Here is a 72,089-nt window from a genome sequence, read left to right on the forward strand (position 1 = left end):
AAAAACTCATCCATCACAATCAAGTCAGCTTCATCCTTGGGATGCAAGGCTGGTTCAACATGTGCAAATCAATAAACATAATCCATCACATAAACAGAACCAAAGACAAAAACCATATGATTATGTCAATAGATGCAGAAAAGGCCTTTGATAAAATTCAACATCATTTCGTGTTAAAAACTCTCAATAAACTAGTTATTGATGGAACATATCTCAAAATAATAAGAACTACTTATGACAAACCCACAGCCAATATCATATTGAATGAGCAAAAGCTGGAAGCATTCTCATTGAAAACCAGTACAAGACCAGGATGCCCTCTCTCACCACTCCTATTTAATGTAGTATGGGAAGTTCTGGTGAGGGCACTCAGGCAAGAGAAAGACACAAAGTGTATTCAAATGGGAAGAGAGGAAGTCAAATTGTCTCTGTTAGCAGATGACATGATTTTACATTTAGAAAACCCCATCATCTCAGCCCCAAAACTCCTTAAACTAATAAGCAACTTCAGCAAAGTCTCAGAATACAAAATCAATGTGCAAAAATGACAAGCATTCCTTTACATCAACAATAGACAAGCAGAGAATCAAATCATGAATAAAACCACATTCACAATTTCCACAAATAGAATAAATACCTAGGAATACAGCTAACAAGGGATGTAAAGGACTTCTTCAACAACTACATACCACTGTTCAAGGAAATAAGAGAGTACACAAGCAAATGGCAAAACATGCCATCCTCATGGCTAGGAAAAATCAATATCCTGAAAATGGCCATATGTCCCAAAGTAATTTATAGATGCAATGCTATTCCCATTAAACTACCACTGACATTCTTCACAGAATTAGAACAAACCACATTAAATTTTATATGGAATCAAAGAAGACCCCATACAGCTAAGATAATTCTAAGCAAAAAGAAAAAAGCTGGAAGCATCGTGCCACCTGACTTCAAACTATACTTCAAGGCTGCAGTAACCTAAACATCAAGGTACTGGTACAAAAACAGGCATAGAGAGCAATGGAACAGAACAGAGACCTCGGAAATAACACTGCACTTCTACAACCATCTGATCTTAGACAAACCTGACAAAAGCAAGCAATGGGGAAAGGATTCCCTACTCAATAAATGGTGCTGGGAAAACTGGCCAGCCATATGCAGAAAACTGAAACTGGACCCCTTCCTTATACCTTGTACAAAAATTAACTCAAGATGGATTAAAGACTTAAATGTAAAACCCCAAACCCTAAAAATCCTAGAAGAAAACCTAGGCAATACCATTTAGGACACAGGCATGGGCAAAGACTTCATGATGAAAATGCCAAAAGCAAATGCAACAAAAGTCAAAATTGACAAATGAGATCTAATTAAACTAAAGAGCTTCTGCTCAGCAAAATAAACTATCATGTGAATGAACAGGCAACATAAAAATGGGAGAAAATTTTTACAATCTACCCATCTGACAAAGGTCTACTATCCAGAATTTACAAGGAACTTAAATTTACAAGAAAAAAATAAAAAACCTTGTGAAAAAGTGGGCAAAAGATATGAACAGACACTTCTCAAAAGAAGACATTTATGTGGCCAAAAAAATATGAAAAAAGCTCAACATCACTGATCATTAGAGAAATGCAAATCAAAACCGCAATGAAATACCATCCCATGCCAATCAGAACGTCAATTATTAAAAAGCCAAGGAACAATATATGATGGTGAGGCTGTGGAGAAATAAGAACACTTTTACACTGCTGGCGGGAACGTAAATTAGTTCAACCATTATGGAAGACAGTATGTCTACTCCTCAAGGATCTAGAACCAGAAATACCACTTGACCCAGCAATCCTATTACTGGGTATATAACCAAAGGAATATAAATCATTCTACTATAAAGATACATGAACACGTATGTTTACTGCAGCACTGTTTACAATAACAAAGTCATGAAACCAACCCAAATGCCCATCAATGATAGACTGGATAAAGAAAATGTGGTACATATACACCATGGAATAATATGCAGCCATAAAAAGGAATGAGATTTTGTCCTTTACAGGGACATGAATGAAGCTGGAACCCATCATCCTCAGCAAACTAACACAGGAACAGAAAATCAAACACCACATGTTCTGACTCATAAGTGGGAGTTGAACAACGAGAACACATGGACACAGGGAGGGGAACAACAAACACCAGGGCCTGTTGGGGGGTGGTGGTAGAGGGGAGGGAACTTAGGATGGGTCAATAGGTGCAACAAACCACCATGGCACATGTATCCCTATGTAACAAACTTGCACCTTCTGCACATGTATCTTGGAACTTAAAAAAAAAAAAAACTTCTTGAAAAAACTTTGGTATGAATCTTCAGAAGCCTTTTTTAAAATGGCATTTTAAGAGCCTGTGAACATTCCATTCTATTAAAACATAACAGAGTATGTAACGAATATTTAATGGCATACAGAATATAGAATTAAAACAAAAAATTTATTATCTATTCTTAGAAAACCAACATTACCAGAGTAAGCAAAAACCAACTATTTAAAAGTAAAGCTAATTTTTAAAAGCAGTTATTTTTGACTACTTATCAAGTTAGTAAACTTGATAGTGGTAGACTACTTATCAAGGTATTATACAATCAAGTATACTTATCGAGGTAGCATTGAGTATTGCCTGAGTACTGCCTGGAGGCAGGTTGGTAGGTAGTCAAAGAAAACTGTTTAAAAATGTTACAAAATCACCATACTTCATTCATGTACCTTAGATGCCTTTTAGAACAAGACCTCAAAAATAATTAACCCAGTCTTGAAAATTTCTCAAGTCCAACAAACAAACTTTTAAAACCCCATTTTAAAGACTTGACAATAGAACAAGTATACATAATGGAAACACATAATTTATATGTTTACTAATTTAATGGGTTTTCATTTACATTTGTAATTTAGAAATTGTTGGCAGAAATAAAATACACACACACGTAACTGAAAACGGTAAATTTCAGGAACTAGAAATGCAATCCTATGGGATAAATTAATTTGTTTTAAAAAATATAACTTACCAAACTTTATCTTCTCTGCCACTTTGGATTGACAGCTATTGTTATTTAGAAAATTCAGATTGCTGAGAACTTATTTCTTGCTTCTTGAGTATGTTTAATTTTTACAAAGCTTTCATTCATGCCAGTAGCTGCCTTGGGGTCATTTTCTACTTAATCTTCTGTCACCAGATATATTGTATAAGATGCTTATCCTTGAGTTGCAAAAGCTTAAATAAAAAGTTTCACTTTTAAAGTTTTAATTTATAAAATTCCACTAAAAGTTTTATTTAATTTTTATGAAGGTCCGCAAAAATATCTTCTTTCTTAAGAATCAAGCACTTTTATTCAAATAAATGTTCTTCAGAGTTTTTAACTCTTCTATTAGAGTTTTATTTTTATTTTTCATAACTACAACTCAATTTTCTAGGCTTTTCACATATTCTTTCTTTCTTCTGTGATATTCTCAAGTGGCTTTTCTAATCTTGTCTGAAATATTTTAGCTGTTCTTTGTTGTTTACTCTTCCATAGATTTTAGAATCAACTTGTCAAGTTCATCAAGCAACCTGTTTTTCATTAACCTTATTTCTCCTTTCAACTGGGGGTCTTCTGTCTTATTTGTTTGATATGTAAGAGTCACAGGAGATGTCATCATCATAGTTTGTGGCAGAGAAGTGGTTGAAGGCAGTTTGGATCTGATATATCTGCATATCACCTGATGCAGTCTGTACAACCAACTGATTGCTAGACACAAGTATTTGCTGTCCATCAGGGACCTGCATATGCTGGAGAATAGTTGTACCTTGCTGAGTATTGCCTGAATTTGTCATGGTTAATTGTGTCTGAAGTCTCTGTACTCCAGCTGTGCCTGAACTGGCCAATGGTGTCTCCACTTGGGACAATGGCAATGTACTATTTGCTGCCCTTCTGATAGATAGGAGTGGGAACAGACAGAAGTGACAGCAAAAACTCCAGGGTTTTCTCCATCTCATTTTCTGCCCCATATACCTTCAGAAGATAGGTCTTTTAAAATTTTTCTGTAAGATGAATGCCGTGCTAGGATCCTGTAGGCTTTCTGTAAAGAGCCTAAGCTGTCAGATGGCTCCAGAGACTCCTCACCTTCTGATAAAGATCATACTATTGGCACATGTGGTGGGTGAATTACAGAAGACTGAGCTGTCTGGATGACACCCTGAACCTGTACTTGCTCTACAGGAAGAGGTACCATTGTCATTAGTACAGATCATCTTAGTGCCATCTGTTTAGTAATATGAGAAATATGAGCTCTCTGAACTGCTGAACCAGATTGAGATGCTGTCTCTGATGTGTTGCACTTGTGAGAATCTTCCACAATAAACTCTTGGGGGTCAAGTGGGGTGAAGAGAATTGGTATCACTTACGAGCCAGCTGTCCTAGACTCCCTTTTCCTTACCAGTTAGGACCACCACTGGCCTCCCTCAACCACATTTTATATTTTTGATGTCACAATGTACATTTTTTGCATTGTGTATTTTTTAAAACTTATTACAACTATTATTGTTTTTAATTGTTTTGTATTTTAACCGTCACACTAAATATATGAATGATTTATATACCACCATTAGAGTATTAGAGTATGTGGTATTTGACTGCATATTTACTTTTACCAGTGAGATTTATATGTTCGTATTTTCCTGCTACTAGTTAGCATCGTTTACTTTCAGCTTGAAGTGCTTCCTGTAGCATTTTTTTGTGAGACAGGTCTGGTGGTAATAAACTCCCTTAGCTTTTATTTATCTGAAAAAGTCTTTATCTCTCCTCTGTTTCTAAAGGACAGCTTTTCCATTTAAAGTATTCTTGAATGACAGTTTTGTTTTTTTTATTCAGCACTTTGAATATTTAATCTCAGTCTCTCCTGGCTTATAAGGTTTATATTGATAAGTGTGCTCCTCGCATTGTTGGGACTCCTTTATCTGTAATATTATTTTCTCTTGATGCTTTAAGGAGTGTCTCTTTGTTCTTTATTTTATTTTATTTATTTTTTAGAGATGGGGTCTTGCTCTGTTCCCCAGGCTGGAGAACAGTAATGTGTTCATGGCTCATTGCAGCCTAAAACTCCTGGTCTCAAGTGATCCTTCCATCTTAGCCTCCCATTAGTTGGGACTACAGGTATGTACCACCATGCTCAGCTAATTATTTTTGGTAGATACAGGGGTCTCGGTTTGTTGCCCAGATTGGTTGTGGATTCAAACAATCCTCCCACCTTGGCCTCCCAAAGTTCTGGGATTACATGTGTGAGCCACTGTGCCTGGACTGTTCTTGTATTTTATAGTTTAATCATAACATGTCTTGATGTAGTCTTGTTTTTATTGAACTTTACTGGTGACTTTTGACCTGTACCTGGATATTTATATCTTTATCCAAATTTGGAAAATTTTCTATGATTTCTTTTAATACGTTTTCTGGTCCTTTGTTATTTTCTTTATGGAAACTTTCTGTTTTTGAGTATTTGCTCTTGTGATGCTGTCTCACAAGTTGCACAAGCTTTATACAAGTTTTTATTTATTTATTTTTTTCTTTTTTCTCCTCTGACAGTATATTTTGAAATAACCTGTCTTCCAGTTCACAGATTCTTTCTTCTGCTGGATCAATTCTGCTATTTAATACTTTCTATTGCATTTTGTTATTTTGTTTATTGTATTTTTTAGCTTCAAATTTAAGTTTCAATTTTTAAAATAATTTTATCCTCTCTGTTCAATTTCTCATTTTGTTTGCTTATTGTATTCCTGATTTTGTTGAATTGATTTTATATATTTTCTTTAAGTTCACTTATATATTTTCTTTAAGTTCATTGAGATTCCCTCAAAGAATTGTTTTGAATTCTTTTTCAGGCAGTTTATATGTCTCTGTTTCTTTAGAGTTGTTTATGGGTACTTTATTTCGTTCCTTTGATGATGTTCCCCTAATTGTTCTTAATCCTTATGGCTGTACATTGGTGTCAGTACATTTGAAGAAGTAAGGACTTATTCTAGTCTTTGCATATTGGCTTTATCTGGAAAAATTCATCACTACTCAGCCTGTTCAGAGATTTTGGACCAGACTTCTAGTATTCTTCATGGGCAGGCTTTCTGCTAGAGTCCTTGGGCAGGCTGGCTGGTGCCTGGGTGAGCAGATGCATGAGCCTGGCATCTGGGTCCATGGGATTGAGCCTGCAGCCTGGATCTACTGGGGTGGACTTGTTGATTGGGTCTATAAGGGCAGGCCTGGAGCCTGTATCCATAGGATGTAGTCTAAAATTTGTCTCTACAGGGGTTAACTTGGTGCTGGTGTGGGCTTTGAGGCTGGTTCTGCAGGGGTAGCCCCAAAAGTTTGGCCTATTGGGGTTGTTCTGGAACTGGAATCTACTGGGGTAGTCCCAGACCCTAGGCGCACTGGACCCTGGAACCACTGTGACTGGCCTGGATCCTGGAGCTATCCTGCTGCTAAGGCAGGTTGGCTCTACACTGGCCTGGGCCTTGATTGGGCCTGGAGCTTGGGGCCACAGAGACTAGCCTAGAGGATGGGTCCATGGATTGTTGACTTGATGTCTAAGGCTACAGGAGCTGGCCTGACACAGGTGAACCTAAAGCCTGGGGCTGCTGGGGTAGGCCTGGACCTGTTGTGGGCTTAGAGACTGAATCTGTGGGGTCAGCCTAAAGCCTGGGGTCAGAAAGGTCAGCCTGGACTGAGAGTATATAGGAGCTGGGCTGGTGCTGGAGTCAGCCTGTAGCCCAAGGCCACTGGTGCCAGCCCAGTGCTGGGGCCTGTTCAGAGGCGAGAGCCTGCCCAGGGGCTAGAGTAATGCAGACTGTCGGTGGGGTGGGCTCATATAATGAGTCTTCTGGGTAGGCCTGGAGACTAGGGCTGTGTGATCCAACCTTATGCTGGAGTGGGCCTAGAAGTTTGCTCTATGGGTGCAAGACTACAGTCTAGGGCCATGGGGACCTACATGCTGCTGGATTTTACTGGGAGAGTCCCACTGTTGATCAGAGGTAAAGTCCTGTGCTTGCTTCCCTCTCCTTCGCCCGAGCAGAGTTATCTCTCTCCATGTTATACTGCCTGGGGTTGGGAGGGAGAAGGGTGATGCAGGTAATGTAAAACTCTCCTTCCTACTCTCTTCAGTGTGTCTTTTCTTATTTCTGTGCTACATTCCTGGGTTGTAATCTCTCACCTGGATTCCTTAGTTTTTTGTGAAGGTGTTTTCAAGCACGTATACTTATTCAAATTGATGTTTTTGCAGGGGACGAGCACTGCAAAGTCCTATTCCACCATCTTGCTGACATCTGACTTGTAACTTATTTACCTACTTCCGTGTTAAAACTACATTGATTATAAAATCTATACAAAAAGTGAAATGGAAAATAATGAAATAAAGATTGAGCAGATAACATTTGATTTATGAACATACAAAGTTACTCTAAAAATATATTATTAATAACATTCTAACTGCTTGCTTTTTAAATGTCTTCCTATTTGTGATGCTTTCATTTAATTATTTAGTAATATCCCAAGGCACATCATAAATTTATTGCTGTATTTATTCTCAACAATTGAAGGTATAAAACTGTGTTTGGAATAATCTTCTCAATAATTAAAAAATTGGGGGCTGACTTTTTGCCAATTCTGCTTAGATTCTCATGTGTACGTAATGTGTCTGATTATTGGGCTATACTGGAAGTGTATCAGTTATGCCATTTCTTTCTTTTGCTTACATTTGCAAAACAATATTATTTTCAGTTGTATTTTCTTAGCAGAAAACTTTTAAACTACTTGTTCATGTAAATAGCCAGGGAATATGCTTAGAATATGAAAACTTCAGTATGTAGCAATATGTTAAATATGACAGATCCTTTGGTTATCATCATCCAGCCTTCTGTGATAAAGAACTCACATTCACTCTGACTTTAAAACCTGGTTGGGTTATAAGTCAATCAATATTATAAATATTAATGAGAGTTAATATAGCCTAATTGTATAGATAAAAATGTAAGTCCTCTAATATTTTCTTTTCCATTTCAATGGCTCTAATCATCTTGTGCAATCCCAGATGAAAACACCTCATTTTATAGACTACCATTTTTTATGTGAATGGCTTAGCTGAAGACATACGAAGCGTGATTATTAAATTTTCAGATGACATGAAGTAGGATGGACAATTAGTATGCTAGATGAAGTTTTAATCCAGTCCAAATTCAAGCACAAAATTTCTCAAGATGGTTGGGAATGAGAGGGTACGGGTAGAATCTGCCACTTACCAGTGGTTCAGTTATTAATGATGTTGAATATGGACATGGGGGAAGATAAACCTCAGAAAGGAATTTTTTGGGAATGTTGGGTGACAGGTTAAATTAGTAAATACCTGGAATGATACACATTCCTACTGATATTGAGATACTAAGTATTTAAGAGGTAGATACCACTCTATTGCGTATTTAAAGAAGTCTAGTTTGTTTTGCTGTGTGAGTAGGAGCCATTCACAATGCTTTTGTACATCTAAGCATATTTATTCAATGATGCTGTAAGCCTTATGATGTAATCAAATTGCCTTGAGCTATATTAGGTCTTACCCATGTAAATGAGCCTCCTCTCTTTAGGTACAACTTTTCTTTCTTCCTAAAGACATGAACAGTAATTTTAAAAAGCTGAAGTTGTTTATGCTGGGAAAGAAATGTGAGAAAACACCATATGGTCTTAAAATATGTGAAGACTGTAGAGCAGAAAAGGGATTATGCATAACATGAAAATTTCCAGAGGATAGAACTAAAATCAATGAGAGGAAATTATTCTTTAAGCAAACATAAGGGAAAAAATATTTTTGTAACACTGATGGAACTACCTAAAAAAAAATTGTGCTCTGTCCTGTCTTGTAAGGTAGAGTGTTGAAGCAGAGATAATGGTCACTTGATCACAGACTTTGTGTAATGATTCATGCCATAGTGTGTGGAATAAATTTACTCATCATTACGAGATTTTCCTGCTATAAAATTCTGTGATTCTACAAATCAATTTATACTTGAGAAAAACTTTATTTTTATATTTGCCTTCTGGAAGTCCTCATTAACTTGTTATATGTTTAAAAGAGAAACAAAAAAGAATTTAAGCTATATTACCATATGCATTAAGTAAATCTTTTCTTTAATAGCATGTAAATAATTTAAACAAAAATGTTTTATTTTACTGCGTTGAATTCTACATTCTCCCTACCACCTAAAGAAACCCACATGAATCTCTCTTGGAACACTGAAAAAAACCTACATTACTAAGTACAAAGTTTCTGTTTCAGTGAAAATTTACGAAGTGCACTTTAAATTTATAATTGTTTAAGAAGAGGCTTAACATTTGGTTGTTTTCAGACTTTTTTCTTTCCTGGAGTTAAATCTTGGGTAATCTGAAGATTTTACTACAGCCAAATTCATCAGAATCTGCTTTCCTTAACTCATTAAATGACTTTTAGAAAATAACTTATCAACTTTCTAAACAGTGTCTCTCTCCACGTAAGTTCTATTTTCTGCCAAATATAGGAATGTAGCCTAACTCCTGAAGATATCATTAGAATCAACTGTTAATGACATCACTGAAAAATTACAGCTTCCAGTACATTCACTTCTATTCATTCTGTAAGCAAGCAGCAAGTTTTTCAGTAGCAGAGCTTTGTTCTTGTTCTATGGGAATGTTTATATTCTAGGAACATTTATGTTCTATTTTAGGTACTGTTTGTTTGGGTACTATCAGGTTTTCTTTCTCAATAACTCTATTGCATATTTGGCCTCAAAGCCTACTTGTTTTGTCCATTTTTTTTTCAAATTAGAAAATTTCAAACTCAATAATTAAATTTGACGGGTTCATTTTACTGGCAATTTTCTATTTAATCAACTTAACATTTCTGTGTTTATTTTTGTTTTTCATGTCATTAATATCAAATCTATTAAAATACCATGACGGTCATAAATTTGCTAGTCTGTAGTACTTTGGTAAATAACCTGCTGTTATTAGTAAGTTTTATCTGACATAAGAAAAGTCTATTTGGATTTTAATAATATTTTTTGACATTTATCTTCAAGAAGACAAACTAAAGCTTAAAAATCTAGAAAGGTGGACTAAAAAGAAACACCACTTCACTTTCAGATTTAAATAAAAAACAATTGAACCTAGTTTCATAGTGTACCTTTAGCTCTTACTAATTACTTACAAACTTTTTTCAAAAATAGAAGAGATAAAATTATGTTTCTATGGGAAAAAATGAATAAATCTAGGCTTAAAAATTAAAGTCAGTTTCTGCAACACTTTTGCTAGGGACAGTATTACCTCTTTCCTCAGAATGAGAAAAAAGGATGCCAAGGTCTGAAGAGTTAGACTGTTTTTATTCAAATACAGGAGAATTGTTGCCTTTTAGGCTGCAACTGACACTGGAATTTTTAGTAAGCCCTAATCAATCATAACTCTTGAAAGCAGCTATTACAATATGATATGAAAGTCAGACTGTGTGACATGAACTTTCCAAAAACCAGTGCTGACAGCTGCTCTCTCTAAGGGCACTCATTTTCTTCCCCTTTGCTTGAAAAAAAAAAAAAAAGAAATAGAGGGAGAATGTGAATCTTCCAAGTTACAAAATGTTATTTTACCTATAAATTCTTTGGATATATAGAATCAGTGTTTTATAAATAATATTTGCAAACTGACTTAATGTGCTCAAAACTGACACAATGTGAAGGCTGGCAAACATTGACAAATCAAAAATAATTAATGACTTTCTTTTAAAGAAATCCACCTAGACTAATATTAGTTTTAAATATATGTCAATAAATAAAGTTTTATGGAATCATTTATCATGAGGCTTACAGATATATGACCAATATAAAGTTTATTTTGATTAGGATAGGTACAATGCATGCTTCTTATCCATTTTCTATTCCTATTTATTAATCAAGGAAAGTAATCATACTTCTACATAAAAATTGAAGAATGTAGATGGTGTTTAAATGTGACAATAAATAAACAGCTGGAAATAAAAGAAAACAGACTTCTAGCAGGCCATCCTAAATAAACAAATGGCTCAGTAAAATTGTCCGTAAATAGTAAATCTCAAAAACAAGAAATGTTTTATTTTGGCGATTACATTAAGGAAACAAATAGTTTGTTTTTTGAATTCCTTTATTTTTTCCTCTCTCTTTCTTTATTCTACCGGATCACATACACAACTAGGGTAGGAGGCAGATGAGATAGATTACTATTAAAGGGATTTAGAATATGGCATGGCAAAATATGCTATTTTAGCACGAGGATTACTTTGAACTGAAGGTAGTTGAGGAACAGCAGATACATGAGGAGCTCTCTGCCCTCCCCCATCTGCCTAAAAGCAGAGCATAAAATTTCCCTTTGTAATGGTGACATAAATTTTCATTTGTAGAGATGTACCCTTGCCTGTACCAGGAAGATGAGGACAACTTCAAAGACTACTCTTCTCACTGGAGATTTGTGTCTGCAAAACAAACCTTACTAAACAACATTTATTTATCATAAGTTTGCTAGTCACCTTCCCACAATTTACCTCACCTAGTAGCCCAACCACCCCTTTCCTTTGTCATCACTTTTCTCTGATGTATTACACTTTTTAAAAATGACATAGAAGCCCCCAAGTCCAACCACTTCTTTGGGTTTTCATTTTTATGTGAAGCCCCTGTGTACATCAAAATGTTAATAAATTTGTGTGTGTGCCTTTTCACCTGTTAATCTGTCTTTTGTCAGTTTAATTTACAGGCTTCAGGAATAAACCTAAAAAGGTAGAGAAAACATTTATCTTTTCCTCCCCTATAGCATTATTATTTAACCAAGGTTTTACATGATATTAATGTCATAAGATGATGAGAACATGTTCAGATTTCTATAATTTTGAAACATATACCCAGCATACTTCATGTTAAGTATGACGCTTTCAAAAATCAGATGTGGAAATGTAAAGGATTATTTTATAAATGTTTAACATTTTTTCCCTGTAGAGAACATGATTTAGTAAGTCTGATATTTTGACTCATAGAATCATTAAATATTTTCCTTTGTTGTTTATTAACAAAAAATTTCTAATTAGCATTGAAGATATAATATCCATAAACATCACAGATTAAATTTGGTTGACATATTTTCAAATGATTTTATCTTCCTGTTGATTCTGTGTTATATTCACCTTTTAATGAAATAAATGCTGACAAAAAGGCGACTGCATTATAGAAAGTCAAAGGTTAGTTTTCACATATATAACTGGTTATTTGAAAGAAAATTAAAGTCTTTATAGTAATTTATGTACATAATGTATATGATATATTTCATTTGTGTGTATGTAACATGAAATTATATTTACATAAATGTATGCAACACATATAGAGATTTATATTTGACTAATGAGTAATTAAACACAGATACAATCATGTGTCTCATAATCATGTTTTGGTCAATGACAGATTCATATAGGATAATAGTCTCATAAGATTATAATTGAGTGGAAAAATTCCTACCACCTAGCGATGCCCTAGCCTTCTTAATGTGGTAGTACAATGCACTACCTTTTCTATGTTTAGATATGTTTATATAAATACTTACCTTTGTGATACAATTGCCTACAGTATTCAGTACATTAACATGTTGCACATATTTGTAGCCTAGGAACAATATGCCATACCATTTAGACTTGGTGTGTGGTAAGTTATACCATCTAAGTACACTCTATGATGTTTGCACAACAATGAACCTGCCTAACAATGCATTTCTCAGAATGTATCCCATGTACATATATATGACTGTGTGTGTACTAGAGATAATATATATTATATGGCTTGATACATATTACACTGAAACATTGAAATATAATTATTTTTGATTTATTGTTATTTATGTTATATATTACATATAGATATGTAATATACACATGTATGTACTTATGTATATATGTACATATGTGTAATTTGTAGTAACTATAACATGTTTTATCACTAGTTACAGCTTTTATTTCTTTTATTACTAGTTATAGATTTTTTTGGTGACATATATTTCTCTGAGCATAAACATCAATGACTAAGGAGTAAAAATGTTTTTTGTCTTCATAGTGTTTCCAGAGATTACAAGAAAAATAATCTGTAAATTTTTTTTTTAGTTCTACCTCTTCCTTTCTGTCAACATTTTATTCATTGTACAAAATAAGCAAAAGCAACTCTATGGATGCCAAATAAATGGTCTGAAATTGAGAAAAACTGATTAAAGCAAATTTTTAATCCGAACAATTTAAAATGCAACCATTTTTATCTGTGAAAGTCTAAAGAAAAAAGATAATATGAGTTAAATGTGGGGTGGGGGTAGGTGAGGGAGTTTAAATCCCTGAAAACTCACATTAATAAAACAATAAATTCCCAATTCTGTAGAAAATTTCTTCCTCAGGAATAACTAATAGCATTTTAGCAATTGTGTTTAAACAATGATAATGTAATACTATTGTTTAACTTGGATAATTTATCATTATCCAGTGATAATGGTTTGTCCTCAAGAATGCTTTTTAACACCATTTCTACATTTCTAAAATTTTAGGAGAGCAACTTTGATATATGGCTAGAGTTAACAACAAAGTGTTCACATCTGAGTTGGGGAATTATTAGGATCTTAAAGATGTACAGGGAGGGTGCACAGAGTTGTCCTGATTTCACTGGACTTGGATTTCTCCTCATGCATGATACAACCTATTCGCTAAGAAATGGTACACTGGTTATAATACATTCCTAGGTCTGAAAAAAAAAAGGCAGAAAATTTCCTCAGTGTTTACATATTTGAATTTTTGGCCAATCTTTGCCCCTCTTTCACAAACTTTTTTTTGCCATCCCAGAATATCTCTTCTTATGGAGGTTGATATTCTTTATAAGACAATTTTATACGGTCAAAATACTATCTCTTTCATTTTTGATAAATGAATATAATTCTAGTGGCATAATTATAGCTCACAGCAGCCTCAAACTCCTGGGCTCAAGGCAATCCTCCCACTTCAGCCTCCTGAGTAGGACTACAGATGCATGCCACCCATCCAGCTATTTTTTCTTTCTTTCTTTTTTTGTACAGATGGGTGTCTCACTATATTTCCCAGGCTGGTCCTGAACTCCTGGGCTCAGGAATCCTCTTGCCTCAGCCCCACCAAGGTGCTGGGATTACAGGTATGGACCACTGTATCTGGCTGGAAATATTATTATTTTATAGCTGAATATTAGTTTATGAGACTATCAAAACAAATATCACAGCAAACTCTTTTATACCATTACAGTTTGGATTATAGTAGCATTGAAGCCTCAAAATTCTTGTGTGTATGCAAAATCAAAATCTCATCTTGATTCTTCATATCAATACAAGGAGGCACAACGTAGATATCCCAAAAAAGCAATTTTTTCATGATTATCTTTCAAATAAATCTTTGTAAATATCTACAGTTAATGAATCCAAGCCTGTTTAGAGGGGTTTTTCCCCTCCCATTTTTTACTCTAGTCCATCCTCCTCTTGAAATTCAGCCTTCTTAGGAAAGTCAAGTCACCTCACCACAAAACAGGGTTCCAATCCAAATTTTTTTCTTCGGAGGATAGTTAAGCTTATGGCTTTTTAAATGCTGTGCCTGCTGTCAAGCAGTTGTAGGTACACAGAGAACATACCAACATGCCAACAAAAGAGGCCAATCAGTAGAAAATTTGTTTATTTGGAAATAATGTTTGCTTGGTTTGAAGTAGAAAGCCTATATGAGAGCTAGGGCTTGTTTTTGGTTTTTCCTTATTATATTTTGAACATGCTAAGAAAAAGGAAAATAATATTTTAAAGTCTTAAAATGCAGTTGTACATATTGATAGTTAGGAAGGCAATATATTGTCATAGATGATTCAACAGGGTTCTGAAGACTGGAGACCAATTATTAACTCTCGTTCACTTGCTCTATGCTTTGTTCTGGTCCCAACTGCCTCAAGTCTGAGTTTAGTTATGAAATAAACAGCATCATCTTTACAATCTCTAAGAGTCTCCGTAACTCTAAAATGTCCTTGATTAATTTACTAAAAGGATCTTCATTAAAAACAATTAGCATTACTGGGATCTGGGTAGAAGGTTGGTAACTGAAATTCTAGTTTTTATACTGAGGGACAACCAAATGATTTGAGGCATCTTTCTGATTTTTTTCTTTTTTTTCTTTTTGAAACATAATTGTAGTCTCTCATTTACTACATAACAGTTTTCATTACACTTACCAAAATTGATTGTTAATGAGAGAAATTCTTCACATTACACAAAGTGTAAAAGTTGACTATTTTAAGTGAGACTCACAAATGGCTGATGTGATTGTAAGAACATCTTATGTGGTAAAAATAAATTATTTTCTCCAAATGCTCATGTGATTAAACTAAATGTTGTAGTAAATGAGCATTATAGAAACAAGACATTCTATTTCTAGAAATAGATTTTTTAAAAAATCTGCAAGAGTCAAACGGCTGTTGCTTATCTGAAGTAATTAATTATAAAGATTTAAGGTAGACTTTCTTTTTTAATAAATAACATACAAAGACTATAAGAGTTTCCCTATTATGTAGCTATATTTTTGTCCAACAATGTAATATTTTTATACAAAATCTCCCTTGACTGTTCTTTTTGTAATCATAATACTAAAACCTAGTTCCTTTTTCTTTTACTAGCAAATCTTACATATTTACATAGGGATGGTTTGTCCTGGATATACTAAAATTTGACAAATAGGATTCAAATGGATTTTTCTGAACAGAGAAATCCTCACAATCAAAGAAAGAGCAACATAATACGGTTTCTTCAGTAAGGCTCAACTCAGTTCAAGATAATGATATCAATGTGTTACAAATTGAATACTCTTCCTGCTTCAGTGAGAAAAACCACAAAATATATAAAGGCCTCAGTGCTGATGACATTTTGGTTTAAATTATTTTCTTTTGTAGACCATGTGTGTTCCTTCTCCTGACACACTACAGATCCCATGAAGGCTATTATGTCTTTAGATTTGCTTTGTTAAGGGTCAGTGGTATAATTATAAGAGTTTGCACAGCTAAGTTGGTAGGTGGTATATTTACTTAATTGTTTACCACTTGACTGTGAGCCACCTTTAGCAGAACAAAAGCCTGGTATTAGTGTATATTCAAGTCTATCATAATTTATGGGTGTCTCGATTTGCTGCAGCCATATCAGCTGGCCGAATCATGCCACAGTGACTCAGGAATGCCTAGGTCTTGGCATGTGGCTTATTCATGTCCAGTAATAACCAACAAACCTTACTACTGCACGGGCCTCTCAGTATTTGTTTGTTATATGCATAATTGAGTTCCTCTAGTTACCATATGCATGTATAAATCACAGGAATATTATTTAATTATGTAAAATTAAATATCAAGTATATGTGATGTTGCTTCTGAATTAACTGAAATAAATGTATATGTAAATAGGGCTTCCTTTTAAAAAATATTTGAGAGTACAGCAGGCATCACAGACATTGATTTCTTTGTCTTTTTTTCCCTCTTTCTTTGACAGACTTATTCATAAAATCCGTTTGATTTTTTTATCTATTCCACAGACTCTTAAAATATATAAACAATTTTTGAGCTCATAGTTTGGGCCCAGATTCATAGGAGATGTTTGGGGTGCTATACTAGTGAATTGGTGATAAATAAATAAACCAACAAATATTAGTAATACATTAACAGATAATTATGCTGTCGGTACTCCCAGGACAGAGGATGTGTCATGGCCTCAGTACCTAGCACAGAGTAGGAACAATAAATATTTGCGATTTATTTATTGTAAATCAATAAGTATTTGTTGAATAAATGATTTCCCTCAATGCAGATGGCTAGTTTTAAATGATCATAAAATGAATGATTAAAGTAAAACTTTAAGGGTGAATTAAGCACCATAAGCTGCTTAAATGGCAGTTAAAGGAGTACTTATATTAGGTTATTTTGATGCTTAACAAAGCCAGTACTTGAAAATGAGTAAAAGGGATTTACTAGTAAAGAAGAAGGTAGAATCCTGACATTCATGTTAAATATCTTTGAACTTGGAAAATTCTTTTTTTTTTTTTCTAAGTCCAGTTGGAATTTGAAAAGGAGGAAGTTTTGGGGGATGATGTTATGGACACATGAACATTTCAGGCCCGTAAATAATTGTTCATAATGGAGGATTGAAATTATTGCCTTTGTGGTTTTTAGAAATTGTCTTATTAATGAAGGAGAGTAATGACTGGTTTCCATTAAGAATGTCTTTAACAAAACTGTCAACACTTTTAAATAATAGCTACCCAGCCATTTACTTAGCTGTTTTTGTGTATTTGGTTCATATAGAATCATGTAAGCATATTTCCGCAGCTAATGAGGGGAAGAATGTACTATAGAAAACTAGATTAGTTAGAGGCCTACATCATTCTAGAAGAAGAAAACTGAAAAAACAGTCAAATATAACTTCTTTCCTGACACTGCCTGATTACGTTGCAGCCCTCATTCACACAGCATATGAAAAATGTTAGCCCCTGGTACTAACATTTAGAAATGACAATCCAGTGGAAATTACAACTTACACAGGAAGAAGATGAAATGCTCATCATTCCTCTACTACATTGTTTTTTCCTATAGAAACTTTTCCTTCTCGGAATGTGTTATGCCACAAAGCATCCACCTCCACAGCAAGCAGTCTTGAGTTGATGGATTCCTTATAGGTAATCATGTAGTCTGTGGATACTTCTGGTTGTAATTTCTTACAGAGCTCTCCCACTTCTATTATTTTCTCATAACTGTAATCTAGACCTGGAACCTCTTTCAGCAGAATGACTGAAAGTTCATGAGCCTACCTTCCTATCCAAATGGATTTCCTATAACCAATTTCCAATTTCAGCTAGAGCCATGCTCTCTGCTTAATTTCTCAATTGTAATTTTTTCCCTAAAATTTGTATTGAGGTATAACATATGCATCAAAGTGCACAACTCATAACTCTATGTGTTTTTTAAACCAAGTGAACACCTTAGTGAACATGCCCTATATGGAAATAGAACATTAGTAGCTAAGCAAAGTTTTATTTATTTATTTTTAAATTAACACTCCCTGAGAGCTTGAGAGTTCTAGCTGCTCCATGTCTTTCCTAACACTTCATGTTGTCAGCATCTCCACCTCCAGTTTAGCCATTCAGGTGTGTGTATTGGTACCTAATTGGAGTTTTAATTTACATGCTTCTGGTGACTAATGAGATTATGGGCCCTTTCCTATGTGTATTGCCCTCTTCTCATAAGGGTCTCTCCAACTCTTTTGCCTATTTCTTAATGGAAGGCGTGACTTTGAATAACTAAATTTTTAGAATTCTTTTATATATTCTGGATAATTGAGCTTTATCATTTATGTGTTGCAAACATCTCCTCCGACTGTGTTGCTTGCTTTTTTCTTCATTTAATGATGTCCTTTGATAAACAAAAGTTCTTTATCATTTTTTTTGTCGTTTCTGGTTCATCCTTATTGTGCTCTTAACATAAAATTTAGGAAGTTTTGGCCTACTCAAAAATCTAAACAGTATATATATATTTTGTTTTCTATATTCTACATTACCAATAATGTCATCGGAACATAATGACTGTTTTATTTTTTGTTTCAAATTCTTATGACTTCTTTTTTACTTTTTTTCACTGTCCTCCAATATGCTAAATGGAAGTACAGTGGATATGCTTGTCTCATTGTATATCTCAGAGTAAAATTTTCAGTATCTGATCCGTAAGTGTGAAATTCACTAGCAATTCCTTTTAAAAACTCTGTATGACATAAATGTTTCCCTTTGATGACTTATTTACATTAGTTATTAAATTTTATCAAAAATATTTATGCATATATTAAAATAAACATGATTTTTCTCCTTTGTGTAGTAAATTACATTGATTTGTAAATCTTAATCCAATCTTGCATTCTTGGATGAAAGCCCACTGATTTTTTTTTTTTAATTTCTTCATGAGAAAGATTGACATGAGAATTGTGGAGCTTCTAGATGGTATTTTCTTCAAGGGTTTCCTTTCATTCACTAGCAGACAACTAGAGTAAGAACAGATCACTTTACTCCAATTAATGACAGATAGGATCCATGTATGGGTTTGAGTTTTTGTGATATTTGACTTATTTTGGCTTGTTTTCCTTCCTGAAATGCAGCTTAGGAGTGCCTCAGAACAGAGCAAACCTTCCCCACAGCATCTCCAGGGAAGTGATAAAATTCCAAAGAAAAAATTAGGTATGTTCAGACAGGTCCACCAAAGATTTTATGAATAAAATATAGCATAAAATAGCAGAGAATTACAGGCCCTAAGAGTATTCTTTTTCTTTATAAATAATCATTTTAAAGAATATGTGTGTTATTGGAACCTTTGTAATTTGTAAATTGCAAGAGGTTTGCAATTATTACTGTAACCTATATGTTTCTCTGTAGTAAACAGTATCCTAAAGAAAACCTTTAAAAATGAGGTGAAGAATATGTGTATTATTGGAACCTTTGTAATTTGTAAATTGCAAGAGGTTTGCAATTATTACTGTAACCTATATGTTTCTCTGTAGTAAAGAGTATCCTAAAGAAAACCTTTAAAAATGAGGTGAAGGGAAAGCTTCATCTGCTGATGGTTTGGGAAGACAAAGAGTGGGAAGGTGGGAAGGAAGGATACCCTCACTACAGCCAGTCAGTATCCATGGGACATGGTAGGGGGATTGAATTTATCAGGGGCTTAGAGTTTGCTTGTAGAAATGAGAAGAGTCTTCCCAGGGCTCAGAAGAGTCTTGGGGCTCAGCAGGTCTCTAGACTTGGGACTTGTTCACATAACACAATCCTCAGCAGAGAAGCCACACATTTAAAATTGAGAGTGATATTTCCTCTTGAGAGATTTGTAATAACAACTTTCTTACATGGAACTACACATAATCCAGAAAATTCTGAATGCAATAGATTTTGTTAATTCAAATTGTATAGGAAAGCAATTCTACCTGGGTATCATATTATATATAATATAAATTATTTCTATTTGTATGAATTAGTCTAGCATAATGTATAAGGAAGGTGTTTGATAAACTATTGACATATTTTAGTGAAATTTTTCTTCCTATAATATCTTCAGGGAGAGCATCAGGAAAAATAGCTAGTGAATGCTGGGCTAAACACTTAGGTGATGGGTTGATCTGTGCAGAAAACCATCATAGCACATGTTTACCTATGTAACAAACCCAAACCTGTACATATACCTTGGACCTTAAAATAAAAGTTGAAGAAAAAAAATCTTCTAATTTTACAGTCAGGCTGTATTTTTATGGTCTAATTTATCAGGTGTTCTGGTCCTTTTTGTGCTGCTATAACACAATAATGAGACTGGTTTATTTATAATGAGCAGATATTTATTAGCTCACAGTTCTGGAGGCTAGGAACTCAAATATGAAGACACTGGAAGGTTTGGTGTCTAGTAAGGACCTGGTCTTGGCTCTTAAGATGGCACTTGAATATTTGATTCTCCAGAGGAGAGAAACTCTGTTCCTCATATAGCAGAAAAGTAGGGGAGGTAAGAGAGAAAGCCCAATCCCTAAAGCCCTTATATTAAAGCAATAAACCTACCCATGAGAGTAGAGTCTTTATGGCCTAAATTGCCTCTCAACAGATCCATCTCCCAATACTCAAAATACGCATTGAAATAAATTTCATGTGTGTTTTGGAAGGGACAATCATTCAAACCACAGGATCAGGTTATGAAATTTTCAATGCCATTTGTGTTTCCTTCTTTTTAACACCTACTACTTTAGAATTCTTGCTAGTGAGATTGTCACAGAAAATAGAAAAAGTAAAACTTTTGACTCAGTATCTTGGAAGAAAATATGAAATTGCTTCTTTGGGTTTTATTTGTTACTATGTGAAATCCCATTAGATGGAAATGCCTCTTCTGTTGGCATCTGCAACTTAACTTTCTACCTGTCTGACTACTTCTCAGGGGTCTCCTTCAAGAAGATATCAGTCACTTACTAAAGGCATCTGCTCCCTTGAGAATCTATCATCTTCCTGGGTTGATGCTTTTACTATCTGTACATTTTTGCTCTTGGGGCAGCCTCAAATAGCTAAATGACAACCAGATGCCTTTTTTTCAGAAGTTTTGCAAACATCTCAAAGTTCATATTTCTGAATCAATACTTATGTTGCCTTGAACCTGTCTGTCTACCTATCTCTCTATCTATCTATCTATCTATCTATCTATCTACCTAGCTTCCTACCACCTATCTATCTCCATATCTACCTATGATCTGTCATATCTCTTTCCTCTTCTTCCCCATTGTGAATATCTAAGTTTATGTCATTGACTGTCAAGTGGTTATTCTTATAGTTTTCCCAACTGCTTTTCTCGCTGCTTTCATTCTGGACTTCCCTATAACTCATCCTCCAAGCTGCTCCTAGAGTGACCTTTTTAAACATTCAAATCTGACCATATTATCAGATACTTTAAAATCCTTCAGTGATTCCCTGTAGCTTTCAGGACAATATTGAAATGCCATTGCTTAACATATTATGTCATTTGTTATTTCGGCAATTGCTTGCTTACATACCACTTCTTTGTTTGGGTGTTCAAAAAAGCCCACTCTCCCCAGCCCTTATGTCATTAAATAATACCTACTAATTTCCCCAAATTGAGCATTAGTTTTCCATGGTCACCTATTTAGATTTAGAAGTCTTTCCTCAGAGCAGCTTATCAAAAACTCAATTAAAAAAATTACCACAGTTTATTATATGCAGGGATTTCTTTTTCTCTCAAATTAAGCCTTAACAACTTTGAAGACAGTGAATTTTTCCTTATTTGACACTGTAGCCCAGGGAAATAGCATAATAAATACCTACTGTATAATCGATGCCCAACAAACTTGTGCTGCATGCATGGTTGAATAAATTAATGTTTGAATGCTACATATTTGACACATACAAAAATAATCCATTCACAATCCAGCAATATAGATATAGAGAAGACAAAATATTTTCAATCCATATAGTACTCACAGTATAAACCATGAAGTGTTGACAAATCAAAAGGAATTGTTTACCAAATGTAACCACAATGTTATCAGTTTTGAAGAAAGGATTTTTTCTATTAAATGCTGTATTCAATTTTATGATAAAAATGCATAGTTATAAAATTTATTATATGCTTTTTTATTTTAATAGCACAAATGCTAACTTTTAAAAGAGGATTTGGTAGAATTGCTTTTATATGGATCCTTTAATTTTGCCTCTTATGTTAGGTCTTTTAATTGATTCAATAACTTTTGCAAATCAAAAAACAGCCAATGAGAAGTTGAGTTGTCAATTGCCTCTTAATTATAGTTACTTGGAGAAGTCTGGAAGATGACCCTGAGGGCACTTGGAAACACAGATTTTCTTTGCTGCATTTCTGTGGTTTTGTTAATGTGGCTTGTGGTTATTTTGTTAATTAGAAAGAATAGTTTTCTATAAACAACAGGCTTTCTGAATAAAATATTTCCTGTAACTCTAAAGGCAAGGATTTATTGCCTTTGTTTTTAAACCCATAACTGCACATGATAATTAAGTTCCTGGTAACAGTGTTCTAAAATTCTAGTAGTCAGGTCAAAATCTTACCTTTGGTCAAACCTGGATATAAAATCGGGAGACCTGATACTTGTTTTCAAATGATTTCCAAGGGATATATTTTTGCGTGTGTTTATATGTATACATTCACTTGCAAAGGATCAGAGGGATATGTATTTAATGACAATGTATTCAACATTTTCTTTGTTTTGTTATAACCTTCCTCTGTAAGAGTGTTCAAAATAACATTTTTTTCTCTATATTTCTTGTTCCCCACTTAAGTCTATTTAATATGTATAGTACATATGTATAGGACATATTAAAATGTGTGCTTACATATTTCATAGCAACACTTGTGTAAAAGCCTTCAAATTTAAATATGTCAGTGCTATAATTATAGTAAAATGAAGGCAAATGCAAGAATGGCTCTGAGAGGTTTATCCTTTTAAACTGCAAATTTAGCTCTTTTACGTAGGCAGGTTTAATTTCAAAGATGTTCACAGTGTAGGAACTAATTAATTAGTTAATAATGCATGAAGCCTGTAGAGCATTATCAGTGTTGTATCCCAAATGAAAAACCAGAACAAATGACGAAACTTACATTTAATTTGACCCTTTTAAACATGAAAACTTTCAGTTTTTCTTGTTGTCTTCTTATATTTTCATCAGTTTATCCTTCATGACTTTGGTTGCCTTCTACCTCCATAAGATTATAGAATGTTTAAATTCCTGAAGTGGAAAAGGGAGGTAACAACAATTTGACAATGACAAATCATTTAATGGGCTTGATAAAGCTAATTGTAAAACCTGAAGTGATTATTCACTGTGATAGCACTTCATCTTGTATGGGCTGCTAGTGCCTATTTGCTAAACTGACTTCCTTATTATGGCAAGTGGATACCTAGTGGTCTGATGGAGTTAATGCTCCCAACCTAGCAAACCTCCTGCATATATACATTCTAATGACTCCCTGTAACCCGAGTTCCTCCTTCTTTAAGGTTACCCATATTATTCCAATGTGTTACGTAAAAGCTAAATAATAATGTAATTTTAATCAGCAAATGCATTCCTTTCATTCTCATATATTATCAAACATGGTACTGATTTGATAGGTGGCATTTTTTAAAGCTATCATTGCACTACCACTGTTTTTATGATCCTCTTTGATAGTCCAAAATAATCTACAAATTAAAATATTTGTTAATCTATTTATTTTTTCTTTGGTTTAGGACAAAATTCAGGCTTCTTCAGTTCTATTTTATTTACCAGTAACAAAGAAGGCAATGTGTTAGTTTCAACTCTGATTGTCTGTATTAAGGGATAGTCTTTCTCTGAATATCTAAAACAGAGCAAGTACAAACTTCCAACCTTAGGAATGGAAAGTGAAATTGTGAATCCTTAAGAGTCTCACTCCAAATAATAGAAACAGAAAAAATAACCACATAAGTTATTTCTTAAAGGTGCTCATGTGTTATGCCGTCAGTTGAATGCTGAGAATTGTGAAATCACAGTTTGGAAGCACCATTAAAAAATAATCTAATAAAAATACCTCCCTGTTACAATAAGAAAAGTAGGCAAACTCCTTTCCAAATGAAGAAGACTGGTTCAGAGATGGTACCATCCCTTTGGTTCTATCAGGCCCAAGCTTAGGGGGTGGAGCAGATTGTCATTGTTGTCAAGACAGCCTTTACTTAAGAATATGAGTTCCAAAAAAGAAGCCAACAAAATGAATACCAAAGTATAAATATCATGAAATAATCATAAACATAAGGTGGAGAAAATCCTTACCAAGGAGCCAGGAAATCAAAAGGAGAAGAGCAGCAGAGCATGCAACTTAAAAGTCATCCTATGGAATTCTAGGTTCCTCACATTTTCCTTTACCAACAAGCTGGGATAAATGGGAAGATCAGGATATTCTTGAAATTCAGTAACAGTTAAAATAACCTAAATTCCAGTTGGTCCTCTTATGAGTCCAAAAAAGACTTAGTTTTACCTCCCAATTTAATGAATTCAGTGAATAATCCACTTCATACTTAGAAGTTTCCCTAAATTATATGCATTTACTACTTCCTTTAACAGTTTTGTATTTGCCACATTAGTTGCTAGAAATACATAAGTGAATATAATGAGTAAACTTCTGCTCTCACGAAGCTTCCAATTTTGTGTGGGAATCAGTTAATTAAAGAAGCAATTAAAATATAGTGTGGTAGGCACAATTTACTGTGATAGCTCAGAAGGTTCACAAAAACAAGCCAGAGACAGTAAGCCAGGTTTTTGTGTGATTTGTTTGTTTGTGGGAAGAGTGGCAGTGTTCTTTCAAGGATATGACATCTAAACTATAACCTAAGGAATGAGTAAACAGTTAACTGGGGGGACAAAAGAGAGAAGATTGTGTCAGAACGAGTTTTGAATGAGATATTAGTGGTCAAAGAGGAAACAAGTCACATTCAGTGAAGAAAGTGATGATGGTAGGATTGAGGCACGATGAACCATGGGATGAATGGTGAGAGATGGAGTGGGTATGATGTGTATATTTAAATGTAAATTATTGGACTATTCTTCTGTTTTTTTTATTGCTATTTTGTGGTAGTGGCAGAACTATTGTGTGTATTAATTATAACTCATTCTGAATACCATGAACTCCAGGGCATTGACAAAATCCTAAGGCAGCAAGACTGAGAATCGGGTGTTGAAATATGAGGAAAATGCTAAAGTAATCTCAGTCAGACCTTGAAGAGAGCCTTTTAATTGAAATATAAGGCATTTTTTACTACAAGCCTTCCCTCTACCTCTTTCTCCCTTCTGTCTTTGTCTTTGTCTCTCTGTTCATTTAATGCTTCTCAATTTGGTGGATTTTCAAAGCATCAGTAGAAGCAAAGGTAGATTTTGTTTCCTCGACCACCTAACTTACTATAATTTTTTTTTATTTCCTTTGCAAATTTGAACGTACTCTAAGCTGTTTCATTTTAAAAGTAAAAACTTTGTTTTTAGATGCCTTTTCTATGTCTAAGCAAATATTTGATTCCTAATGTTATTTCCCACTACTTTAATGACAGTCAGCTCCTCCCAGGAGCAACACAACCACAATCCTTCGGGGAAAAAGTTGTAAACTAATACAGTGAGAGCAACAATAGAAGTATTTTCTGTACATTCAGCACTTGGCATTTGTAGCATTTTCAAGCAAACCTTATGAAACAAATGGGACACGATTTGGCAGTAGTTCTAGAAGGAAGATGTGTTTAACTATTTTGTGTGCTGTTTTATCATTTTCCGTCAGAAATAGGTGCATAATAGTTTAGCAAAGACAGCAGTTTGTAATTGCAAAAATAAACTAAACCTAGATTTTTCACTTTATCAAACATTGTTATCAAGTTCTAGCAAGTGTAAGTTACATCTTTCATGGATCAGGTCTTCCCATAGATATGTGTGTTTAAGTGTAGAAACATTTCATTTCTACTGTAATAGATTTGTGATACTCCAAAAACTGGAATTCATTATATAATTGCTAGTACCACATGAACAAGTAGGTAGTTGCCAAAATCAAATAAAGGAAAGGATGGAGAATGTTTTTGAATTTATTCATTGGGTCAGTGCTTATTTGTCTGTATGTGCTATTCAGGTAGGAATGTATATTTCATTATATTACCACTTTATTTCTGATATTGTCTTCAGTAAAGTGGAACAAAAATGATAATTTCTTTAGTAGTCTGTAACCATTTCCCTACAAGTGAGTAAATACAGTACAAATACAGGCCAGTAGTGTTTTTGGGGGTCACTTAGTTTCTCTTCTCTTAAAAGCTGGTCCGTTATAAAATTTGAATATAAATTGTAATTCTTCACTTCACATAGAAATATTATGTGAAATAAAAAACAAAATTATATGCAAATATATAATTACTATCTTGGTCTTGACACAGAAATCATGTAAGCAATGAAAAAGACAAAATATTATCTGCATTTGAAAAAACATTTAAATTACTCTTCCTCTCATGCATATACAAAATACATCTTAGAATATTTATTATCATATCTGGATTTAATTCAAAAATTCATCTAATGTAACAGCTAACATGAATTTGAGTAGATTTTGCCAACTTGGCATTTATTTATCCCTTTATTTCTTTTCATTTCTTTTTATTGTTTTTGTTTTTATTTTGAATTGGTGGTGGGATGGGGAGGATAAGTAACCTGATTTTTTTTCTTGGAAATTAACCACTACTTCATCCTAAGTCTATGCAGTTGAGGTAAGCTTGAAGCTACCAAACACTTTCACAGGTAAGCTTGTGCCCAAAACCAGGTTAATGAAAATTCTAAAATTTGGACTGAAAACCACTGGAAAAGCCTCTTTCCAGCCGGGCGAGGTGGTTCACATCTGTAATCCCAGCACTTTGGGAGGCCGAGGTGGGTGGATCACGAAGTCAAGACATTGAGACCATCCTGGCCAACATGGTGAAACGCCATCTCTACTAAAAATACAAAAAATTAGCTGGGCATGGTGGCACACACCTGTAGTCCCAGCTACTCAGGAGGCTGAGGCAGGAGAATTGCTTGAACCTGGGAGGTGGAGTTGCAGTGAGCAGAGATTGTGCTACTGCACTCCAGCCTTGTGACAGAGTGAGACTATGTCTCAAAAAAAAAAAAAAGAAAGAAAAGCCTCTTTCCTCCTTTGATTCTTTTGATGCTCAGCTGTGAGAATAATACCTAAAGCTATTTAGGCCTTCTAGAATAGGAAAGCCTGCCTAAGAACCAAGCCAACAAAGAGGAAATAGTCAACAGATGGTAAGAGATGGTTTCCTGACCATATTACTTTAGGACTTTGATCTAGCCATGCCTAGACTTTTCCATCTTCTTGGGTAAAATTTTATGGTTTTGCTTAAGGCAAATTGAGTAGACTTTTTTGTTATGTGTAACTAAAAGAGCCTTAATTACTACACTAGTATCATTTTCATGGAAAGGACCACAAATTCCCCAGAAAAGACTGCCTTCTAACAAATCTACTAAGTCTTTCAAAAGTAGTTCTAGAAGTCAGTAATACAACAATGCATACCTTTTGAAAACTAAAGTTTGAGAAGCATTGCCCTAGAAAACAAGCTCAACTTATATCTTATTTATCTTTGTATCCCTAGAGACTTGTATTTGGTCTAGTATATAATTAATATTCAATGATTATTGAATAAAATATTCTCAAAATTCTATACATTACTCAGGCAATAGAATACAGAGGTACAAAAACAGGTTATTTTCATTTCAGAACATCAAAAATCATATAAGTATTTATTATATAATAATTAAATGATTGATTACATAATAACTAATAATTCATATTTTCTCACTTGTCCAAGTAATATTAAAATGTGCTCTGAAAAATTAAAAATGGTTACAGGCTTAAGTAAATTTAAGAAATATGCCTATTATTATTTTTCTTAAAATTCTCAAATACATACATACAGTAAATACACCAAGAAGTCCTGCAATTCCAGGAGTCAAGTTCAGTCTCCCAAATTTGCAAATGGAAAACTTTATAAAAAGGAAACACTAGTTACAATCTCACATGAGTATTCTACATATTATCATTAGAAAACCTGTAGCATAGCATGATAAGGACAATATATTGAGAGTGGATGAAAGGACTGGGGTGAGGTTGTAAGATAACAATATTTAATATGGCTCTTGAGGTATTTTTGAGTGGTTGTCAGAAAGAAGGGGTATTTAGGTGTGTTAGAGACAGAGGGGAGAGTGAGTGCAAAACCATGGGCTTCTGCCAGCACTGTGAGTACCAAAAGAGGCAAAGATTTTTGACAATTATTCTCAACACAGAATATCCTTGTAGGTGCTAATTATTAACACTTTCTACTTTTTGTTAGCTGTTATTTTATTCAATTTTTACAATTCTATGAAAACTCTGATCTTTCCATCCTTTCGTAAATAGGTATTAGGTGCCACTGCCACCAGTAAGAATAACAATAATAGCAAAAATGAATCCTTACTATATGTCAGGTAAGAGCTTTGCATGTTTAAGTAAACTCTCAAAACAACCTTGCAAAAGTAAGAATTATTATTATCTTCATTTAACATCAGAGTATTATTAAGATACTCAGTGTCTCATCAATACTGAGACAGATATGAGATGCCCAAGTTCAGAAGACCAATGGATGGCAGAGCCAGAGCCAACTCAGGAGGTCTAGTTCCACCACCTCTGTCCTTTAATGTCATACTCTACCATGTGCAACACTAGTCTGGGTGTTTATATACTGTTGCATAAATAGATTTTCCCCTACTCTAGTCAACTTACAATCTGTGAAGAATGTAGACCAACCAACCACACACACACACATACACATACACAGAGTAACACACAGGCAAACTAGGGCCTGGGCAGAGCCTCAAGGTACAAAACCAGAACAACAGAGTAGGAAGAAGAGATGAAAAGTCACCTCTTGCTCAAGATTGCCTCGGTTATTCAAGGTCTTCTCTTGGATCCATATGAGTTTTAGGATTTTTTTTCTATTTCTGTAAGTAATATTGTTGAAATTTTTATTGGGATTGCACTGAATCCATAGAACATTTTGAGTAGTATGAACTTTTTTAAAATTTTATTTTTTTCAATCCATGTACATGACTTTCCATTTATTTGTATCTTTAATTTCCTTCATAATGTCTTAAAATTTTTAATGTACAAGTCTTTCACATCTACAATTAAGTTTATTCCTAAGTATTTTATTCTTTTTGTTGCCATGGCTAATAGAATTATTTTCTTAATTTCTTTTTAGGCTGGATTGTTATTTGAATAGAAATACCAGTAATTTTGGTATATTTATTGTATCCTGCAACTTTACTACATTTGTTTATTATTTTAAACATTTTTTGTTGAGTCTTTAGAATTTTCCCTTCCTTCCTTCCTTCCTTTCTTTCTCTTTCTTTCTTTCTTTCTTTCTTTCTTTCTTTCTCTCTTTCCTTCTTTCTTTCTTCTTTACTTTTTTGTGTTTTGGTAACAGGGTCTTGATCTGTCACCCAGGCAGGAGTGTAGTGGAGCAATCAGAACTCACTGCAATCTCAAGCCCTTGGACTCAAATCATTCTCCCACCTCAGCTTCCTGAGAAGCTAGGGCTACAAGCATGTGCCACCACACTTGGCTAATTTTCCTGGTCCCAAGTGTTCCTCTTCCCTTAGCTTCCCAAAGTGTTGTGATTACAAACATGAGCCACCCCACCCAGCAAGGCTTTAGAATTTTCTACATATATGATCATGTCATCTGCAGACAGAGGTAATTTTACATCTCCATTTTCAATTTGCATCCTTTTATTTCTTCTTTTCCTCTGATTGCTCTAGTTTGAACTTTTAGTACTATATTAAAACAGAAGTGGCATGAGCAGGCACCTTCACTTTGTACCATATCTTAGAGAAAAAGCCCATCATGCTTCCTGATTTCAAAACGTTTACAAAGCTACAGTAATCAAAACATTATAGTATTGGCATTAAATAGACAAATAGACAAGTGGAACAGAATAGACAGTCCAGAAATAAATCCATTCATCTATGGCCAACTGGTTTTCAACTACGGAGCCAAGAAGACAAAATGGGGAAAAGACAGTCTCTTCAATAATATGTGGAAAAACTGGATATCTACATGCAGAAAAATGAAATAGGATCTGTATCTCATACCATATACAAAAATCAGCTCAACATGGATTAAAGGCTTAAACATAAGACCTGAAACTGTAAAACTACTGGAAGAAAACATAGGGAAAACCTTCTTCCATTGTACATTGGTCTGAGTAATGACTTCCTGAGTATGACCCCAAAAGCATAGGCCAGAAAAACAAAAACAAAGTTGGATCACATAACAGTAAAAATCTTCTGCCCAGCAAAGGAAACAATCAACAGAATGAAAAGGCAACCTATGGAATGGGAGAAAATATTTGAGAGCCATATATCTGATAAGGGCTTAATATCCAAAATATATATGAAACATATACATATAAATAGCAAAAACAAAATAAAATCCCACAAATAACCCTATTTAAAAATGGGCCAAAATGACCTGAATAAACATTTCTCCAAAGAAGACATACAAATGGCCAATAGGTATGTGAAAAAAGGCTCAACATCACCAGTAATTTGGGAAATGCAAGTTAAAACCACAATGAGCTACCATCTCACACTTCTTAGAATGACGACCATCAAAAACTCAAAAGACAAATGTTGACAAGGTTGTACAGAAAAGGAAACCCTTGCACACTGTTAGTAGGAATGTAAATTGGTACCACCATTATTGAAAACAGTATGGATGTTCCTCAAAAGATTAAAGATGAAACTACTATTATCCAGAAATCCATTTTGGATATAAATCCACAGGAAACCAAGTCACTATTGAAAAGAACTCCCTTGTTTATGGCAGTATTGTTTATTCGTAATAGCCAAGATATGAAACAACGTAAACGTTTGCTGATGAATAAATGAATAAATAAATGTTGGTATGTACTGTACAACGATACAGTAATCAAAACATTATGGTGCTGGCATAAAACAGACACACACACCACAATGTCTATTCAGGTACTTTGCTCATTTGAAATATGAATATCATTTAGCCTTAAAAAAGAAAAAAATCCTGCCATTTGCAACTAAAACACATATGAAACTGGAGCATATTATGATAAATGAATTTAGGCAGGCACAGAAAGAAAAATACCACAAGATCTCACTTATATGTGGAATATAAAATGGACTCACAGAAGCAGAAAGTAGAATGGTGGTTGCCAGTGGCTGGAGGGTGAGATGAAAAGGGGAGACGGTAAAAAGAAAGTTTCAGTTCTGAAAGATGAATAAGTCCTGAAGGTCTATTGTAAAGCAACATGTCTATAGTTAACAATACTGTATTATATACTTGAAATTTGCTAAGATGGTATATTTTAAATGTTCTCATCATAAAAAAAAGGAAAGAAAAAAGAAAACGGTAACTACGTGAGGCAATCAGTATGTAAATTAGCTTGATTACAGTCATTATTTCACGTCTATGTATATCATTACATCAAGTTGTACTTTTTTTTGTTTGTTTGGTCAATCATACCTCAGTAAAGTAAGGACAAAACATTCACATCACTGAGTGCTTACATTTTTCTCTCTCCCCACCGCTTGGCCTCTTTTCTCCAAGACAGGTAAAGGAAGTAGAGGAGAGAAACCCAAATGACAAGTATGAACCACTAAACTGGCCTCCAAACAATGACCACCCTTAGAAACTATGTTAGTTTTACCTACCTCCTCCCTTCATCCCTCTTCCTGCAAGTTCTGAAATGACCTTTCTCCTTCCATTCTCAACAAAATTCCCATCCCTTTAGAATGATTAGTGTACCTTACTCTGACTGTGAAATCTTTTTTGTCTAGCTGCCAGTTTTAGTGCTTCTGAATATAGGCTTGGTCATCTTTGCTGTTTCCCTTATTAGAAGGGATCATTGACTCGCCTAGCTTCCTAATTAGTACAACAATCCACTCTCACTGGTCATCTATTTTATTTGTTTCCCAGGGACGAAAAATCACAATAATGATTATTTAATCTCTTGTCCTGCCAAGCACAGCTGAGTATAACACAAATGATCAGTTTGTCAGTTAGAGTGGTATAGCTATTGTAGCACTAAGACAGAATGATTGTGACACACAACCTCACCTTGAGAATTACTGTCTGGAAGCTCCAAATTTTAGTTATGTCCATGATAATGCAAGTTTATCATCCAAGAATAAGTATTTAACACTGTCCATATATGCCCCATCTTTATAGTCAGATACAAAGAATAGTCAGTAAAATAAAAACCTAAGATCACAAAAACATTGCTTTATGCATATATGCAGAAACACATGTTTTAACCAAAAGAATCCAATTCCTCCAGCAGAGCCACTTATTCAATAGTCTAATGCATTTTAATACCTATGAAATGCCAGGCCATGTTCTAGGCCTGAGAATGCATTTTTAAAAAGCTAACTTTTTCCCTACTTAATTGAGGCTATCAGGCCAATTTTAAGTTTGCTATCATATTCTCTGTCCCAGAAAGAATATCCTCAATACATTTTTTAAAAACTGAAATTTTAAAGAAGTCCAAAAGAAAACCAAATATGACAGTTATTTAGATTTATAGCCCTACTTCTAAAGAATAATTAATATTAAGTTAGAATTGAAATTTTTTCAGCAAAAGATGTTTTTTTTCTCCCCAAGAGCACTGGAAAACACCTCCTGACTTACATTAAATAGGTTCACAGTGAATTAGATCAAATAAAGAGTAAAGTCGAGTACCCAAGTAAAAAAAAGTTTATACTCACTTTTTTAAATAATGCAATAAATTATCTAAAATTAAATTTGTATTGATAGTATCAGAGTATTCAAATACGATGATTGCTTTCCTCTTCACTGACAGTTTACTTTCTTCAAGTGTCAGTCATTCTTTAGATTTTATGACACAAAAGTAAATTTAACTTGAAAAAATATTTTAAGGCTCTTAAGAAATATAGCATTGAAAAACTGATTTTAAGAAAGTTGATTAAGAGTCAGTCCAACATTTAAGCTCCTGGAAAACACATAAAACCTGGTGAGAGATATTGGTTAATCTCCAGAATGGTGTCAATAGGGTGTATAAACTAAGTGCAGCTTGGCACAAGATACTAGAGGCATTTTTTCATATTGTATAATTCAAGGTGACGTTATAGAATTAATACCAAATACTCAAAGAAAGAAAAAAGAAAACTATGACTGAAAGCCTAGGTATTTAGCTACATTTTTAGCATGATTTTTATAAAAAAAAAAAAAAAGAATATCCAGGCAAGCACACTAAGTACATTGAGTAATTAAGGTTAAAATAAATGAAGTATGTAAATAATTTATTTTTCTGTGAAATGCTGTGCAGTGTTATACAATTTACAGAGTACGGGGCATCACATATAAGTGCTTGGAATCTCATTAAAACATAATATGGGTCTACTGATAGATCAGCTAAAATCTGAATTCTAGAAAATATCTCTAATTTTGAATAATGAAGAAATAGACATTAACATCTATTACCTTACGGCTTACCTGTTCCTTGTGGCCCATGAGTTTATACTGTATTAGGACCTTCCTACCAAGAGGGAAAATAAAATAGAACCTCCCAAGAGACTTGAAATTTTTCTAGCCTATTCCAGTTTAAATGTTATGTATTGCTTTTGTGAACAAACATAAGGAAAATGCATTTTGGAACAAGAAAATAACAAAAATAATCCAGTTCAAGGCTCTCATTTTATAGACAGACAAATTAAGCAACAGACAATCCTCCAAAAGAAGCTATAAGAAGCGTTATGATTTTCCTTCCCCCATGCCATAATTAAGAGAGTTTGCAACTCTGCGGGTCTAGCCACTTGGTATCATAATATCTGGCCATATTATATCCTTCTGAGTAACCAGAAATTCTAGTTCTTCATAGGGTAATTTTCTGACTCTATTTAGCATCTTGTTTGATTACATACCAAAGGGAGATGTCATATTCCACTGCCCTGATTTTAATCCGAGCAAAACTGAATTTTTTAAAAAAGAATTGTCAGTCTAGAGACATATTGGATAACAACTACTCCAGACAGCTTAGGTGATGTGTCTGAAAGATATTTGGTTTCTTACCAAAAACATAGCCCAAGACTCTAATTGTAGTTATCTTCTTTTGAGAAATGGATGGTAAATGACAAGATGATACTAAACCCTCATAACACAAAGTCATGAAATTTATTGATTCATCTCAAAACTGCTGGAGTTTTCATATATCAGGGCTTTCAAGTAGTAGTGTACTCTCTGTATATCATGCACATTAAGGTTTTATTAAAAATTCAATGAAATATTTATATCTCAGTTATAAACCCCTTATGGGTAGATGAATGCAATCAAGACATAGTGGTTTTCCAATGTGAGTTTTATACATAGACCAGTTTGTCATGGCAATGGATGTTTTTTGGTTTTTAAAAAGACAACAGTTTTAAAATGTCCTACTTCTTACATGGGAATGACTTATGCGACTACTGTTTCAATACTTCAGCTTCCCCAACCCAGTCCCCAGGCCCCTCCTGAGCTGAAGAATAAAACTGATTTACCAGAGAATTCCCATAGGACTTGTTTCAAATTTCCCTGGGTAATTCAGAAATAATTTCAAATTTCTCTAGGTAACTCAGAAATAATTTCATAATAATGCATAATAAAATTCATGGAGATTTTAAAGTAACAAGGCTTTCTGTTAAAATTCCCAAGATAACATCTCTTACACTAATTCCATTGTGTAAGTACAAAGACAATTGTCAGTAATTCCAAATGATGTCGATATTTGAAGATAAGAGATATCTATCTCTCTCTCCTGAATTCCACTAACAGGACTGCCATCTTGCTCATCTTCAGGGAGCAGATTTCACAGAGAATAGAAAGTAAATCATACCTTAGGAATAGAGACACTGAAATCCTGGCCAAGGGACTCATTAAAGGTTAAAAGTCACGTTGGAAAACTCAGTTATAGATTTAAAAATATTTAAATGACTATATCTTCTTAGAAAGTTTCTTAAGAATTTGAGAGTTTTTATGTGCTGCCTTAAGTACCAATAAAATCTGGAATAAACAGATTTCTTCTGAAACAGCTTCTTCTGTCTACAATAAACATCAGTATTTGATCTGAGAATGTTTTGGCTAGGTCTCCTTTAAGTACTTTTAAACAATATTCAGTGGTATGGATACTGAGACAAAACATAACAAAATCTAAAAGAAGAGCAGTAAACTCAATATTCTTTTCCAAGTTATTGGATCTTGAGTTTCTTCATAAAACGCAAGTTTACAACACCATCACTGAAGCCTGCTTTACAAAGGGCAAGTGGATGGGAGTAACCAAACATGATCTCTAACTTATTTCTGTCCCACCTCTGAATATTTCTGCTGATAATCTTTTTTCCTTCTAGTTTTAAAATACTGATAGTAATCTAATAAAATGATACCTTAATTTCTATCTTTTTTCAAATAATTTACAGTTCTTCATAGAAATTTTAGAAAGCCACAAATCATTCACACATACACAAATTTAAAATATTGTCATTAGTATTTCCTGTCTTTCATTCTTTCATAAAGAAAAGGTAATGTCTTTAAAAATAGTAAGTTAAGACTTAACACCCCAGTGTTCTCTTCTGTAACAAAGTTCAACTTTTCAAGTTCATTTTAGCAAGCCTTTCTTCATATTTTTGCAAAACATTCACCATAATCCCCATATTATCCATCTGCATTTATACTTTTATAGGGTCAATGATGAGCAGCTCTTCGAGAAGGTCTAAATCGACAAGTTAGGTTGCTAAGACAGCAATAACTTGGCAAACGAACCTGTTTTAAGGAACATATACAATTTTAATTGATGACATTCCCAGATTCTCACAAAGAATATCTGCTATCTACCTATTGTTTTCTTTAGTCCTTGAATTTTCTTCATTTAAATTTGGGGAGGTAGAGAATAATGAAGAGAAAGATAATCTCATACAACCATTCATCAGTAAAGACAGACAGAGTAAACATATTTGAAGTGAGGGGTGGTATTCAACATCCTGGTAAAGAAAATTCAAATCAGATCATCTTTATATCACAATTTAAAAAATCGATTTCTAGAAGTAGGTTAGGACAAGGGGAAACTATAAAATAATTTTTTATAGAGACAGTAAAACTCTTCTACATTCTCTTAATATTTTACCGTCTTTTAGTCTTGTATTGTTTAAACTTCCAGGGAGTTTGAAGTCTCCGAAAGCAAGGCCAAATATTGTGCATTGACATTGCCCCTTCAGAAGTGTCCTTCGCTTGTCCTGCCATTATAGTAGTGTCATTGCAGAACGGCAAAGTCTGACATTGGCTATTTTTTGTGGAGAGCCAAATAATCAACCTCAGTAAATGGTGTTGATGTAACCAGCCTTCCTTGTACTTCTCGCTTTTCCTTCCCAACCTGCATTATAAATTAAACTGATTTCATCTTCAGTCTCACCTTTCTAAGCTGATTTTTCATGGATTAATTCTAGACACAACAAAGCAGTAGTTGAGACCTTGAAATAAAACTTGAAAGTGATGAGTAAAATGTACAGGAATTCCAGATTTTGCATTTCTCTTTGCCTTTTATTTTTGTCTAAAAAAGAGGGAACTTTCTAACTGCCTTCTTCTAATGCTGGCATTGAGCAAGTCTTTAAACTCCTCTGAAAACATGAAATTACAACTTCTAGTATAACTCAGATCACCGTTTCTTAAATCGCATTCTCTTTGACACATTTATTATTTTATGGTTGCATTGCTAGATATCTCCATTACTGCACTAATTATCTCAAGTCTAGCAGAACTTTTTGATCTAAAGAAAGGTGTGCTTGCTGTCTCAGAGATGATTTCATGGAGGTCAGAACAAGGAATTGTATTTGCTGGAAGTATGCTAGTTAGTCATTTGTTTAGCTTAAAGGATGATGTAGCTTAAGAAATAAAAGCAATTCCCGCACTTGTTTCTCAGCATTCACTGCTGCCAGAAAATTGGTGGGAAACTTGGCTGTTAGGATAGCTGGTATTTTCCTGGACAATTTCCAAAATTTGGATGAGTTGTTATTAAAAGCAAAGTCTGTCTGGTTTACATAGACTTAAAAGTTGTGGTTATACATCTAGCACAAGAATTCTCAATAATTCTTGATATTTCTGAATATTTTGGATAGTTTTCCAAATTAGCCCTCTTAGGGGCGAAATGAACTAACCTTAGTTTTTCTTAAGATTTCTTCTAATGTACATAATTAAAATAAATAGATGTCTAAACATGAATGAAGAACAAAGATTAAATTCATGAAAGTTGGTAGTATTACTTAGATAAAATTAACTTTCTGTAAGTTATACCTTTTTTCTCTGTTCTATGTACCTTCAGTGACTATTTTCAAATAATATTAATGTACTAATTCCAAAGCACAATGCTGGACATTGGAAAGACCAGAAAGACATATAAAGTACAATGCCTGGCCATGAGTCTCTTACATTCTGTTAAAGGATAACATAGTTGATCAAAAAGTGGTATAAAATGCAATAAATGCCATCTGCACAGTGAAAGCAAGTACTATTATTCAAAAGAGGGCACAATTCCTTTCACTTAGGAGAGCAAGAGTGATCAATATTTTGTAACTGACTCTTAAGTAATATAAAGACTTTAATAGACAAAAGCCTCAGTGGGTAGCATTTCAGGTGAAGAAAGGAGTATTAAAAAAAGGTAAACCAAACAAAAACAAAACAAAACAAAACCAGGAGAGGATACACATAAATTAATGGGTAGTTTAGCTCAAAATTCAAAGCCTAACATAGGACATTGTTCAGGTAAGCTATTGCTGTGTAATCTGTAGCATATCACCTGAAAACTCAATGGCTCAAAACAGCAGTGATGTTATTGTCTATAATGGTTTCTGTAGGTCAAAAATTGGAGACAGGCTTGGCTAGACAGAACAGGCTCAGAGTCTCTGCTGAGGTTTCAGTTAGAGAGAGGCTGGAGCTGGAAAGTGGGGGCTGCAGCAGCTGAGGGCTGGCAGGGCATCTGCCTCCCTTCACCTAGTGTCTGGTCCTATCCATGTGGTCACTCTGTATGCGCTGGTTTGGGCTTCTTCACAGTATGGTGGTCCCTGGGTAGCCAAATTGCTTATGATGTGACTGAATGCTCCTAGAGCAACTCTAGGGCACTGTGTGAAAGTTGCATCATCTTTTGTGACTTAGTCTGAGGAGTCCTGCAGAATTCCTGCAGTGTTACTTGTGCAACATCCCATCGTTTACCAGCAGGTCACAAATCTGCCTCTACTCAAAGGGAAAGGAATTAGATTCTCTTTCATTGGTGAGGCAGTGGCAAGGTACTATAAGGGTATGTGAGGCAGAAAATAGTGTTTTTGTCTTTGGAAAATGTAATCGGCTACAAACAATTTGTAACCTGGTCCCAGCTAACATTTTCCAGGTTGAATTCTATTTCTTCATGTACAACCATGTATCTCCTGCCACGGAGAACTATTTGAGATTCCAAAATATTGAGATGCTTTTGCATATCCCCTTGCCATTGAGATTATTGTTACTATTGTTACTCTGCATGAATTGTCCTTTCTTTTATGTCTCCCCACCAAAATCCTGTTCAGCTTCAAAATCCTATTCAGGCTGTTCTAGATACAGCCTTCCCTGGCTCCTTCAGAAAGCCAGTGTATTCCTGTGGTCCAGAGGATTTTTTATTTTTATTTTTTTACTTTTTGGATTCATTGGGATAAGATACATATAATATAAAATTTACTATATTCAACATTTTCAAACTGTACAGTTCAGTGGCATTAAGTATATTCATGTTGTTGTACAGCCATTAACCATTGTTCATCTCCAGAAAATGTTTATCATCCCAAACAAAAACTCTGTACGTATTAAAAAAATAGCTCCCCATTACTCCTCCCTCCAAACCCTGGTAAATACTATTGTACTTTATGTCTCTATGAATTTGACCATTTTAAGTAATTCAGATAGGTGGAATCATACAATACTTGTCCTTTTGTTTCTGGCTTAGCATAATATCACCTACCGTAATATTTTCCAGGAGGCATCCATGTTAGAGCATGTGTCAGAAATTCATTATTTTCAGGCTGAATAATATTTTATTGGATGTATATGTGACATTTTGTTTATGCATTTGTCATTGATGACCATTTGGATTATTTACTCCTTTTTTTAATCTTACCCATTCTCTCTAACTGTATTTTTTGTATCCATTAACCATTCCTACTTTATCCCCATCTTCCCACTACCCTTCCCAGCTTCTGATAACTTTCCTCCCACTCTCTATCTCCATGAGTTTAATAGTTTTACATTTCTAACTCCCACATATGAATGAGAACACGCTTAATTGGTCTTTCTGTGACTGACGTATTTCACTCAGTATAATGTCCTCCAATTCCATCCACGTGATTGCAAATGAGAGGATCTCATTATTTCTTATGGCTGAATAATATTCAATAGTGTAAGTTTACCATATTTTCTTTATCCGTACATCTGTTGATGGACACAGGTTGATTCCATATCTTGGCTATTGTAAATAATGCTGCAATAAACATGGGAGTGTAGATCTCTCTTTGATATACTGATTTCCTTTCTTTTAGTTATACATATACAGCAGTGAGATTGCTGGATTATGTGGTAGTTCTATTTGTAGTTTTTTGAGGAACCTTCATATCGTTGTCACAAGTGGCTGTACTAATTTACATTTATACTAACAGCATATGAGAGTTCCCCTTCCTCCACATCCTTCCCAGCATTTGTTCTTGCCTGACTTTTGGATAAAAGCTATTTTAACTGGAGTGAGACAATATCTCATAGTTTTTATTTGCATTTATCTGATGATTAGTGATATTGGGCTTATTTTTATATAACTGTTGGCCATCTCCTCTTTTGAGAAATGGCTAATCAGATCTTTTTCTCATTTCTAAATTGGATTATTTGATTTTTCTATTAAGTTTTTTGAGTTCTTTATATACTCTGGTTGTTAATCCCTTGTCAAATAGATAGTTTGCAAGTATTTTTCACCCATTCTGTGGGTTTTCTGTTCACTTTGTTGATTATTTCCTTTGCCGTGCAGAAGCTGTTTATGATGTAATCCTTGATATGGTTCTTGATTCTTGGGGTGATCCTATTTGTCCATTTTTACCTTGGTTGTCTATACTTTTGAGTATAGACAACCAAAGATTCTTGAGATTACTCAAGAAATCTTTGCCTAAACCAATGTCTTGGAGTGTTTCCTCAATGTTTACTTCTAATAAAATTGTAGTGTCATGTGTTAGATTTAAGTATTTAATCTATTTTTATTTGATTTTTTACACAGGGCAAGAAATAGGCATCTAGTTTCATTCTTCTGTATATAGATATCTGGTTTTTCCAGGACCAATTATTGAAGAGACTGTCCTTTCCCCAGTGTATGCTCTTGGCACCTTTGTCAAAAGCAAACTCACTATAGTTTCAGGTCTTAGATTTAAATCCTTAATCCATCTTGAGTTGATTTTTGTATAAGGTGAGAGATGAGGATCCAGTTCCTTTCTCCTGCATGTGGCTAGCCAATTATCCCAGCATCATTTGTTGAAAAGGGTGTCTTTCCCCCCCTTTATGTTTTTGTTTGTTTTGTCAAAGATCAGTTGGCTGTAAGTATTCTGGTTTATTTCTGGGTGCTCTGTTTTGTTCCATTGGTCTATGTGCCTATATTTATACCAGTACCATGGTGTTTTGGTGACTATGGCCTTATAGTATAGTTTGAAATCAGGTAATATGATGCCTCCAGATTTGTTCTTCTTGCTTATTCTTCCTTTGGTTATATGGGCTCCTTTTTGTTTTCATATGAATTTTAGAATTGTTTTTTTCTAACTCAGTGAAGAATGATGGTGGTATTTTGATGGGAACTGCATTGAATTTGTAGATTGTTTTTGGCAGTATGGTCATTTTCACAATATTGATTCTACCCATCCATGGGCATGGGATGTGTTTCCATATCTTTGTGTCATCCATGATTTCTTTCAGCAGTGTTTTGTAGTTTTCTTTGTAGAGTTATTTTACCTCCTTAGCTAGGTATATTCCTAAGTATTTTATTTTATTTTATTTTTTTGCAACTATGGTAAAAGGGGTCGAGTTATTGATTTGATTCTCAGCTTGGTCACTGTTGGTGTATAGAAGAGCTACTAATTTGTGTACAATGATTTTGTATCCAGAAACTTCGCTGAATTCTTTTATCAGTTCTAGGAGCTTTCTGGAGGAGTCTTTAGGGTTTTTTCAGTAAATGGTTATATCATCAGCAAACAGCGACAGTTTGTCATCCTCTTTACCGGTTTAGAAGCCCTTTATTTCTTTATCTTGCCTGAGTGCTCTGGCTAGGACTTCCAGTACTATATTGAAGAGTGGTGAGAGTGAGCATCCTTGTCTTGTTCCAGTTTTCAGAGGAAATGCTTTCAACTTTTCCCCATTCAGTGTGATGTCAGCTGTGGGTTTGTCATAGATGGCTTTTATTATGTTGAGGTATGTTCCTTTGTATGCTTATTTTGCTGAGAGTTTTAATCATAAAGCGATGCTGGATTTTGTGGAATGTTTTTTCTGCATCTATTGAGATGATCACATGATTTTTGTTTTTGATTCTGTTTATGTGGTGTATTACATTTATTGACTGGCGTGTGTTAAACCATCCCTGCATCCCTGGTATGAAACTCACCTGATTATGGTGGATTATCTTTTTGATATGTTGTTGGATTCAGTTAGCTAGTATTTTGTTAAGAATCTAGAACATAATAGAAGTTCAATAAAGATATATTGAGTATTGTATAGTAAACAACTGAGAGAATGTTCATAGCATATGACCTGTTTGTGGCCTTCAATCCTGTTTTGTGAAACGGTTTCTCAATTATTTGATCTGAGTTTGAAACCTTCATTCTATAAATAGATCAGAATGTACTAGATGCTGCAACAAATACAGCTAAAAGAAGGCCTGATTTCCAAGAGTTCATATTTTAAAATTGAGGTTTAATTCTTGAATAAACTTTGAGAAAAAAAGATTCACAGAAAACAAGTATAGATTTATTTCATGTTAAGTTTATAATACTGTGGCTTTCTAGAAACTGGGTTATGATTAAATTTTTAAGCTATACACATATAGTTCATCTTTTTCCTATAAATATATGTATTACAGTAAGTTGTGTTATGTTTAACTTGGTCATTTATCAACTGTTTAGGCTGTAAGAAGTGTCATCAAGCATAGGAGCTTTGAATTTAGAAGTTATATCATAATTGAGTTCCAATATTAATGGATATGCTCTAAGTAAAAGTAAAAAGGAAAATATTAGATTCTAAGAAAGTGAGGGGAAGTTATCTTGGTGGCTATAAGATAATCAACATAATACACTGGGACACCAATTAACAACAACAACTGCAAAATGCCACTTTGTAGTTCAGAACTAAAAACTTCAGGATTTTATTCATATGTAAAATCTATGTGTGGTGGGGAAAAAAGGAAACATATGCTTTTTATTGAATTTGCTGAACAGGAAGAAGAAAATATTTTCAAGTAAGATTTCCTGATAATAAGTTTGTTTTCTTTGGGTTTCTGAGATATGTTGATTAAAATATTCTGGCAATATATTATATAGAAAATACAAAAATTATGAGATGGTGGCCCCTAAAACCTTTCTGATACTCTCTTACATTAGTTTGCAAAGAGTTGCTATGCATTTTTTGTTTGTTTCCATGCTACAGCCAGCCTCTAGAAGACTGCCTGACAAATCAAAAACATTTAATCAACAAATACCAATAAAGTGACTATTGGTTGAACGAGTAAGCCTAAAATTTGTCTTTTAAAATAGACATTTTATTATTTACAGTAGTAAAAAACCAAAACTACTTAAATGCCTAACAATGTAAAGTGGCCATATAAATTAGGGTACATGTACAAGGTAAAATATTTTAGTCATTAAAATTATGTTCTTGAAAAAAAATTCAATAATGTCCAAAATTGCCCAAAAGGTAATATTAACTGAAAAAATACAGATATATACATTTGAATGGTTTTAGCTTTCTTTTACACACACACACACACACACACACACACACGAATACTTTAAACATATGTGGATATATGGACAATATGTTTATATGTCTATACACATATTTTCCACATATGATGTGGTTTGGATGTTTGTCCCTTCCAAATCTCGTGCTTAAATATTATCCCCAGTGTTGGAGGTGTGACCTAGTGAGAAGTGTCATATTGTGGGGGCAGAACCCTCATGAATGGCTTACCATTCATCATCCCCTTGATGATGAGTTCTCACTCAGTGAGTTCATGTGAGAACTGATCATTTAAAAGTGTCTGGGCCCTCCCCCTTCTCTCTTTTTCTCCCTCTCACCACGTGATGTGCTTCTTCCCTTTTCACCTGGCACCATGATTATAAGTTTCTTGAGGCCCTCACCAGAAGCTGAACAGATGTTGGTGCCACGCTTGTATAGCCTGCAGAACCATGAGCCAAAATAAACCTCTTTTCTTTATAAATTACCCAGCCTCAGGTAATCTTTTATAGTAACACAAATGGACTTACAAAATATATATCTGGACATGTTTTATCTGTACCGTTAAAAAATTAAAGTTCTATGTTTTATAATACCATGCCACATAACCATTTCTGAGATTTAAGAGCAATACATTGTTATCATTATTTTACTTGCCAATAAGAAGGGGAAAAAGGAATGTGTCTATACCAAAACAACTGTATGTCCTTGATGTGGTTTGGCTGTGTCCCCCTCAAATCTCATCTTTAAATTGTAGCTCCCATAATTCCCAAGTGCTGTCGGAGGGACCCAGTGGGAGATAATTGAATCATGGGGTTGGTTTCTCCTATATTCTTGTCATGGTAGTGAGTAAGTCCCACAAGATCTGATGATTTTATAAGGGGTTTCCCCTTTTGTTTGCCCCTCATTTTCCTTTTGCCTGCCACCATGTAATATGTGCCATTCACTTTCTGCCATGATTGTGAGGCCTCCCCAGCCATGTGGAACTGTGAGTTCATGAAGTCTCTTTCCTTTATAAATTACCCAGTCCCAAGTATGTCTTTATCAGCAGTGTGAAAACAGATTAATTCAATCCTGTAAGCAAGATATCTGTGAAAGAGTAACTTTCAACGAAACTCTCAAAATTAACTTTGTGGGGCTAAAATTGCAGGTAGAATTTTTTCTTTTAATCACTTGAATAAAAATAACCTTAAGGACCTTAAAAAGTTACCACTTTATGAGAAAAGGAGAATTAGATGTATCAAAAATAAAATTTGAAATGTAAAACTCAGCCCACTTTACCTGATTTCAAGCAGACTATCAGCATAAATTAGATCTGAATTACTACAAACACATAGTTTTACAATGAAAGCTACAAGATTCCTTATTATAAGAGAGTTTTATTTGGGGCTCAAATCTTTTAAATATTTTGTTTGTGGGATTCTCATTTAGAGTACTCATGAACGTAAAGAATTATAAATCTTGTTTTCTTGTAACAGTAATGAATGAAGCAACTTAGCATAAGTTGTGTACTGGAGCAATGTAACAAAAATGAATATGAGATAACCTAATATTTTATAACATAATGAAACTGATGTGGGCCAAAGAAATCCTGTGACAAGCTGTATCCATAAGCAGTAACAGAGCAAATACAAATAAAATGGCAATATAGTTTTATTGGACTGTAAACCACTAATATGGTTATGTAAAAAAAAAGGGACTTCTGCGTGTGATTGTATAGTGGATTATTATACATGGATTGACTTTCACCACAGAAAACAATTATGCATCCTAGGATCCTAGATAAGAGTGTATGTTATGTGTACTTATAAAAATAAATATAATTAAATTAAATTTTTAATTAAAGATGTGAATAATGAAAAAATGTCACTAGTACTTATAGATATCTTTGAAAAGTTCTCATAAAAATAGTAATAAGCTGAGCGTGGTGGCTCACACCTGTAATCTCAACACTTTGGGAATCTGAGGCGGGTGGATCACCTGAGGTCAGGAGTTTGAGATCAGCCTGGCCAACATGGTGAAATATCATCTCTACTAAAAAATATATATAAAAATTAGCCAGTCATGGTGACATGCCTGTAGTCCCAGCTACTCTGGAGGCCGAGGCAGGAGAATTGCTGGAATCCAGAGGCAGAGGTTGCAGTGAGCCAAGATCATGTCACTGCACTCTAGCCTGGGCGACAGAGCAAGACTCTGTCTCAAAAAAAACAAAACAAAAACAACAACTAATAGTAAATTTAAGAATCAGTAGAGGGTTCTACATTTGTTGCTTAAAAATAATATAATTATGGAACTATGCTCATTGTCTACTACTAAAGAAGTTTCCCATAATTCCATAATAACTTCTTTGTTCTGCTCATTCATTATTACAAAACTTTTTTTGTTTTACCGATTTTTGAATAAGTGACACTTTTAAAGGAAGATGAAAACTTACGTGATAATTATATTCTCTGTATATAGAATTTTCTGTGTTTAACTCTGCTCAAAGTAAAGGTATAAAAAATTGAGGTTTATCAGAATATTTTGATGTATAAGATTATGAAGCTATTTGGGTGTTTATCTTCATAATTTTTTATAAATGTATTAAACATCCCCAAATAACTATTTTGGTATAGTTTCACGTACACATCTTGGATTATTAGACTCTATGCCAAAATTTAAATCATTCTATAGAAAAAGTCACATATTGATTTTTAAAGGGTAATGCACAACAACGACTCAATCCGCTGTACTGACAACAGCAAAGGAAATCAATACCAGCCAAGGTACAAGGTTCAGGAAAAATTTAAAAAGAACGACACTGCTAAGCTAGTCATCATTCATTAAGTTTCACAATTTTTATGCAAAAAGAAAGAAGAGGAAAAAGCCAGGGATGTTGATGAATCAGCCTCAAAGCTTTTCACAGTATCACCACCAACAATACTCAAATATGTCAAAGCCTGTGTGAAAAATGAAAACCAGTGACAATGAAAGCATTCAGCTTGAAAGATATATTACCTCTTTCCCATGTCACACTTCAGAAACAATACAAAACACGATTACTAGTCCCAGCGGAAGGAAGGACTCTTTACAAGTGATATTACCATTTCAAAATATCTTTGTATAAAGGCAGAGCAAAATAAAGACTCTGAAACATCAGGACTTCTGAGACAGAGTTGGAATTTCTATATAAGAAATATATTCCTGGATAGAATAAAGATGGCAGATGGGAATGGAAAGGAGTCAGTTTGCATATCACTGGTTCATGCTTAGTTGGGATTCAGTAAGAGGAATAAAAATTTGTAACTATAAAGGCTGTACATATATTATTAGCATGAGTAGTGTGGATTTGATAGAGCATAAAATTTAAATCAAATGTTTGTATGCCACTGTCAGAGGTGCCAGTGCCCCCAAAGGAAGTCCCCATTCAGAGCTTAAAGTGTGAAATGTCTGCAAATCAGTTGAAAATTAACATGCAATCTAGTTGGTGATGAGATTCCATTTCTGGTCTGTGCTGGCCATTTTATGAAACCTCTAGGAGTCTAAACAGGAAAGAAGAATAGTACATTTCAAGTGCTGTGTTCCTTTCCTTTTTTTCTTCAGGCACTGTGCAGTATGAACTCATTTCTCTAAAGGTGAGGACTTTCCTAAGAACTAAGGGAAAAAGTTCAATTTTTTAAATGAACTATCTTAGTCTGTGCAAGCTGCCATAACAAAACAATACAGCCTGGGTGGCCTAAATACCAGAAATTTACTTTCTTAGAGTTTGAGATGCTGGGGAGTCCAGGATCAAGGTCCCACATAGTTTCTAGTGAAGGCTCTTTTCCTGGCTTTAATAGAGCTGCTTTCTCCCACTGTTCTTTCTTGGTGAAGAGAGAGAAAGCTCTTTGGTCTCTTTTTTTTTTTTTTTTTTTTTTTTTTTTTTGAACCAAAGACCCTTATTTATTAACCCACTAAAAGATATCTACATCAGCCTACAGGGCTATTGACATTCTATAGATGAAGAAGTCAAAGTGCGGGAGGGAGCAAGAACAACCTCAGACCCATGGTGTGCTTGCTTGACTTCAGATACTTATAATTTTGTTCTCCTACAAATCTTCTCCAGGTGGGCATAAAAAAATGGATGTACTCTTCCAGAATTTTCCTTTACCTACTTTATGAAAATAGTCATTTTTCACCTTCCTCCAGATTTCAAATATGTCAGCAAAGCTTGATTCGGGAAGTGGTACCCTCTGGTGTAGAGATGTTGCAGGCCCTCTTGGAAGAGAATATTCCTTGTGCTCTTCTCCTGTCAGTGAGGCACTGCTCCAAGTCATTCACACTCCTTCACCTCAGTTTCTAGTAGGCTGATGACAGGGAGTGAGAGATGGAAACTCAGTTCCCTCAAAGGAATCTGGCCAGCTCAGGCTGTGGGCCTCAGTTGTGGGGAAGATTGAGTTATGATGGGAGATTCCTTATAGTTCTAAGACATGTGGAGATGAATTAGAAGGAAGCTAACCAATATTGCACAGATATTGTGCTGTGTATGATTCGTTTATGTATTTATAAAGGATGCCTCGTTTCCCACTAAAGTGCATTTGTTTTGATAGAGGGTTTTCACTCCACTTGGTCAAATTACAAATATGTTGTTATTAAGAAATTTCATAACTATGTTTATGTAAAATGTGGTTTTAAATGTAATTTTTGAGAGAGTTTATTTAAAAGTGAAAAACATGCTTATATATGAAAAGTGGGTAATATAAACGTTTTGCTTGTTTTTGAGAGAAAGTCTGTGGAAGAACTAATGAGAATCTAGGCTAAGGCTCCTATAAACTTCAATCTCTAGTGAGAGTTTTAGCATAAAGTCCAGACAGCTGTGCTGTCACTGAACACTGAGCATCAGTATCCCCGTATCTCTAAAGGGGAATGCTAAGCTGAGTTTTCTGCAGACCACGACCACCAGCTTTTGAGGTAACTTTAGCCTCCTTATGCAGAAATGAGGAAGAAAATCTTGTAGGTGGGGGTGTCAATGATGCACTAGCTGGGCATCAGTGGCAGCCTGACAGTAAGACACTGATTGTTCCTCTTAAGTTGGTGTATGTCTGTCCCTATTACCCTACACATTAGCTTGCTCCCTGCTAGCTTATTTACAGAAACAAATGTAAATGTTGCATTAATCAAGTGTATATGTGTCATAAATATTTTCTTTTTTTTTTTTTTTTCTTTCTTCTTTTATTATTATTTATTATTATTAAACTTTAGGTTTTATGGTACATGTGCGCAATGTGCAGGTAAGTTACATATGTATACATGTGCCATGCTGGTGCGCTGCACCCACCAACTCGTCATCTAGCATTAGGTATATCTCCCAGTGCTATCCCTCCCCCCTCCCCCCACCCCACAACAGTCCCCAGAGTGTGATGTTCCCCTTCCTGTGTCCATGTGTTCTCATTGTTCAATTCCCACCTATGAGTGAGAATATGCGGTGTTTGGTTTTTTGTTCTTGCGATAGTTTACTGAGAATGATGATTTCCAATTTCATCCATGTCCCTACAAAGGACGTGAACTCATCATTTTTTATGGCTGCATAGTATTCCATGGTGTATATGTGCCACATTTTCTTAATCCAGTCTATCATTGTTGGACATTTGGGTTGGTTCCAAGTCTTTGCTATTGTGAATAATGCCGCAATAAACATACGTGTGCATGTGTCTTTATAGCAGCATGATTCATAGTCCTTTGGGTATATACCCAGTAATGGGATGGCTGGGTCGAATGGAATATCTAGTTCTAGATCCCTGAGGAATTGCCACACTGACTTCCACAAGGGTTGAATTAGTTTACAGTCCCACCAACAGTGTAAAAGTGTTCCTATTTCTCCACATCCTCTCCAGCACCTGTTGTTTCCTGACTTTTTAATGATTGCCATTCTAACTGGTGTGAGATGGTATCTCATTGTGGTTTTGATTTGCATTTCTCTGATGGCCAGTGATGGTGAGCATTTTTTCATGTGTTTTTTGGCTGCATAAATGTCTTCTTTTGAGAAGTGTCTGTTCATGTCCTTCGCCCACTTTTTGATGGGGTTGTTTGTTTTTTTCTTGTAAATTTGTTGGAGTTCATTGTAGATTCTGGATATTAGCCCTTTGTCAGATGAGTAGGTTGCGAAAATTTTCTCCCATTTTGTAGGTTGCCTGTTCACTCTGATGGTAGTTTCTTTTGCTGTGCAGAAGCTCTTTAGTTTAATTAGATCCCATTTGTCAATTTTGGCTTTTGTTGCCATTGCTTTTGGTGTTTTAGACATGAAGTCCTTGCCCATGCCTATGTCCTGAATGGTAATGCCTAGGTTTTCTTCTAGGGTTTTTATGGTTTTAGGTCTAACATTTAAGTCTTTAATCCATCTTGAATTGATTTTTGTATAAGGTGTAAGGAAGGGATCCAGTTTCAGCTTTCTACATATGGCTAGCCAGTTTTCCCAGCACCATTTATTAAATAGGGAATCCTTTCCCCATTTCTTGTTTTTGTCAGGTTTGTCAAAGATCAAATACTTGTAGATATGTGGCATTATTTCTGACGGCTCTGTTCTGTTCCATTGATCTATATCTCTGTTTTGGTACCAGTACCATGCTGTTTTGGTTACTGTAGCCTTGTAGTATAGTTTGAAGTCAGGTAGTGTGATGCCTCCAGCTTTGTTCTTTTGGCTTAGGATTGACTTGGTGATGCGGGCTCTTTTTTGGTTCCATATGAACTTTAAAGTAGTTTTTTCCAATTCTGTGAAGAAAGTCATTGGTAGCTTGATGGGGATGGCATTGAATCTGTAAATTACCTTGGGAAGGATGGCCATTTTCATGATATTGATTCTTCCTACCCATGAGCATGGAATGTTCTTCCATTTGTTTGTATCCTCTTTTATTTCCTTGAGCAGTGGTTTGTAGTTCTCCTTGAAGAGGTCTTTCACATCCCTTGTAAGTTGGATTCCTAGGTATTTTATTCTCTTTGAAGCAATTGTGAATGGGAGTTCACTCATGATTTGGCTCTCTGTTTGTCTGTTATTGGTGTATAAGAATGCTTGTGATTTTTGCACATTGATTTTGTATCCTGAGACTTTGCTGAAGTTGCTTATCAGCTTAAGGAGATTTTGGGCTGAGACAATGGGGTTTTCTAGATATACTATCATGTCATCTGCAAACAGGGACAATTTGACTTCCTCTTTTCCTAATTGAATACCCTTTATTTCCTTCTCCTGCCTAATTGCCCTGGCCAGAACTTCCAACACTATGTTGAATAGAAGTGGTGAGAGAGGGCATCCCTGTCTTGTGCCAGTTTTCAAAGGGAATGCTTCCAGTTTTTGCCCATTCAGTATGATATTGGCTGTGGGTTTGTCATAAATAGCTCTTATTATTTTGAGATACGTCCCATGAATTCCTAATTTATTGAGAGTTTTTAGCATGAAGGGTTGTTGAATTTTGTCAAAGGCCTTTTCTGCATCTATTGAGATAATCATGTGGTTTTTGTCTTTGGTTCTGTTTATATGCTGGATTACATTTATTGATTTGCGTATATTGAACCAGCCTTGCATCCCAGGGATGAAGCCCACTTGATCATGGTGGATAAGCTTTTTGATGTGCTGCTGGATTCTGTTTGCCAGTATTTTATTGAGGATTTTTGCATCAATGTTCATCAAGGATATTGGTCTAAAATTCTCTTTTTTTGTTGTGTCTCTGCCAGGCTTTGGTATCAGGATGATGCTGGCCTCATAAAATGAGTTAGGGAGGATTCCCTCTTTTTCTATTGATTGGAATAGTTTCAGAAGGAATGGTACCAGCTCCTCCTTGTACCTCTGGTAGAATTCGGCTGTGAACCCATCTGGTCCTGGACTTTTTTTGGTTGGTAAGCTATTGATTATTGCCACAATTTCAGCTCCTGTTATTGGTCTATTCAGAGATTCAACTTCTTCCTGGTTTAGTCTTGGGAGGGTGTATGTGTTGAGGAATTTATCCATTTCTTCTAGATTTTCTAGTTTATTTGCATAGAGGTGTTTGTAATATTCTCTGATGGTAGTTTGTATTTCTGTGGGATCGGTGGTGATATCCCCTTTATCATTTTTTATTGCATCTATTTGATTCTTCTCTCTTTTTTTCTTTATTAATCTTGCTAGTGGTCTATCAATTTTGTTGATCCTTTCAAAAAACCAGCTCCTGGATTCATTTATTTTTTGAAGGGTTTTTTGTGTCTCTATTTCCTTCAGTTCTGCTCTGATTTTAGTTATTTCTTCCCTTCTGCTAGCTTTTGAATGTGTTTGCTCTTGCTTTTCTAGTTCTTTTAATTGTGATGTTAGGGTGTCAATTTTGGATCTTTCCTGCTTTCTCTTGTGGGCATTTAGTGCTATAAATTTCCCTCTACACACTGCTTTGAATGCATCCCAGAGATTCTGGTATGTTGTGTCTTGGTTCTCGTTGGTTTGAAAGAACATCTTTATTTCTGCCTTCATTTCATTATGTACCCAGTAGTCATTCAGGAGCAGGTTGTTCAGTTTCCACGTAGTTGAGCGGTTTTGAGTGAGATTCTTAATCCTGAGTTCTAGCTTGATTGCACTGTGATCTGAGAGACAGTTTGTTACAATTTCTGTTCTTTTACATTTATTGAGGAGAGCTTTACTTCCAAGTATATGGTCAATTTTGGAATAGGTGTGGTGTGGTGCTGAAAAAAATGTATATTCTGTTGATTTGGGGTGGAGAGTTCTGTAGATGTCTATTAGGTCCGCTTGGTGCAGAGCTGAGTTCAATTCCTGGGTATCCTTGTTGACTTTCTGTCTCGTTGATCTGTCTAATGTTGATAGTGGGGTGTTAAAGTCTCCCATTATTAATGTGTGGGAGTCTAAGTCTCTTTGTAGGTCACTCAGGACTTGCTTTATGAATCTGGGTGCTCCTGTATTGGGTGCATATATATTTAGGATAGTTAGCTCTTCTTGTTGAATTAATCCCTTTACCATTATGTAATGGCCTTCTTTGTCTCTTTTGATCTTTGTTGGTTTAAAGTCTGTTTTATCAGAGACTAGGATTGCAACCCCTGCCTTTTTTTGTTTTCCATTTGCTTGGTAGATCTTCCTCCATCCTTTTATTTTGAGCCTATGTGTGTCTCTGCACGTGAGATGGGTTTCCTGAATACAGCACACTGATGGGTCTTGAGTCTTTATCCAGTTTGCCAGTCTGTGTCTTTTAATTGGAGCATTTAGTCCATTTACATTTAAAGTTAATATTGTTATGTGTGAATTTGATCCTGTCATTATGATGTTAGCTGGATATTTTGCTCGTTAGTTGATGCAGTCTCTTCCTAGTCTCGATGGCCTTTACATTTCGGTATGATTTTGCAGTGGCTGGTACCGGTTGTGCCTTTCCATGTTTAGCGCTTCCTTCAGGAGCTCTTTTAGGGCAGGCCTGGTGGTGACAAAATCCCTCAGCATTTGCTTGTCTGTAAAGTATTTTATTTCTCCTTCACTTATGAAGCTTAGTTTGGCAGGATATGAAATTCTGGGTTGAAAATTCTTTTCTTTAAGAATGTTGAATATTGGCCCCCACTCTCTACTGGCTTGTAGGGTTTCTGCCGAGAGATCCGCTGTTAGTCTGATGGGCTTCCCTTTGATGGTAACCCGACCTTTCTCTCTGGCTGCCCTTAACATTTTTTCCTTCATTTCAACTTTGGTGAATCTGACAATTATGTGTCTTGGAGTTGCTCTTCTCGAGGAGTATCTTTGTGGCGTTCTCTGTATTTCCTGAATCTGAATATTGGCCTGCCTTGCTAGATTGGGGAAGTTCTCCTGGATAATATCCTGCAGAGTGTTTTCCAACTTGTTTCCATTCTCCCCGTCACTTTCAGGTACACCAATCAGACGTAGATTTGGTCTTTTCACATAGTCCCACATTTCTTGGAGGCTTTGCTCGTTTCTTTTTATTCTTTTTTCTCTAAACTTCCCTTCTCGCTTCATTTCATTCATTTCATCTTCCAGGGCTGATACCCTTTCTTCCATTTGATCGCATCGGCTCCTGAGGCTTCTGCATTCTTCACGTAGTTTTCAGCTCCATCAGCTCCTTTAAGCACTTCTCTGTATTGGTTATTCTAGTTATACATTCTTCTAAATTTTTTTCAAAGTTTTCAACTTCTTTGCCTTTGGTTTGAATATCCTCCCGTAGCTCGGAGTAATTTGATCGTCTGAAGCCTTCTTCTCTCATCTCGTCAAAGTCATTCTCTGTCCAGCTTTGTTCCGTTGCTGGTGAGGAACTGCGTTCCTTTGGAGGAGGAGAGGTACTCTGGTTTTTAGAGTTTCCAGTTTTTCTGCTCTGTTTTTTCCCCATCTTTGTGGTTTTAACTACTTTTGGTCTTTGATGATGGTGATGTACAGATGGGTTTTTGGTGTGGATGTCCTTTCTGTTAGTTTTCCTTCTAACAGACAGGACCCTCAGCTGCAGGTCTGTTGGAGTACCTGGCCGGCCGTGTGAGGTGTCAGTCTGCCCCTGCTGGGGGGTGCCTCCCAGTTAGGCTGCTCGGGGGTCAGGGGTCAGGGACCCACTTGAGGAGGCAGTCAGCCCGTTCTCAGATCTCCAGCTGCGTGCTGGGAGAACCACTGCTCTCCTCACAGCTGTCAGACAGGGACATTTAAGTCTGCAGAGGTTACTGCTGTCTTTTTGTCTGTGCCCTGCCCCCAGAGGTGGAGCCTACAGAGGCAGGCAGGCCTCCTTGAGCTGTGGTGGGCTCCACCCAGTTCAAGCTTCCAGGCTGCTTTGTTTACCTAAGCGAGCCTGGGCAATGGCGGGCGCCCCTCCCCCAGCCTCGCTGCTGACTTGCTGTTTGATCTCAGACTGCTGTGCTAGCAATCAGCGAGACTCCGTGGGCGTAGGACCCTCCGAGCCAGGTGCGGGCTGTACTCTCCTGGGGCACCGTTTCCTAAGCCCGTCGGAAAAGCACAGTATTCGGGTGGGAGTGGCCCGATTTTCCAGGTGCCGTCTGTCACCCCTGGAAGGGGAACTCCCTGACCCCTTGCGCTTCCCGATTGAGGCAATGCCTCGCCCCTGCTTCGGCTGGCGCACGGTGCGCTCACCCACTGACCTGCGCCCACTGTCTGGCACTCCCTAGTGAGATGAACACGGTACCTCAGATGGAAATGCAGAAATCACCCATCTTCTGCGTCGCTCGCGCTGGGAGCTGTAGACCGGAGCTGTTCCTATTCTGGTCTCTTTTTATAAGTACACCAATCTTGTTAGATCAGGGCCCCATCCTTATATGACCTCTTTTAACTTTATTTTCTCCTAAAGACTCTATCTCCAAATAACAGTCACATTTGGGGTTAGGACTTCAACACCTGAACCTGGGGTGAAGGGGGGACACAATTCAGTCAGTAGCATGAACTACGACAAAATGTTACATAATCTAAACTAATAAAGCTAAGATGGGGGGATCATCACTTCAAAATTACTTAAACTAATTTTAGGGTTTTAAAAACAATTTTACTCTAATGGTTTAGTTCCTTACAAGACATTAAAAATGGTCATGGTAGCTTTTGCCAGTTTGCCTAATCACTAATGTGAGAATCATTCAGGTGTGCCTGCATGCGAATGCATATGTTTTAACTTACATTTAAACAACTATTAGTGCTTAAGAAATACAATCTATTTTTATGTATTGTCACATGTTCAAAAATTGTATTTAGGGTATTTGTTGAAGAAAGAAAACCTGTGATACATCTCAGAACTAAGATACTAGAGTTAGCTTTGCTGAATATCCTCAACCATCTACTTTGAGCCAAGATGCCCGAACAATGTCCATGCTCACAACACATTCTTTTATTCATCCTAATACAACTAAAACAGATTATATCTATCGAGACATAGTAAATAAACTTGAAATAAGTAACTGACTAAATGAACATTAAATTAACACAACAGAGTGTGCAACTAAGGTTGTATGAATTCTTCCTCCCTAAATTCAAAGCTCATGGCTTAGTGAGGGTGCCACATTTAAAAAATTAATACTTTAAGAAAATTGATGATACATAGATAAATGTCTACATCTGTATCTGTACCTCCTGTGTACCTGATCTTTCTCTCAATTTCCCTGTTTCAACAGAAAAGATAACATTCATACAGCTAACTTCATCATTTGCTGAGTAATATTTCTACTAACCCACTTGGCATAGGTTATGAGGAAGTAGGTATGACCTAATACAAATCTTATTTTTTGCTCTTTCACTCCAGTCTCAGGCAGGTTTTGACATAGAAGCACTCCCAAACATTTAGGTTGTTTCAGTGAAATACTTTTGGAGGTGCTGGTGCCGCGTAGATGTCAGGAGAGGAACGGTGGTTGTCTATACATTCGTCCTCAATAGATGTGCTTTTTGACAGATGTGCTTTTTGATGGAAGGCTTTTGATGGGGGGAATTATTCATAGTCTGGTGTTTCATTAATTCCTTTGCACAAGTTTGTTTATAGTCTGTAAATTCAGCCATTAGTTTTCTATCTATCAGTGGTTATATTTGTAATTAAACCCAGCTTTACAAGCTTCTTTTAAAACTCTTTGGTTATACCTGCTAAAGCTAAATATGTACCTACCCCATGATTCAGAAGACAAGTTCTAGCATGTACCTAGCAACATAATGCTAATTAGGCCCAAACTGATAGTTTCCAAAATGCTCTTTATTTTTGCCCATCAGCAAAAAATAGAATGGATAATTACACTGTGCCATATTCAGAGAACTGCATACTATACAGCAATGGGAATGAATGTACACAAATACATCAAAAATGTGATGAATCTCACAGGAATGACATTGAGCAGAAAAAAAAAACTGAGCTAAGACTTCAGACTATGATTTCATTCATGAGACATTCAAAAATTAACAAAACAATTTACAGTTTTAGAAGCCAGAAGAGTGGTTACCTTTGGTATGGGATTGTTGAAAAGAAGGGAAATGAGGGAAGCTTCTGGGTGTTGATAATACTTTTTCATCTTGGTGCTAGTTAAAAAATTGCCTTCAGCTGGTGAAAATGTAATGCACTGCAGACATAATTTGTGTGTTTTTCTACATAATATAGTTCAATAAAAAGTAAATACACAACAAACAAATACACAATACTCTCAAAGACAATTGTGTGGGGGTGGTTAAGGCAGCTTGAAATGTTATAAACTCCGTTTAAAGTGTATATGCACTCAAGTTTTTAAGCCTTTGATTTATATTTCTTATAGATTTAATGATTAAAAATCTCAAATTTTCACATCCAGTCATTGGGATGTCTTGTACAGATTTAGCTTCATAGAACTATCTCACTTGGTAATTTTATATAACTGTCTCACTTGATAATTATATCAGCTAATCCTTTTTCTCTCCAAGAATACTATGGTAATATTCTCCATGAAATTACTGATTTTCTTCTCTTCGTGATTTCTGCCTTATAGTTATTCACCCTTCCACTCCTATTTCTTTCATTTCTGTATTAGTTCATTCTCATACTGCTATTAGGATATACCTGAGACTGGGTAATTTATAAAGGAAAGAGGTTTAATTGACTCACAGTTCAGCATGACTATGGAGGCCTCAGGAAACTTACAATCATAATGGAAGGGGAAGAAAACATGTCCTACTTCATATGGCAGCAGTAATGAGAAGAATGAGTGCCCAGCAAAGGGGGAAGCCATTTATAAAACCATCATCTCTCCTGAGAACTGACTCACTATCAGAAGAACAGGATGGGGAAAACTGCCCCCATGATTCACTTATCTCCACTTGTCCCTCCCATGACACATGGGGATTATGGGAACTATAATTAAATATGAGATTTGGGGGGTTGACACAGCCAAGCCACATCAATCCACCCCTGTCCCCTCCAAAATCTCATGTCCTCACAATGTAAAGCACAATCATGCCCTTCCAACAGTCTCCTAAAGTCTTAACTCATTCCAGCATTAACGCAAAGGTCCAAGTCCAAAGTCTCATATGAGACAAGACAGGTCCCTTCCACCTATGAGTCTGTCAAATCAAAAGCAAGTTAGTTACTTCCTAGTACAAGAGGGGTGCAGGCATTGGGTAAATACACCCATTCCAAATGGGAGAAATTGGCCAAAGCAGTGGGGCTACAGGTCCCATACAAGTCCGAAATCTAACAAGACAGAAATTAAATCTTAAAGCTCCGAAATAATCTGCTTTGACCCCATGTCTCATACCCAGGTCATGCTGATGCAAGAGGTAGTCTCCCACAGTGTTGGGCAGCTCCACCCCTGTGGCTTTGCAGGGCACAGCACCTCTCCAGCTGCGTTCACTGGCTGGCATTGAGTGTCTGCAGCTTTTCCAGGTGCATGGTGCAAGCTGTCAGGGGATCTCCCATTCTTGGGTCTGGAGGATGGTGGCCCTTTTCTCATAGCTCCATTAGGCAGTGCCCCAGTGGGGACTCTGTGTGTGATGCGGGGGCTCCAACCCCAAATTTCCCTTACACACTGCCCTAGCAGAGGTTCTCCATGAGCATCCTGCCCTTGAAGCAAACTTCTGCCTGGACATCCAGGCATTTTCATACATCTTCTGAAATCTAGACAAAGGTTCCCAAACCCCAATTCTTAACTTCTATGCACTCACAGGTTCAACACCATGTGGAAACTGCCAAGGCTTGGGGCTTGCACCTTCTGAAGCCATGACCCAAGCTGTACCTTGGCCCTTTTTAGCCATGGCTGGAGCTGAAACAACTGGGACACAGGGCACCATTTCTGGAGCCTGCATATAGCAGAGGGCACTGGGCATGGCCCACCAAACCATTTTTCCCTCCTAGGCCTACAGGCCTGTGATAGGAGGGGCTGCCATGAAGTTCTCTGGCATGCTCTGGAGATATTTTCCCCATTGTCTTGGTGATTAACATTTTGCTCCTCATTACTTATGCAAATTTCTGCAGCCAGTTTGAGTTTCTCCCCAGAAAATGGGGTCTTTTCTATTACATAGTCAGACTGCAAATTTTCCAAACTTCTATGCTCTGTTTCCTCTTGAACACTTTGTCACTTAGAAATTTCTTCTGCCAGATACCCTAAATCATCTCTCTCAAGTTCAAAGTTCCACAAATGTCTAGGGTAGGGGCAAAATGCTGCCAGTCTCTTTGCATAGCAAGAGTGACCTTTACTCCAGTTCCCAACAAGCTCCTTATCTCCATCTAGACTGCCTCAGCCTGGACTTTATTGTCCATATCACTATGAGCATTTTGGTTAAAGTCATTCAACAAGTTTCTAGGAAGTTCCAGCCTTTCCCAGATATTCCTATCTTCTGAGCCCTCCAAGTCTCTGGAAAGTTCCAAACTTTCCCACATTTTCCTGTCTTCCTCTGAGACCTCCAAAAGATTCCCACCTCTGCATGTTACCCAGTTCCAAAGTCACTTCCACATTTTGGGGTATCTTTACAGCTGCACCCTACTCTACCAGTACCAGTTTCCTGTATTAGTCTGTTCTCACACTGCTAATAAAGACGTACCTGAGACTGGGTGATTTATAAGGGAAAGAGGTTTAATTGACTCACAGTTCAGCATGGCTGGGGAGGCCTCCAGAAACTTACAATCATAGCAGAAGAGGAAGCAAACACATCCTTCTTCATGTGGTGGCAGCAAGGAGAAGAATGAATGCCCAGCAGAGGGGGAAAGCCCATTATAAAAACCATCAGATCTCATGAGAACTTACTCACTATCACGAGAACAGGATGGAGGAAACTACCCCCATGATTCAGTTACCTCCACCTGTTCCCTCCCATGACACATGGGAACTACATTACGGGAACTACAATTCAAGATGAGATTTGGATGGGGAAACAGCCAAACCATATAACTTTTCATTTCAGAATACTAGACATTTATTTCCTTGGTTTTGGCTTCTTTGAAAACTACTTTAAGATATATTTGCTATGGCTGAATATCTGTCTCCCCCTAAATTTCCATGTTGAAGCCTAATCCCCAGTGTGATGATATTTAGAGGAGGGGACTTTGGGAAGTAACCAGGTCATGAAAGCAGAATCTTGTGAATGGGATTAGTGTCCTTATAAGAAGAGACACATGAGCGCTTGCTTTCTTTCCCTCTCCCTTTCCTCTCACACTCCTCTGTGTGAGGATACAAGAAGGTGTCCATCTGCAAACCACAAAGAGCTTCCTCACTAGGAATCCAATCAGCCAGGACATTGATCTTGGACTTCCCATCCTTCAGAACTGTAAGAAATAAATTTCTGTTGTTTAAGCCATCCAGTCTATGGTACTTTTGTTTAGTCACCTAAACTAATTATGACAGTATTCTTAGATCACATACATAGCATATAGTTCACATTTAAAAATCCTAAGAAGAGACCAAAATTAGTGATCACCACTGCTCACCCATTTGCACAACATAGAAAAGACATGATCTTCATCCATTAACTTTATTAATCAAATTCATATTTCTAACCCTCAACACAATTGATAAACATTCTAAATATGAAAGTGACATAAACAATTCCGAAATTAAATCAGTGCATTCATTGTGCTGGACTTCTATTAACTTCAATAGGAATAGCACTTTGTTTAAGAGGCTGAATAAGAGACCGAGACCCAGGGAATGAGATACATGGTTTTACTCTGGGGGATGAAAAATATATACCCCCTCCAGGGTAGTCCATCTACAGAGGTCTGTGGCCCCCAGGACATGAAAGATTTTGAGGTTCTGTATGTATACCTGGGGCAAAATGGCAAAGAGGAAATAAACACAATGTTCGATAGAAGAATAGGGTGGCTATCCTTAGCAACAAAGGTTGTATATTTCAAAGTGACCAGTGTCATGCCACATTTGTCAGCAGGTCACTCTGAGTGTACCTTTAGCTGTCTCCTTTTCTTTGGCTCGCCTGTCTTTCATCCCAGCAGCATGCACCCTTTGCTCACATGGTTTCTCCATTTCCCCTAAGTCAGTGACAACTTGGGTCATCGAGACGTGGCTGTCCTACCAGGGGGCTCAGGATAGACATCAGCATGCCATATCATTGGTTGAGTGCCTACTATAAGATGTTATCTTTCACACTGGCAGTGAAAAGCTCATTATGAGACCTCAGTAATGCTCAGCATAGATAGCATGCTTCATCCCTAATTCCTGGAGGATGTCCTGCAATTCCACAATAGGCTGCCAAGAGACTTGGGGACATCTGCCTTATTTGGCCAGGCTTCCTTGCAGCCCACAACCACCCATATAAGGGAGAGTGTGAACAGATTCTCATTATTGGTGCCATAGAGGCACTGCCTCAGGGCAGGGTGGTTTGTGATGGATGCCATTTAACTCCCCTTAAATTTGGAGCGTATAATATCCTCTGCCCCCATGTCCCATGGACAGAGAAGTCACCCCACAATCAACTCTCTTCCATTCTGTAGGAACCTATTCCACAATTCCACAGTGGCATAGCCCTGCATTGCGGTGTGCAGCCCTACAAGACTTGCCCCCTTTCAGATGAAAGCAAGTTTTGTAGGGCTACTCCTTATAGGTGCAGTTGGTCTGTCTTTATCTTGGTAGTAGCTATGGGACAGGTGGAGAGCATGGGAACTTCTGTGGACTCATAAAGGTCCTCACTTTCCTCCCCACTAGACATCTCCATGGAGACCCTGGACATAAGATCCAAGACAATTCAGCCATGAAAGCCTCAACTTATTGACGTGGCAGCCTTCAAACAGGCTACCCAACAAGCCAGGGTCTCCGTTCCATTATCCTGGTCCCACAGGTGGGGCACCAAAGTCTCCGACATTTCAGCCTGAAATTAATGTGGCATCTCTTTCTAGTCACAGCTCATCCTGTAACTGATGAACTCTTGCCTATGATTCAAGCTCAGCTTCAGTGGCTGCTCAGAGTGCAGTCAGAAGTGGCCAGCCAACCACAGCTGCCAGAGCCCAGACATCTTACTTTTGCTCAGTTAGATCTGCCTTGTGCAACAACTGTTCTAGACCCTTCAGCATTTACAGGGTGTCCCACTACTCACACACTGAGCCCCATTTCATTAAAGATAGTAGCTACAGGCTCCCACATAGAAGTGGATGGCCAACCCAAGATTTTCCTCTTCACCCATCCCATTGTCTTGGCACTCATGGGGATTTCCTCAACCTCATACTGGGCTTGCCAATTGTCATACACACCCCTATTAACTTCAGTAGGGATAGCACCATGTTCAAGAGGCAGAGGAAGAGACCTGAAACCACCAAAGGACATATAGGTTTTTACTGGGGGACTTATATCAGGGATGGTCTAGTGGTGGCATGCTGGGCAAGAGAAACAGTTCCATTTGTAAAAAGCATACAGTTTCCATAGATCACGTGTATCTGCATTCTCAAGGAATGCTTAAGTTATTGCTATCAGGTGCATCTCCCAAAAAGCTATAAACAGAAGGAGGCAGTATGGTCTGTCAAATAATTCAGGAATGATTTTTGTTGGCTAATATAAGCACCACATGAAAATCCTCAGAGGATTTGATCTGGTTTCCCCAAGCCTCAATGAATAAGGATGAAGCTGGTGAAAATGGATGCAAGTTCTAAAACATGCTATTTGAAAAACTTTAGTAAATTATTCTATCATAGTACAGCAAGAAGCTCATGGCAGTGCTAATAGAGAGTGAAAAGGACATTTTCTGAATGCATGTGGGACTATTATTCTAGGTTTCATGTACAATAGAGACTGGACCAGGTTATTAATTTAGATCAGCACTCAAGTCAATATTATTTTCTCTTCCTTTTTCACCTCTGTATTCCTACAGCCCAGCATAAGATATATTGCATGTAGCAGGCAATGCAAACATCTTTTGACTACATGCGTACATAATTTGAAGAATGAATGGAGCAAGAGGGATTTGAGAGTAGGTCATTTGCTCTGGGCCTAATGAGCAGAACTGTGAATGGCCTATAAGAGGTAGAGACATGTGGGTGTGCATTAACAGATACTTAATGAGCAGTTTAATTACCATGCTGAGTCTGGCCTATATTACAATGCCTTATTGTAAGGCTATAAATTATTTATGTGGCTTAAACATATGTATCTGCTTTCATCCTCTTTTTTTCTAAATACTTGGTATTAACTAGCATCTTGACAAAAAATACAATTATATGTATTTCCTTAAGATAAGGAAGAAAATATACCTAGAATGGAAAAATCAATTTGTGAAATCTATATTTTTCATGTTATAAAGTATTTTCACTTTGAGAATTACCAGGATTAATTGACCTCATTTGTTCTCCATGTGGCAGTATTCAGACCTTCCAATAGATGTATTCCCCCTTCACCCAACAAGTGAACAATAATTTCTTAAAAAATTCCTTTTGGAAACATTCCCAGATTTAAGTAAATATGTTGAAAATAGAACTGAGAAAATAGTGCTTTTCAAAGGGAAAATCATAAAGGTAACTTTTAGATGGAAACTAATTTTTGTTGAATTAAAGAGAAATGTGTTACCAGAGGGCTGTGAAATACCAGCACAATGGTGAGTAGTGAATGAGTACGCGGCTCATCAAGACTCCAGCACGAAGGAACTTCAAACATTACTTTAAAGATGGAAATGGGTATGGCTCCACACAGTTCTTAAAATAAACACACTTGGGTCTATTGTATGGCCTGAGTAGCAGTGCCCTTAGTAAAAACATAGGTGAACTGGGATCCATCAACTTATAGCCACAATTGAAAGAAAACCAATTTCGTTAATGGAGGTAGGTTCCCAGAAAGATTACATGATATTATAATTAACTACTTAAGAAAGACAGGCAGGATATGAGTAAGTGTACTAGGTTCAATTCTAAAGTTGTGACAGAAGCAGTAAGCAGTCAAAATAGCAAATGACTCTGACGTTTTTGTTTTTTAATTTGAGAGTAATGGGGGTTTTTTTGCATTGCAAAAAGTCAAAGAAAAACATTAAGAGAAAGTCTATATTTGTTCCAACAAATTCATTGCAATGAAACATAGAGAAAAATGGTCCAGAATGTGTCCGGGAAATTTCTTCTATGCATACTGAATGGCTGCTTCACTCTCTAGCAATTTCGTGAATGTACTACATGAAGAAGACAAATGAAGCAATCTAGGTTTGAGCCACTCAGCTTCAGGTTGTTACACAGTCACAAATTGAACATCCCTAAATATTTAATAACTGCAACAAAGGATGAGGGATGCATGATAGTAGGGAAACAACTGAAAGTATATGGCTATTGATGGTGAGCCTACCATAATAGATATAGGTACACACAAATATATGAACTTAATCACTCACCCCGCCTTCTTCTGTTGTGCACACCCTATGTAAGGCTTATGAAAAATTTCTAAAATGATTAAAAGAACATGATTGAATCTGCACTCAATGATGTTGGATATAATATTATAGTAGGGCCATAGACTAGTGACTCAATATTCCGGAAATCATATATACCTGTGAGAATCAAATGAAAATGATGAGATTCTTCCTTTAGGGGAAAGAAACCACATTTACACAGATATCCATGTAATTCTACATGTAATTTTGGTGGTTCACATACCTCTAAAGCCCATTCATGGGCCCAGGAGTTCATAGATTACATGTCCCAACTCTTGCCTAGATGGTCTTCCCATACCTAATTTCCTACCATGATTCCAAATTTTATGCTAGTCTGACATATGCAAGAAAGTTTTTACTGTCACATTGTACTGGCTATATATTGCTTCATACATGTTAACTACCCCAAAACTTAGCAGCTAAAAACAAATATATATATATATATATAGTTTCAAGATTAGGTCGGGAATCTTGGAAGTACCTTAGCTGAGTGGTCTGGTTCATCACCTCTCAAGAAGTTGCAGGCAAGATGTTTGCTGGCACTGCAGTCATCTTTGAATCTGACTGGGTCAGGAATATCTGCTTCTAAGCTTACTCACATGGCTGATGGCAGGAGGTGTCTGTTCTTTGCCGGTTGTTGGTTGCAGTCCTCAGTTTCTCATCATATGGGCCCCTTCATCAGGCTGCTCAGACTTGGCAGCTAGCTTTTCCCAAGAGAACCAAGATGACTGAAGAGAAAGCCATAGTGTCTGGTATGACCTAGGCTCAAAAGTGAAATAATTGGTTATAATCTATTGTTCGCACACAACAACCTTGATACAACATGAAAGAGGACTTCTCAAGGGTATGAGCACTAAGTGATGAGGATCACTGGGGGCCACCTTAGAATCTGGCTACCACAACATTCAAACTGAAATAATGAACACATCATTGAACTAATGGAGTTGGAGTGGTTAAGCAATGTGGTGCATAACCTAGTTTGTGAAATTAATTGTATGATACTGATCAAGTAAATCACCCTCATATGCAGAATAGGAGGCTTTGATTAAATAAATTCTCAGGTCTATTCCAGCTTTAATACTGTGTGGTTAGATTGCTTTCCCATTATAAGTCCAATGTATACCAATCACATGGCTATTAGGGAAGAAATCCTAAGATTCACTCAAACCCAGTGTAGAGTCAGTCAACAAATGCTGAAATGTAATAATTATTGATAATAAATCTGCTATCCACAAATATATGCTTTCACTATAAATTTTCTTACCTGGTAATTATTAGTGAACTGACAAAATGTCAGCAATGTCTTTTAAAAATTGAGTGCTTTGAATTGTTTTAGGATTTTATTAGCAAAACTTTGGTATACATTAAGACATCTCCAGCTTATAGACAACTCCTAACACAGGCCTACAAAATTTTCTCAAATCCATTTTAGGTCATCTTGGGTATGTTGTCATCAGGAAGGAGCAGTTTATGAATGACTGCCTCAAGGACTTTTGAGGAGGATTGCAGGTTGTTGAAGTGGAAAAGCCTTTTAGGGGATCAAAATATATCCTAATATCAACCCTGAGGTCTCCTGTTGCATAGTCAAGCATGGCTGCATAAAATAGATTGAATAAAACTGGAACCATTAGATATCCCTGCTTCCCAGGGTTAGTGATGGATGGCTCTGGCCAGATGCCATCAACACTAACTTGACCAGTCATTTCATCATGAAACTTTTAAGCTGTTGGTAAACTTCTCTGGCAAACCAACTTTATTGCAGTTGTCAGAGCAGAGATTCTCTGCTGTCAGCAAAAGTTATGGTAGATTAATAATTACAACATTGACAGTTGAAGAGATGTAATAATCCTATTCAATGTAAGATGGTATTACTAGAACTATGTAACATATCCCTAAGAAAATCTTAAGGTGAGCCATTCTTGATTTTCCAAAATGATTAAAATGAATGACATATACTTATCATTTAATGTGATTCAGCAAATATTTAATGAGGACACTTCAGGAAATAAGATGAGTAGGAGCTTTATCCTCAGGTAGCTTACAATCTCAACTTTGAAGGAAATAGAATGCAAACAATTATGAGGTTGATGAATAGTAATTGCCATAATTGGTTTTTGCAATTCTTGTAATGAAAGTCATTCCGAGGGTTTATAATTAAAAATTTGACAACTAGAGAGTAAAATACCTGTCTTGTGTTTTTGTCTTTGGTATTTCCAGCTACACCATCATGCATTCTCTCCATTCTCCCTCCCTCTTTCTTTTTCTCTCTCTCTCCCTCAACCACCTCCTTTTCTCCCTCCCTCCCCCTTCCAATAAGCTCCTCTGCCTTCTGGCTTTTATTAGGATTTGGCCAATGGGGAGCCACACCATGAAAATAAAGAATAAAGCAGATTGCCTTCAGGATATTTATTCTCCAGCTCCTTACCTGGCAGGATCACCCCCAGTTGACTGAGTCCCTTGACCAATGAGTCACACTATCTCTCCCTTCATCTCTTTGGGCCTAGCATGGTAAAAGCCTGAGAGTTCTGTACTATCCTTGTGGTTTCTTTATACATAGAGACTACCCCCTGTTGAAAAATGAACATTGTGTTAAACTGCTCTTGCATTATTCTAATTAGAGGGTTCTGTTTTCTGTTAGGATACAAAAAATTCAAGCACATTTCTCCCTTCTGCTATGAGAACTCCTGGCCTTTAAGTCTTCTCCTGCCCATATATTAGTTTTGTCTCTGGGACATTTGTCTTTTCTCTTTCCCAGAGCAGATCATTTTGGAGATAAACAAAGCAAAGTAAAACAAAACAAACCAACAAAAAATTGAGCCCTACACACAAATGTTTGCCTGAGACACATCATTTGGCTCACTAGCCAGTGGTTATTTTGTATTTGTGTCTCTGCCTCTTTGTTTCTGCTTTAATGAGGACTAGGAGAGGGAACCAGCGGACCAGTGAGAGGGAAGAAAAAAAGGTAAATACAGAGTAAACAAAGTAAGTGCTAGACATGTAATTCTGCCATAAAAATTCCTATTTCACTGCAGTGGATTTCGATACTGAGAAAACTCAAAATCAAGCAAGGGGAGGGGAGAAAGAGAACAGACTATGAGGGGACAGGTAAATTCTAAGAATGCAACAGGGTAGAGGATTGTCCCTCTCCACACTATTCTCCCCTGTTGCATTCTTAGACATAAAAAGATTAGGGCATACTTACATTTAATAAGATAATTAACCGTTGAATTTATTTTGGGAGAGAACTAAAGAATACTTATAACACCCATTTAAAATAATTCATAACATTTCTATTTAAATTCCCCTTCAATAAGATCTTATTGCATAAAGTAGAGAACATTATATATTAAAGTGCTGAATGATAAATGTTTATAAGACAGAGAGATTTTAAATTCTATTACAGCTACACACAGACATACACACAGGAAGATAACACAATTTCATGTCAGGGTATTTACTCATTGTGCTTAAGTCATTAGTGGCTACTAGTAAATTGAAGTATATGTGCATTTCACATGGATGTTAGAATTTCACATCTGGAATGGATCTCTTGGCTGAGACTAAACTTACTCAAAACTTGTTTTTATATATAAGTTACAGAATCATTCCTAACTAACCAGTAATCACATTTCATTATGAAAACAGAAACAGGCTCTTGTGTAACTCAAAGACACAGATGGTAGTTGGGCAAACCAGTACTTCATGACAGAAAAAAGATAAATACCTCTCTTTTTATTTGTATTATTCTTGTAAAAATAATTAATGCTTATTATAAAACATTCATATAGTAGAGTGCGTTGGACTAAATAGGGCCACAATTTGTTGCAACTCCTCCTATTAAGAGATGAAGTCTATTTCCCCATTCTTTGAATCTAGCCTGGCTTTGTTATTTGCTTTGAAGAATAAAATAGAGCAGAAGTGACCCTGGGTGACAACCAAGCCTGGGCTTCAAGATAGATTGTGTTTTTTGTTTTGTTTTGTTTTGTTTTTGCCCTCTTGGAGCACTGCTGCCCTGTGAACAAACTTAGATAGAAACCATGGAGAAAGAAGTCTAGCTATCTCAAGTCGTTACAGTACAGCACAGGCCCCAGATATGTGAGTGAGATTATTCAGGACTAGCTAGTCCCTAACTAACCCACGAACTTTTTTTAGACACAAGAGTGAACCTAGACATCACACAGAATAAAGATAAGCCATCCAAATTGAACCTTGCCCAAATTGCCAATTACACAATTGTAAGCAAGTAAATGGATTTTAGTTGATGACACCAAGCTTTGGGTTGCTTTGTTATGCAGCAATAGACAGATAATATATAAAGGAAAGCATAAAACAATAGGCAAAAGTTTCCCTACCCAGATTCTCCCAACTCCATTCCCCAGAAAGTATAATGCATTATCATGGTTAACTTTTTCATCTTTGCTCATTCTTCCAGACATTTTATGTGCCTTGCGAAATAGAAAGATGAATGAATAAATAAGTAGATGAAAGGAAAAAAGAAAGAAAGAGGAAGGAAGAAAAGAAATAAGGAAGGAGGAAGGGAAGGAGGGAGGAAAGAAGAGAAGGAGAAGGAGAGGACGGAGGAAAGGGAGGAAGGAAAGAAAAAGAAATCACAACTGGTATATCATATTTTTTGCAGCTTTTGCTTTAACTAAGAATATAGCATAAAGCATTTTTCATACCAATACATGAATGCATCCTTCATTCCTTTCAAAAACAACTGTGTAATATTAGTATCGTGAGGCCATACTTTAACATATCCTAATTGGTGCACCAGTAGATAGTTGACATTATTTCCCCAATACAAAATGTTATTGCAACTAATTTTATCATGTTTTTTAAAACTTATACAAGCATGTCTGAATAAAGTAGACTCTAAGTGTCATTGCTAGGTAGAAGATATTTACCTTTTCAATTTTTGACAGGAAGTTCCAAATTGTGATCCTGATAATTGGTACCTATTTAGTGTATTTTTTTCCTGAATTTTTGGGCTGTTTCTGCCTGTTGAAACAGGCAGAATGTATAGGAATGCACATGCTTGTTTTTACTATATTTAGATTTCAAACAGTGCTGATTATTGTGGGGATGTTGCCTTTCTGTGATGCTTTAGTGCAACCCACAACCAGTAATAGTTTGTATGCTCACTTTTCCTAAGTTTGTAACAACCAGTTTACCCAGTGCATGTGATCTATTTAAAACTACCTTCAGAGCAAATGCAGTTCATAGAATCTGCTTATGTCCAGGAAAAAGTTCAGTGCTCTGCCAAATCCATTCAGCTTGAAGTCGGGAAGCCTGTAGTCATTTCCAATGAGTTCTAATGAGATAGTACATTGCCTAAAATGATAAGAAAGGATGTAGAAATTTGAAGGAATGTCTGAGTAAGATACATAAACAAAGCCCAGGTACAGCACAGAACTATGAAAATTGACACAAATAAAAAAAAACTTTTCAGAGGAAAAAAATCCCCACCTTATTCACATATGTACTGAAATAGAGAATATAAAAAGAAAACACAGTAAACTTTCTGAGATTTATATTGCAGGTGTATGGTTCCTGCTGTTTCCCTTCCAGATGTGTTATCCATCAAAGAGCTACTCTATTAACCCTGGTGGATAAGTCAGCTCTATGAGACATGGAGTAGTCATTTCCTTGGTTATTCAGGGATGCCTGGTAGTCAGGCTAATGCAGAGCTTTGTGCCCTGTCAGTGGCCGCATCTGAAATGTTCCACACCCAGGCAAACTGGGCCTCACATGGCTCATGAGCTCACTGGGTCATAAGGCTCAGAAGGCAGCTGCAAAAGGGCGATGACTCTCTCCTTCTGGCTGCAGATGTTCAACCCCTTCCCTGCACTTCCCTTGCCTCCTGCAGCTCCAGAAAGGGCTCACATAATTCTTGTTCAAATGGTTTTGTGAGCTACCTGCAGCTAGAGAGCAATACCACCATTTAAGGTAAGTTTATATTGTTGGCTCACAAATCCAATTTCAACTGCAGATGCTTCTCAACTTACAACGGAATTACCTTCCAATAAGTGCTTTGTAAGTTAAAAATATTATAAGTCAAAAATGCATTTAGTATCCACAACCTACCAAACATCATAGCTTAACCTGGCCCACCTTAAATGTGCTCTGAACCCATACATTAGCCTACAGTTGGGCAAAAGTATCTAACACAAAGCCTATTTGATAATAAAGTATTGAATAACTCATGTAATTTATTGAATACTGTACCAAAAGTGAAAAGCAGAATGGTTGTACAGGTACTCAAAATGCAGTTTCTACTGAATGCTTACTGCTTTCTTACCATGGTGAAGTCTAAAAATCATACATTGAAGCATCCTAAGTCAGATGCCACCTGTATAATACTTTTACCTGCCTTTTAGTTTATCTGTTACATTTTCCTGCCGTGGTACATGCTGCCAGCTTGTGAGAAACCGTAACTACCTTAAGTGGTAAACTATTTTTCTCATACAGCTAAAATAAGTAAATAGCTCCTTGATAAAGGTTTTGTTTAGTTTTAATAACCAAAAGTTGGGTTTTGTTTACATTGGAGAACATTAGAGTTATACCAATAAATGAAAATTTAAATTAATCTGAAATCCAAAAGATTATAAAGTCCATCATCTTTTAAACATTGCTTCATCAGAAGGAGTCAAGGTAGTAGCTAAGATCCTTATTGTTTTTCTCCAAAATAAATATATTCTAAAAATGTGTCAAGGAGTCAGCATAGGTTTAAACGAAATTCCTAACTTTTATGAAGAGATTTTATGATTTTATTTATGAACATAAGGACTCATATTTATGCGTACAAAGTTCCAAGTATTTAGGTTTAGTCTAAATATTGTTTTAGTGATAATAATTTTTAAAATAATAATGAAGATAGTAAGTGCTCAATAAAGATAAGTAATGTATTAAACAGTAGTATAAGCACTTTTATTTTACCATTTAATTTTTAGTACAACTCCATGAAATTCAAAATAATGTAATCTTTTATTGAGGTAATTCTAGTGCAAAGAGATTAGTAATTTACCTAAGGTCAGAGAGCTAGTGTCAGAGCCAGAATTTAAATGTGTGCAATTAATTAATTTGTAAATAGTGATTGATTTCAGATAACTTTTTTTAAACCACACACATTACAGCAGTAACAGTAAACTTTCACATTCATTATCTACTTTATTCTGCAAATAGTCTTGTAGATTAAGTTCAGAGCTGTTATCTTTACCAGTTTATAAATGAAATAGATGAGGCTCAGAAGATAGACTTTCTCAAGGTCACCCAGTTAGGATGAGGTACACTGACCCAAATCTAGCTTTTCTGAAATTATTTTTTCCTAGGCATACCAAATGCTAATCTGAGTGGTACTTGATAAAAAGTAATTTAGAACTAATATTATCAAGGAGATGAATAATTAAAAACATTTTGATAAATTAATAGGGGACAAATTTTATTCCACATGGTGAATGAAGAATGCGTATTATTAGTAGAAAGATTGTTTTGTACATGATGTTATTCCTAGGTCCAAGAATATGGCCTAACACATAATGGGTTCTCAAATACTTGTTCAGGGAAGAAATCAACACATAAATTAATCTACTATGAGACTTCAATGTATTAAGATCTTTCTTTTGTTATTGTTTTATCTGAAACACTAAGAAATTACATATCTGTGATTTTAAATTTTGAATATTTAAAATTTTAGTCCAGTTCTGTTCAAATTTAAGGAAAACATTTTTCTGAAATAATCTAAAATTGACATATGTCCAGATACTATGACTTCTTGTGAAGTAAAGCATAACTCACAGTGCAAGACACATTAACAGGTGTAAACTGTTATGCTATTATAAATTGTGAGTACTTATTTGAAATATTTGTGGATTTTTCAAAATTAACCAATATGTTCATTTTGACCAAATCTCAAAACAATACACACAACAAATGAATTTTGTCCCACTTAACATGTCATAATTCTGCCCAAATGTTATCATTTAAAAATGTATACAGTAGTTCTCAAACTTTAACACGAATCACCTGGAGGGCTTATTAAAATGTAGATTACTAGACCCTGTTAGTAGGTCTAGGGCAGAGCCTGAGAATTCACATTTCTATCAAGTACCCAGGTGGTGCCCATACTGCCCATCTAGAGACCACATTACATGAACCACTGTCATAATGGAAAGCACTAAATATACCTTCAACTTCTGCTTTAAAAATTAAAAACAGAGGATACCAGAGTGTTACAGGTTCACAGCTCTTCTTAACCACCATCTTCCCCAGCCACATTCATTTCCAGATTTGGTTCATCTGATTTATCCATGTGCTATAATACAGTGTGTGTTTGTAAGAATCAATAGATTTCCTAAGCTTATAAGTTTCACCATAGCTGCAGGTTTTTAGATTGACAGTAGAATAAGTTCAGTTCATAATAAAATATCTAATTATTACAACAATCATTTAAAAAGTTGAAATGCTGAATCATTGCAATTGGTCTTTCTCTCTAGTTGAAAAGTACATATAATTAAGACTGCAATATTTTACCACCATCCAGCAAAGGTGCTTTAGGTATTGCTAGTCCATCTAACAGAATATATCAGCATTTCAATTTGAC

At 35.9% G+C, this 72,089-nt stretch overlaps 1 pseudogene; it reads right to left on the reverse strand.

Moving 5' to 3' along the window:
* Positions 1-3,365: 3,365 nt before the first annotated feature.
* Positions 3,366-60,150, reverse strand: LOC129039086 (cyclic AMP-dependent transcription factor ATF-1-like; annotated as a pseudogene).
* Between the last annotated feature and the right edge of the window lie 11,939 nt (positions 60,151-72,089).

This window comes from Pongo pygmaeus, chromosome 5 (genome assembly GCF_028885625.2).
Source record: "Pongo pygmaeus isolate AG05252 chromosome 5, NHGRI_mPonPyg2-v2.0_pri, whole genome shotgun sequence".
Lineage (NCBI taxonomy): Eukaryota > Metazoa > Chordata > Mammalia > Primates > Hominidae > Pongo > Pongo pygmaeus.